The sequence below is a fragment of the Eulemur rufifrons genome, chromosome 7 (genome assembly GCF_041146395.1).
Source record: "Eulemur rufifrons isolate Redbay chromosome 7, OSU_ERuf_1, whole genome shotgun sequence".
NCBI lineage: Eukaryota > Metazoa > Chordata > Mammalia > Primates > Lemuridae > Eulemur > Eulemur rufifrons.
Genome location: NC_090989.1, coordinates 27,049,936 through 27,122,024, shown reverse-complemented (window position 1 = coordinate 27,122,024; position 72,089 = coordinate 27,049,936).

The window sequence follows — 72,089 nt, the reverse complement described above, 5'->3', positions numbered from 1 at the left end:
AGGAATGACACAATAGTTTACTGGAGTGTTGTTTTTGTTTTACTTTAGGTTAAAGTAAAATTCTGAGACTTCATATTTTTGTGACCAGGACTTGTGCAAGATGGCATTGTGCTTGGATCAGGTGATCTCAGTGCTTTCCTGCATGAGATATTTTCCCCAGTGTTCTTGGTTTTCAGCACTTGCAAACAGTCCTTAGGCATCTTGCTGACCGTGCCCTCTCATCTCGGTGTGGGCCCTGGTCTTTGCAGAGGTGCACCATCGCCCTCTGCTGGAAAGACCACAGCAGGTAGCCTCAGAGTTGCTTCCCACGTGTGGGTTTCCTGTAGCAACCTGAGGGGTCAGGAACTGTTCTCCCCAGGGGTGTGATGAAGTTGATAATTTCAGAGGTTTGGGTATTGCATGACAGATGCTTTGAATAACATGATAAACAAGCATCTGACTTTTTAACTTGGGAGTTTTAACAACACTCACTACAAAATGACTCACATTCATGTTTTGGAACACTCATTCCTTTTGATTGATTCAGCACACTTTTCTGGGTATCCTCCAGTGAGAGAACTATTTTTGTCTCACATGAATTAGAATGGAGGGTCCCTAACAGTTCAGGATGATCTTTCAGTAAGATGGAACTTCTCCACCTGAGTTAATTAGACACTGACTGGTAGGCTATATCCTCAGTCATTCTGTTATGAAATATTTTTTGAAAACCTCCTATGCATCCAGAAATTTTTTTAAATGCTATGACTACATCAAGGAATAAAACAACTTTATGAAGGTTTATACCAGTCACCTTGTATCTATTTCTAACTGCTGAAATATAATAGAATTCTAGCAGGAATATAACTAGGGTAACCAACCATTCTGGTTTGCCCAGGATGGAAGAGCTTCCCAGGATTCAACAGCTTCAGTGCTAAAACAAGTCCCAGGAAAACTGAAAAGAATTTATCACTATAAGTACAACATTCTCTACCATAGAAGATTATGAACTTGAAGTAGCATTTGTTGAAAAATAACTTCTCAATAGCATCAGGTTCATTCCCAATACTATTATTCTGAACAGTTTTTCCTCATTAAAAATGTGTTGTAATTTATGTACATAATACTTATGAATCAATCTATTGAATTGTCATTTGCAAAGCATTCTCTTACATACAAAAGAGCTGAGCAAATCCAAAATCATAAGTGCAAAATTGCACTGTGAAAGCCAAGGAAAATATATACTAGAAAAGCCAAGCTCAACCTTGTAAGATGCAGAAAGAGCTTAGGTTACCTAGGCAGAAAGGCTTCAGAACAAAAGGGGAAATTAAAACCAGAAAAAGATACTTATTAATGAAATCCATGAGAAAGACTAACAATATCCCTCAGTGAGATGATAAGAAATCATAAAAGCTGAAAATCTAGAGAATCTAAAATTCATCCAGCTCTTTCTATGTAAACAAAAAACTTTCTCCTGGATTTTGATGTCATTTGTTAAATCTTCAATAGGTCTTCTGACATGTTATTACAAAAAATTAGCCTCTATTTCTCACTGATAAAAATTTCCCATATTTTATTTAAATATGATCCTCTTATTTCTAGTCATTTTGCTTTAAGATAAAAGAAATAAAACCTCATATATCTGTGTGGCATGAGAACTGAAATTAAGGTTCAATATTATTTGCTGCTGGACATCTGCTAAAAATGGAGGCCCTTAAATAGTCTAACTGCAAGTTCTCCTCCTCACTTATCCTGCTCTTGTGGATAATGTTCCCTAGATGAATAATGCTACATTGTTATTGAGGGGACCAGGCAGTCTCTGCTTATGCATGAGTAGCAGGTTTCAGTTCCCTACTGGCCTATGGAATCATTCCAACAAGCCAGTCACATCCTTCTGTGGGAATCAAGACACCCCACCCTCTTGATACTTCTAAGCTGCCTCCCACAGTCCCTGGTTATTCACCCTATTCCCACGTGATGCTCCATAGCATGCAGCGTCCTCCTCCCCTGGGCTGTGCGTATATATGGCTAAAAAACTGATGTCTGTCTCATCTGTCTAGTTCCAGGTGCTGTGTATTTGGCCATCCTTGTAACACTTGGGATGGAAATACCTCCCTCACAAGTGGGTAAAGAGGAGGTGATTAAAATACTCCACATCTGTATCTTATACAACACTACACACTTCTTCCCAGTCTTCTCTTTCCCAGTGGTTTCCACCCTTATTCCACAAAATCACTGCTGGGGTAAAGCTCGCAAATCACTCAAGTATGACAAGGCATTGAAATAGGCATGCTTTTTGACTAGGTGGAAATGAGCCTCTTATAATCACAGTTAAGGGATAAAAGAACCTAAAGCTTTTAAGAAACTAGTTGCTTCATGAGAACTGTAAGTGGTGACTGGGTGGAGGGCACCCAGAAATTATTGTAGACAAAGAAAAATCTAAAGAAACGTATGCATTTGTTTAGCATAGATTCTATAAAAAAGAACACCCAATTCTAAATTTCCCATGGCAAATTAGAAGATACCATGTGAAGTCACAAGTCCACAGATAATTTCCTTCTCTATTTTTATTAATACTCTAATTCTTCTTTCGAACCTAATCCTATACATCAGAAGAACAACAACAACAAAATGACCAAATGAATTTTTATACCCTTACTTTGTTCTTACTCCTTCTGAAATAAGGAAATTGATAAGCAATGCACAGGTGATAGATGGACATTAAGAATGATTTATAGAATGTTAGATGTTAGTAGTGGAAAGGACATGAGGAACTCCCTAGTTTAACTGTCTACTTCTCACTGAATTAATGGATGTGAAAATGAGGTTCAGTAAATTGTCTTTGGTGAGTGTCAGATGTCAGTGTCAGGCTCTCTAACTCTCAGCCCAATTCTTTTTCGGCCCCTCCACTCCCACTAAAATTAATTGAAAATTGACCAAATAGCTTGGCCGAATTCCTAATGTGGTAGCTTAGCATATTCATTGAATTGCAATGTACTGCATTAAGAAAGTAGTTTCCTTATTACCCTGGGTCAGACAACATTTCCCTCAGAATCTGAAGAACCTATACAAGTTACAACTATTAAGAAGACTCCAGAATTCGTGACATTCATGAGTAAACTGATCAATAATGCCATTTGGTATCTTTCAAATTTAACAAAATTTGAAATGATCTGTGATTAAATATCAAGGAGGTATAATTACACAAAATATCAAACTTCCATAGGATGAGCTCAGACCTGGATTTTACATGTGTATTTCCTGCATGTATGTGACAGTGCACATTACAAAGAAGAATAAAGTCATCCAGTGGAAGCATAAGATGCAAATCAAAACTGAACTGAAAATGGAGCCCTAGGAAACCTCAGAAGTAAGAAGCTATTCTACAAAAGTGATCCTAAGTTGGGAAGGGGATTCTTTGCAAGACTAGACTAGACCAGACCAACCAGCTCAAAGAAGTTGAATTAAAGAAAGGCACGCCAAATAGCTAAGAGAACTTCAAGCACGCACGCGCACACACACACACACACACACACACACACCTCTTCTAAAAATATGTAACCCAAAAATGCATTCTCTAAATTATAGGGAGAGGAGAGGAAGGAAACACAGGCTTTATGTATCCTACTGCCACCTCCAGAAAATGTCGAAAGATGAAGTTGAGAAGTGCAGTTATTTTCTATCATATAGATATTTTCCATTTTCAAAATCCATTCTACATTTTGGGAATTTTTTAAAAAAACCACATTAACATATAAGCTTATGAAAATTGCTAAAATACCTAAAATAAATTAGTTAATAATTCTGGTTATAGGTATAAATCTACACAAAGTGCTAACAGTGGTAAGAAAGTCTTTTGGGGATGCTAGTTAAGAGAATGAGAGTAATTTTATGTACCTTAAACCCAGATGAGATCTCACCTTGAAAACCTAAGAACAGTAAAGAAAATGATTGAACAGACAGGCCTCCACAAGTGGGAGACCTTCCCAGCCAAATTTCAGTGACAGCCAAAAGGACTAGGCCATTTCCAAAAAACTAACTCAAGAATTAATGGTGATTTATTACTCAGGGACCTGACATTAATTAAAGCAAATTTAGCAGTATCTTTATCACTTGAAGTTGATATTATTGCAGTTGGCTGGAAAGAGAATACAAATTACTCAGGCAAGGGCTGCCAGTCTATCACATCCTCCTAAAATGCCTTTCTACCCCAGCAGAGAAGTTTCTGGAACTATAGAACCCCTAAATTAAATTATGATGGAGGGACCCTAGCCTGACCATCTGCATCTTAATCTTGGCCATCTGCACTTCTCTCAAATGCATGACTTAGCTCTTTTTAAAACTCCACAAGAAAATGCATAATGAAAAAAAGAATGGCCAAAGGATTTGAAGGTAGAAGTATACTTGGATTTTATAGCTTGATTTACAAGAATAACACAGATTTGATTTAATACTTAATAGTAATTATAGATACAAATTTTAATAACTAGTATTTACTTAATGTGTTAGAGAAGATGATCATTTGATAAATGCAATAAATTTATTTTGTTTTGTTACAAACATCAATCCTAATTCGCAACTAAATACCTAAAAGGGCCATAGTGAAAAACTAACAGCAGAAGACAACATTAAGGTCCTTTCTACACATTTTATAATTATCATTAATATTGACCTCCAACTTTAGTCTACCTTCAAAATGAGATGCTGATATCTTAAGGTCTTAGTGTCTCTATCAGGTTTTACAGTTGTACTTTAAATATTTTGGTGCTAAACATCTAAATACTTGATTTTACAATTATACTTTAAATTTTTGGTGCTAAATAGGAAAAAAAACAGTCAGTTGCAGCATATTTTCTTTTTTGCCCTAAATTATCTGAATTAATCATTCAGATAATATCAGATCCAACCGGTAGATGCATTAGATATCACAATTGAAGAAGTGACTCTGTCTCAGCTTGGAAGACACCACTCACTGCCAGTCACCCTGCAAGTAGCAGTCACTATTCTTTCACCCAGTTCCCGAGCCAGTGACAATGAAAATTAACATGCATTGAGCTCCTTCCATGTTGTCCTACTGTGGAGTAATACGTTGTACTGGTTCTAACAATATCCCTATAAGGTGGGTGCTACTCTTATTTCAAAGTTAACACTAAAAGAAGGCACAAAAAGCTCAGGTAACTTATAAACAATCATACTGCTACAAAGGAATGAAGCTGAGATTTAAGCCTTGGTGTACTGATCATCTAATGATGTACAACAAATTATTCCCAAACTTAATGGCTGATAATGTTTATAAGCAATGACAATATAAGTATAATGTTTATAATGTTAATAATCAATAACATTTATTATCTCACAGTTCCTTATGACTTATCTTAGTCCTCTGGGTCTGGGTTGCTTACTAGGAGGGAATTACAGTCACCTCAGTGTTCTGCTGAAGGTAGCTCCACTTCCAAACTCATCGCTGGCTATTGGATTAAAGGCCTCAGTTCCTTGCAGGCTGTTGCCTGAAGGCTGTCCTTGTGGGCCTCTCCACAGGGTGGCTCAGCATGGCAGCGGCTTCCAGAATGAGCAAACGAGAGAGCCCCAGAATGTGAGCAAAATGGAAGTCACTGACTTTTGCAGCCTAATCTTGGAAGTGACATCTCTTAGAAGTAAGACATTAAGTTCAGCACATACTCAGGGGGAGGAAAGTAAACAAAGATGTGAATACCAGGAAGCAGAGCTCATTGGGAGCTATCTTAGGAACTACCACAACAAGCATGATTCATTGTTTTTTAACAATTTTTAAAATTTTTAACTTAAGTCTAATGATGATATAATTTACAAATCTGTGCTGATGGTATATCTCTTTAACCTTGATCCTTCTAAATGAGTTTTTTAAAACCACCATTACTAATCATGTATGTACAGTATTTAGACCATTTTATGTATTTGTAAATAACTATGCAAGAAGCCTAAATTACAACTTAGTGAGACTTAGGTAGTAAACAATTCAAAAGCAAATTTTAACTTGTTACTATGTCTTGTCACTCTGACTTTTAAATTCATTTGACTTTATAGATTATCTATAAAATGTGAAAAATGTTAAATATTCTTTATTTGATAGTATATATAAGCCATATAAAAGGTACCATTTTAGAGGCAAGAAATTTTCATAAAATTGACATAAGAAAGACCAAAAATTAAAGGGAGCATTGCTATTTCGTCTTTAGCCCCTGCCTTTAGACAGACTGAACAACACAAATTCAAATACAAATGAGTCCTGCTCTGCTTTATGGGACAGTGAAGGGATTTCCACTGTATTAAACTATAGTCATATAGCCAGTTATATAAAGCTAAATAGAAAACAGATCTTCTCTAGGTCATGAGATGGCAATCAGCCCTTTCATGAAAAGTTGGACACAACTAATCCAACCTTGCCTCAATTCCAATCATGTCTTTTGAGGATAATACTTGCTGAACAAGAATTACTATCAAAATTCAAAAAGCATGATCATATTTATTTCACCACCAGCCAATTTTATTTAAATCAGGACTGTTCAACAAGCCACTAATGATCTGAATTCTCGTTTATCAGATCAATTGAAAAATAGCACCTGTTTAAAAAAGTTATGAGACATTTCATTAGTAGATTTTTTTTGAGATTAGCTGTCCAGTTTGCCCTCTCTCCCTTCTTATAAATGCCAGCTGGAAAGTTCAGGAGTCCTCATGACCATCCTCGCTTCTGACACCAACTGTAAATTCAGGGGGCCGGCCCCAAGATCACCCTCAGGTTTGATAATTTGCTAGAAGGACTCACGGAACTCAGGCCATTATACTAACAGCTACAGATTATTACTGCCAAAGGATACAGATTAAAATCAACAGAGGAAAGAGTCACATAAGAAAGACAGAGCCAGGAGACATCAAGATGTGGAATTTCTTGTTGTCTTCCTACAGCGGAGTGGTCAAAACTGTGTCCACTTCTCCCAGCAATGCTGTGTGACAATGTGCATGGGGCATTGCCAACTAGAGAAGTTCACCTAAGTTTTGGTGTCCTGAGTTTTACTGGGGCTCAGTCACATGGACATGACTTACTGTCCACATGGCTGACGTTTGTCTGCAGCCCCTCCGTTTGTCAAATTGCTAACATGTTGCCCAGGGATCTCTACAATAAATCACGTTGTTACATAGACAATCTGGTGTAGCCCAAGGCTTCCAGGTAAACAAAGATACTCATATAAGGCAGGATATTCCAAGGATTTAGAGATCACCTCCTAGGAGCCCAGGGCAAAGGATAAACCTCTCTTTGGGCAAGATTAATTCTTTACTGCACACTAGCCAAGACAATTTTTTTCCAGGGATGTGCTTATTTGTATTCTCCAAATACTCTATCAGTATTCCCAGGTAATGCCTCAGCTCTTGTTGGCATCTGTGTAAGAGAATCTGGGGTCTGACCTGTCATGTGTTCAAACAGACCATGCAGTCTTGGTCCAGTTTGTGCCTGTCTCCCTTTTCCACAGCATGGAAATACTTCTGAACAAAAACCTCCATGCCCTTCTGAGCATTATTCATTTTTAATTCACTCTCTCATTGCATTGCCTGAGATAGGAGGTTCCCAGTAGAAACTGGATGTCCTGCTCTATCCCAGACATGTTTTCAGCCATGACATTATTGCCTTAGCTCAAGGTGTCCCCAAAGTAATGCCTGCAGTAAGAGCTTGTGTGCAAGAGTTCATTTGGGAGATGATTCCAGGAAATAGGAGCAAGTTTGCAGGAAGTGTGGGATGGATAAGGGGGAAAATCTGATATTAGAGTATGTTTTTGAGATTGCTGCTACAGGGAATGGTGAATTATTCCACTGGGACCTCCTGGGAAGTCCACAGAATGCCTCCCACAATTGTCTGCTTGAGAACAGATAGGGAGCATTGATCGATTGGCTTATATTCCCCATTGGTCAAGAATAATCCTACTGAAACTCACTCTGGTTACCGTGTGGCATTGGAAGAGAGCTGGGGCAGAAGTAAAAGACATTGCTGTTAGAAAACTTCAGGGCACACTGGAACTCTATTCCAGATGTGGCCTCAGCCAGGGGAGGGACCTCATCCATGTCTGCTGCAACTGCATTACCTGTACCAGTGGTTCACAAATGTTGAAAAATACCGGACTCTCCCAGAGAGCTAATAAAGAATACAGAAGGCCTGATTGGTAGAAGAGGGAAAGGGCATGTGTCTTTTTATTCTTACCAAGTTCCCCAGGTGATTTTGACACTTATACCACTGTTTGAGCACCACTAAGTGATACTCTCTGCATACCCTTTGGGACAAGGCGGGCTCATGAGGAAGTAATTTTGATGCTGTTAACCTGAACTTGTGGCAGGTCCAGAGTGGGATCTGGGCTGCCCCGCCCTCCCTGCCCCAGGCTTCACTACCCACAGTTGTGTGGATATCGTCCATGTATTGTGGCTCCCACCTACTCTGCTAGTACCTTGACACTCTACCTAGCTCTTGCCAACTGTTTCCCTCAAAGGAAAGGAAAAATGACATTTAATCTGTTCAAAGACCTTTAGTGAACACCTGCTATCAACTAGCCAATTTGATACACATTTTATAAACGTGGTGATTTCATCTGATGCTCACAACAACCCTGTGAAGTAGGTGGTATTATTCTCATTTTTCAGATGAGATATCTGAAGCTCAGAGAGACCTGAAGCCACATGTCTTCGATGGACTGGATGAGAAACCAGGTCTACCTACCTACAAAGGCCTCTCCAATCTATCACATTCTTGTCTTTAGAGAGAAATAGTGACCACCACCTGCATTTGTTTACCAGAACATTTCTATGCTCTCTTAAACATTGAAGGGGAGGATACTCACCCAGGTAGACAAACATCTTACATTGTAGATGTCAGATCAGTCGCCCTATGTGAAAAACAGGACCTGGTCACACTTTGGCTGAATAGGTTCATTTAATGGGAAAGGCATTTACTGAGTACCTATGCACCACGTCCATTGTTAGGTGCTTTGTATACATCTCTTTCCTTTGCTGTTCACAGAAACAGGGCATCACCAGCTCCTTCCTGATTCCGCAGAAGACCATATGTATCTTCCTGCAACAAATAGCCCCAACAGCTTGATTACTCAGAAAACAGATCCTCACAGAACATGAAGGTGATAAAAATGTAGCAAATTTTATTCAGATGTCTTGCTGGTTTTATTAGATCTGTTTGAATTTCTTTTGGAGCCTAGAATAAGACAGCTCTTATTTTTGACGTTTGATAATTATGATTGAATGCCACTTATTTATTATTCATGGGTTTTGAAAGAATTTTTAATTATAAATATAAATGCATTTTAAAGTGCTAAGACAGATTTAAAAATATACCTTAGTGTTGAATGACAATTGAGACCTTATCTTCTAATGTTTATTTTCATTTTGTGTATTGTAATTGTTTCTTTCTCATTTTCCATTAGATTTTATTAGCAAAGGGCAACCTTATAAGCATAATATAGCATGTCTACAGTCAGTGTTACTTGCCTCCAAAACAGCAATTCCATTCACTCCAGCACTCTTATGTCCATTCTATATTGTTAATCTTTTTCAGAGCTGCTCCAACAGTCTTCAAAGCAAATGTACTTAGTATATTACTTTGTATTCTTTGAACAAACAGCAACATAGTTTTTGACAGCTTATTTTCAACAGCTAAGCATGAAGACATTGTAAAACCGTTTAAAGGCATTTAGTCTGGTGTTAATGATCTGTTTTGACTCTTTCTTGTCTACGGTATCTGATGTTTCTGCATCAGCCTCTGCTGCTCAAGATAAAGATGACATTTGATAGTTGGGTTCATCCTATGGAAAGTTTAATTTAATTACAGAGGGGTCTGATTTGCTAGATTAAAAGGTCAAGTATTATAAAATTCATTTTTGGTGCACAGATTTGAGAAGGCTGCCTAGTGCAAAGTTCATACAGTCAGAGAACAGCAAGACACTTTAGAAAATGAGGCACAGTTAAAAACCAGTGGCTAATCTCATTGGAGAAAGAGAAACACATTTTAATATATATAAGGGGGTGAATATATCACTTAAAATCATTTATTGTCAATATGTTTTTTTAATCAAAGTGATTTGCAAAAAAAAAAAAAAAAAAGCAGAATTTAGGGAGCTAGGCTAGAACTGCCTTTGTTTTAAAATAGCACAAGACTCCGTAAAAGCATTAAAATGAAGGTACTCCTGGACAGCAGGGAAGAGCTTCACAATTGCTTTCTTTTCGCCATTTTACCTCAACCACCACACACTAAATCTGTGAGATTAAATGTCTCCAGACTTTAAAAAAAATAAATAAAAAGGCAATGAATTCCAGATAGCTGTGTTTGCTCTCAGCCTACTCACGAGGATGAGAGACAATAGAAGCCAACAAACACTTCAGAGCAACTTCATTTAGAACATGAAGTGCCTGAGTAATGAGGCCTGTGCCCATGGCACCAGGGTCGACTTGACCAGCTGACTAAAGCAATCTGAAACAGCTGAGTGACTACCTTATACCAAGGACTAAAGGCTTGCGGAGGTACAGCTGGGTAGAAATGAGTTCAGGGCTACGAGAGTGTTAATAACCGAGTGTATGAAGGAGAGAGAGGGAGACAGAGCGTAAGTGAGAGAATCTGATGGACTCTCACAATTTGACTTCATTCCTGTAGATCAAATGTTGATCAAAGGATAAAGGAGGATCAAAAATGACTCAAAGATTCCTGGCTGGCACTGCTGAAAAGGGGGCCGCTTCACGAGAAGATATGGCCAGAGGAATGTGAGAAGCAGCTGGCATTGCAGTTCCATTAAAAATCCCACAGCTTATCATTGGTATTAAACTTGTGCCTGCGTCGATACTTCCACACGGGAGTTTTCTCCAGGTGGTGAGACAGCACGGGCGGATAGTGCCAGTGAAACTTATCTGCCCCCACCCACGCCATCCCTGCTTTTAAAAATTCTAATTACAAAATCTCTGGATGAAGGGAACATGTAGATGTCACAAGCCTGGACCTCTGTAATGCATTTGATCCAGTGCCTTGCGAAACCTGATTTGAAAAATTAATACAAACGGATTTGGACAGAAGTGCTGTCACGTGGATTGAAAACTGGCGCAAAGACTGTAAACAAAGGATAATGACAAACGGCAGTGCAATCAAGGGGCGGCAGTTGAGTTTTCCATGAGAGGACAGCGTCCAGAATTCCTCCACGAATCAGAATTTGGGTTCATTTTTGGTCAGTACATGTAACATCTACAAAGTAATGAAGATCACATGAACAAAATCACAACAGGCTGTCAATAGGAGAGACAGAAAATTTTAATGAAAGGAAAATCACATTGGGTCAAAGCAATGCAAGAAATATAGAAGGAGAAAATCAACTAAAAAGTCACTGATATAAATAAGAGAAAATAACAGGGAGACATTCTTCTCAAACTCAAAGATTTAGAACACACATTTAGATAAACTGAAACAATCAGTTTACCGGCCATTTTATCATCTCCCAAGTTTTCTGTTGGTGCACCAATATTTATCTGAACAAAATAATGATATAATTCATGGCAATGAATATTCTTAAATTTGAAAAGCTTTACAAAAATGATATTTATTTATCTCCAAACCTCCTGCTTTTAGGACCCAGATCTTTGAATGCAGGTTAATTCGCATGCAGATTTGCCAGCTGAAAAGTCATAATGAGTAAAAACTTGGAAGCATTTGTAGTCAGGCAACCAAAGTAAAACATAAGGAGAAAAAATTATAATGCAAATAGAGTTTGTATTATTTGCACATGGAACTTATAATGACTAGTTAACTTTTAATGTGAAGAATAAAAATTTCCTGTCATGATGAAATGAATCAATTAGTTTCATATTGATTGCACTTCTATTATGGGGTGAGCCCTTTACTGAAAGGTTTTTTTTTTCTCCCCCCCCCCAAGAAAGGCGTTATTCTGAAGTAAAATTAGAAAAATAAAAGTGAGGAAAGCACATTTCTTTATCTCAAGAACTTTTGCTCACTGGTAGATTCTTAGAATTTCAGAGCTAAAAAAGGACCTGAGGCTTCACTGATTTTCACCCTCTTCATTTTGGACAATAAGTGGACTCCACAGGGCAAGGAGACTCCCCCACTCAGGATGCTGTGGACGGCCAGAGCCCGGTGGGAGTGTCTGCCTAGACGCCTTCACATAACTACGCATCTGTGAGACCCAGTGGAATCTCTCACTCCCCATCCGCTTCCATAGGCCTGACATCTCACTTCTCGTCTGTCCTCCAGCCAGGCTGGAACAATGTCAACAGAAACGCAGAGTACTGTCCCCAGGCATCCATTCTGGGTCCCTGACCAAGCCGCTGACAGGGCTGGGCCGCAGACTGTAGCATTCTGTCAGTGACTCTCTTTGTGCCGGGGCAAATAATACTCTAAGCCACAGTCTTCAGAACTCTGAGGCCACCTAATCCCACAGAGCTCTTCATTCCTGCCATCCTTGGCCTCTACCCAAAACACATGCTCCTACTACCGTCATCTGGCCTTTCACATCCTCATCCTCACATTACTCTCTGTTTCCTCTCCCATGACTCATCTTCCCATTCCCACCCAATTTCCCTGCCAACCTCCTGGCTTTTGCTCACATTGCTCCTCCTCCTTCCCGTTAGGCCTTTCCCTGCATGCCCTGCCTGGTGAAACCCACTCTCCTTTCAATACTCATCTCAATCATCATCCTCTTCTCTGCAAAGGAGAACCACCCACCACCTGCCTCCTCCTTGCTGCTGCACCCCATAGAACTGCCAGTCCCCTCCATTTTTGCTTCCCTTGTAGGGCATAAGAATGAAAAAAATTGTCAATTCATCGGGCGGGGCAGCTATCATAGCTCTTAAAATGATTAAAGAATTTCTTTTTTTGCATATCTGCTGCCACTGAAACACAGTCTCTTTGAGAGCCTGGACTTTGTTTTGTACCCACTACTGTATTCTCTGTGCCCAGAACAGTGTCTCCCAGCACATAGTAGACTCTTACTAAATTAACTAAATTAGCTTCTTGGAGGTAGGAACAATGTCTTCTTTCCTCATCACCCCATAGTTCCTAGCACGTAGTAAGCTATCACATGTGGCTGCATAACTTTACTAAACTCTTTCTAGTGCTATCTAGAACACTTATGCCACTGTAAATAAATTCCTATGATCAAGCATTTCATCTATTCACTGTATCTTAAACCTGTTTCTCCCTTAAGATGAGACTTTCCTTTTTGTTCTCTTGAAAAAAACCTGCTCATTCTCACAGCCTGTTAGGGATCTTTCCTGGGACCTAACGTCAGCCTCCTTCTAGATCCCCGTCTCTACTCAATTTCTTTCCCTCACAGTCAAGGCTATTGAAAGAGTAGTCTACATTCTGTCCCTATCTTCCTTCAGTCCTTATCTCCATTGAAATGGCTCCTAATAGGTTCAAATGCAATGGACAATTCTTAAGCTTATTTCTGGCTACTTCCAGTTTTCAGCTCATGTTTTTTAACTTCTCTGTAGTACTTAGTATTGCTGCATAAAGTATTTTCCTCTTTCACCTGCTTATTTTCCTCCTACTTCTCAGTTTTAATTTTTGCAGCTTTTGGAAGTGCTTTTTCTTCTATCTTATTTTTTTTTCTTTACTTTTTATTTGTATATATTCCTGGGGTTCAAGTGAAATTTTGCTAGATTGAGATTAACATATTGCACGGTGGTGAAGTCAGTGTCTTCAGTGCATCCATCATTGGAGCAATGCACATTGTACCCATCAAGCACCTCATCCACCCTCTCCCCAGCACCCCTCTGAGTCTCCATTGTTCATCATTCCACAGTCTGCTTTCATGTGTACATGTTATTTGACTCCCACTTGTAAGTGATAACATGCTATATTTGTCTTTCTGTGTCTGAGTTATTTCCCTTAGGATAATGGCCTCCAGTTACATCCATGTTGCTGCTTGATTTCCAATGAATGTTATTTCCATATATGCACATAAGTGTTGATCAATTAGCACCAATTTCATGGTGGGTACATGTGGTGTTTGTTTTTCCATTCCTGTGATACTTCATTTAGAAGAATGGGCTCCAGCTCCATCCAGTTCACCATTTTTTATGGCTGAGTACTACTCCATGGTATACATATACTACATTTTATTAATCCATTCAAGTATTGATGGGAATTTGGGTTGTTTCTACATCTTTGAAATTGTGAATTGTATTGCTATAAACATTCGAGTGCAGATGTCTTTTTTATAGAATGTCTATTTTGTCCTTTGGGTAAATACCAGTAGTGGGATTGCTGAATCAAATGGTAGTTTTACTTTTAGTTCTTTGAGGTATCTCCATACTACTTTCCATAGAGGTTGTACTAGTTTGCAGCCCCACCAACTATATATCAGTGTTCCTTTCTTTCCACATCCATGCCAGCATCTGTTGTTTGGGGGCTTTTTGATAAAATCTAGTCTCACTAGAGGTAAGTGATATCTCATTGTGGTTTTGATTTGCATTTCCCTGATGATTAAAGCTGTTGAGCATTTTTTCATATGTTTATTGGCCATTAGTCTATCCTCATTTGAAAAGAGTCTGTTCATGTCTCTTGCCCACTTTTAATCGGGTTGTTTGATTTTTTTCTTGCTGATTTTCTTGAGTTCTTTATAGATTCTAGTTATCAGCCCTTTATCAAATGTATAGCATGCAAATATTTTCTCCCATTCTATAGATTGTCTATTCACTCTAATGATTATTTACTGGGCAGTGCAGAAGCTTTTTAATTTCATAAGGTCCCATTAGTTTATTTTTGTTGTTGCTGTGATTGTTTTGGGGGTCTTGTTCATAAATTCTTTGCCTAGGCCACTGTCTATGGAGAAGACCCTGTATAGCCAAAACAACCTTAAGCAAAAAGAACAAATTGAGAGGCATCAATTTACCAGACTTCAAGCTATACTATACTATATACTACAAGTATATAGTAACCAAAACAGCATGGTACTGGCACAAGAACAGAGGCATAGACCAATGAATCAGAACAGAGAACTCAAATATAAAATCATCTTCATACTGCCATATGATCTTTGATAAAGGAGACAAAAACATATACTGGGGGAAAAGAATCCCTATTCAATAGGTGGTGCTGGGAAAATTGGATAGCCACATGTAGAAGACTGAAACAGGATCTGCACCTTTTACCACTCACAAAAATCAACTCATACTAGATAACAGACTTAAACCTAAGGCATGAAACCATAAGAATTTTAGAAGAAAATGTTAGAATGTTGAAAAAACTCTATCTTATTCCTAATGTGGTATTCTGTCCTCAGGACTGGGAGTCCTATTCTCTGATCCCACTATCACCTTTACAATGATAAATTTTAAGTTCACTCCTCTTTTAAGGCCCAGTCTCATTTATCCATCTGTCTCTGGAGAGCTTCACTTGGGTAACCTAAATCACTTCAAAATCAACCTTTATAAGGTGTAGTTCATTATTTATCCCCCTAACTCTTCTATGATAGTCTCTTACTTAATCAATAGTATCACCAATTGTCCTGTTTTCTAAGCCAGAAACTTGGGGAATATTTCTAGACAACCTCCATTCTTTTTCCCTCCATATCCAATTCCTTCCATTCCACATCTGAGGCCCAGTGTCTTTCACTCTACTTCCAATATTATTTCACATCCATCCCTTCTTCTCCAACCTTACAACCACCATATTAAAATCAGCTCTCATCATATTTCTCCTATTTAAAAAGGTAAAAATGATTTATGTATGAGTATTTGCTATGTGTCCTCCTCCCCTTTGCAAGATTTACTTAAGAACCATCTGCTATGCCTATAGTGATAATGGGTTAAAAGAACTGAGGATTGGAAATAACTAGAAATAGGATTAAGAAAGAGAAAAGGTAGTGGAGAGAAAGGACACTGCTAGGAAAGCAAGGGGAGGAGTAGAGAAAGGAAAGTCCTGAAGCCCAAACCTGAATTGAGAATGGAAGAAAGTTTGGGCTCTGGTTCTAGGGTTTGAGAGAAATAGAAAGGTGGATGAAGAAAAAGGATTTTAACACTATTACTGAAATTATAATAAAGTCTTACATTGTAATTAAGTATTTTGGGCTGAAAAAGTTGTGTTTATTTGACTACGACATCACAAAGAGACTGGACCACATGAAGACCAAGGTTTATATGATCTACAGATGAATATTGCAGTAGTCTTCTCTGTAATGTCCTGGACCCTCCCTTCAAACCTCCACATGGATATCAGAGCCTTAAAGATGCAAACCTGATCATGACAATGCCTTGTTTAGAATTTTTCAGTAATTTATCCAAACTGTAATAAAAAGTTTAAGTTCCTAATTTAGGTGTAATTGCCATTTATAATGTAACTCCTGCCCAAACATTCAATCAAAGCTTTAGACATTCCCCAGAGCTAAAACTATCCTGAAACCATATTTAACAGGTCATTTCTTCCAATATTTTCGATAATCTGTTAAATATTTCAAAATGCTATCTAAGTCCTTTATCACTCACTGTCTCTTGTTTGGTCAGGGAGCAAAAGAGGAAGGGCAGCCTGAGGTGGGAGTCTAGGAATCAGAAGTTAGAAATGATTATTGATGTTGAAGACTTGAGAATCAAGGCTAAGAGCCAGATTCTGGGCACCCAGCAGCAGAGGACAACGTACCTAACAGAGTCATGGATGCATTGCTGCTGAAGCAGGGAACAAGTGCACCCAGCCACGATCTAAAGAGAGAAGATAATTTAGGAAAGAAGGTAAAGCAAGGCCACAGCAGAAAAGGTAAACATGTCTGTCAAAGGGAAGCATCTCAAGGGAGACTCATGTGCGTCAGTTTCTTTTTTTTTTTTAAGTTTTTTTGTTTGTTTTTTACTTTTTTTATTATTATTTCAGCATATTGTGGGGGTACAAAAGTTTACGTTACGTATATTGCCCTTGCCCGCCCCACCCCCTGCCCAGCAGAGCTTCAAACGTGTCCATCCCCTGGACAGTGCACATCGCACTCATTATGTATGTATACACCCATCCTCTCCCCAACCCACATCTGCCAGACACCCGATCAATGTTATTCCTAAATGTGCTCCTAGGTGATGATCAGTGAAAACAATTTGATGGTGAGTACATATGGTGCTTATTTTTCCATTCTTGGGATACTTCACTTAGTAGAATGGGTTCCAACTCTATCCAGGAAAATACAAGAGGTGCTATATCACCACTGTTTCTTATAGCTGAGTAGTACTCCATGGTATGCATATACCACATTTCATTAATCCACTCATGTATTGATGGGCACTTGAGTTGTTGGGCATCTACCCAAAAGAACAAAAGGCATTCTATAACAAAGACATCTGCACCCGAATGTCTATAGCCTTAGGTTCTTAGAGGACTTAGAACAAAATTGAGGGATTATAGGAAGACATGCATGGGACTAGCCTGAGAGACAATGTGAACCAATAGTTCTTTCTGTCTTTTTCTGGTCAATTCCTGCTAACTACCCAAGCCCAGAAACTCTGAAATCTCTCCAAGTACTCCTGCTCTCTTAAATGATAGAAGTGAATGTGAAGGTTAACTTTAGTGTAATTAAATATAAGGAACAGCTTCAATGCTTTATTTGTCTAGAATAAGAGTTAGCAATTTTTTTTTCTGTAAAGGGCCAGAGAGTACATATTTTAGTTTAGCAAGCCATCCATTCTCTGTCACAGCTATTCAGCTTTGCTGTTGTAGCACAAAAGTAGCCACAGAAATAGTATCCAAAAGAATGGACATGAATATGTTCCAGTAAAACTTTATTAACAAAAAGAGGGGACAAATTTGTTAAATCCTGTTCTAGAATTTGGTTGTACTAGATGTTGTTACTTATAATTGTTAGATCCTAACAATTATAGGTTTTGAAACAATTAGATTTTGAAAATATTTTTATTATACATAAATTGTCATTATAAAGAGATTTTAGAAAAGAATTGAACTACAATGCTTTCATGATGTTTTAGCAAATGTTAAATGCAAAAGAATTTGATTTTGAGTTTTATAATCTACTTTCTAATTTAAAATTAGAAACCTAATGTTAGATTTCTAATAGAAAACTATTTCAAATCTGTGACTTTATATTAATGTGGATATGAGCAGCAAGAGGAAAGGTGACTGGAAAAGGATTTTTCTCCCTTTGATACAAAGAGCAGTGAAATATATTTATTTTTAAAGTGATGTTGAAAAGTGCCTTTTGCTGATTCTCCATTTCATCTTGCACTGTGGCCAAAATAAGAAGCATTTACTCTTTTCTTTTTTCTTTTTGCATGGTTTCCAGTAAGAAATCACTCTCTAATTCCATCACCCTGCTCAGGATGCTAAGTAAACCTGTAGAGACATACTGTCCACGAAGGAGTTCAAGAGGCCAAGTGATCAATTATCTGCCAAAGGAGCAGAATATTGCTTACTTGCCTATAGTCTTCTAAAGAAAACAAAAAAAATTAACAAGGAAAGAACAGTGAAGAAATTGAAAAGGTCTCAGAGTGTATCAAGCATCTACAAAATTTAATTTTCTCAGTCAAGATGTTGCAAATGGTAATGAATAAATCATGTCCTTGTTTTTTAATATGCTCCATCAGGTTACTTGTTTTGAGAGAAAACAAGGATTCTGCTGTCAGAGTGTTTTCCCTTATTCAGTGGCTATAATTTTTTCAGCATTTCTACTTATTTTTCTTTAATACTTTAGTACCACTTTTTCACATTTTGAGAGCTAAAAGGGCAAATCTATTCAAGTCAGTTCACAGTTCAGTTCAATGAATATTTATTGAGTGCCTACTATATGCCTGGTAATGGTCTAGGTGAATGAGATTCAACAGTGAACAAGACAAAGATCCCCTTTGTCATGGAACTTATAGTTCAGTGGGGGGAGACTGACAATAAATCACAAATGTAATAAATAAGTAAATTATTTAGTATTAATTCATTAGAAGCTGATAAATGATGGTGAATTCTGTAGACTGGGGCAAGGGATGAGGAGGTACAATATATGGTAGGGATCAAGGTAAGACTCCTTGGGAAGGTGAAATTGTGAACAAAGACTTGAAGGAGGAATGATAAGTTAGCCAGCAGCATATTTGGGTGAAGAATATCCCAGGCAGTGGTGATAACTAAAGCAAAAGCCTGAAAGTGAGAGTGTCCTTGCAAAATAGGAGACTGGCAAAGATCACAGTGTGGCTGTAATGGGATGGGGGCTGTTGGCTTGTGGGGTAGATAAGGAATTCATGGATTATAGGATTACAAAATTTGGGCTAGAAGACACTTCCCACCCTTGGCCACCGCCATTTTACTTTTTGTCTATGAATTTGACATAAATAAGTGCCATCATACAGTATTTGTCCTTCTGTGACTGGCTTATTCTACTTAGCATAATGTCCTCAAAGTTCATCCAGGCTGTAGCATGTGTCAGAGCTGAATAATATTCCATTTTACCACATGTTGGTTATTCACTCATCCATCACTGGATGCTTGGTTGCTTTCACCTTTTAGCTATTGTGAATAATACTGTTATGAACATGGATATTCAAATATTTGTTTGAGTCCCTGCTTTCACTTCTTTTGTGTATATGTCTAAAAGTAGAATTTCTGGGTTATGTGGTAATTCTATTTTTAATTTTTTTGAGCCACTACCATGTTTTTCTCATAGCGGTTGCACTAATTTTACATTCCCACCAACAGTACACAGGTGCTCCAATTTCTTCACATGCTCCTCAACACTTGTTATTTTCTATTTTTTGATAGTAGTCATTCTGATGGGTATGAAGTGATATTTCACTTGGTTTTTGTTTGCTTTTCTCTAATGACATTGAGCATATTATTATATGCTTATTAACCATTTGTATATCTTTGGAGAAATATTTATTGAAGTCCTTTACTCATTTTGAAATTGAGTTATTTGGATTTTTTGTTGTTTAATTGTAGGAGTTCTTTATATAGTCTGGATATTAATCTTCTATCAGATTTGCAAATATTTTCTCCCATTCCATAGGTTTCATTTTCACTCTTGATTCATTTTTACTCCTTTGATGCATAGAATTTTTTAATTCTGATGTTCTAGAGATACTTTTATTAGTTCTACCAATTGCAGAGCAAAGAGTTGCTCTATCTATAACTTAGAACTTAGCAGTGTAGTGGGTGTGTAAGTTTGAGTCTAAATTGGGGTTAAAATCCTTAGGTACATTTTGATGACTTGGGTTACAGGAACCTCACAAGTTAGTTTACATAAAAGATTTTGATTTGCGTTAGCATGTATACAGTCTCATAAATAATGGTGGAGGAAAGGAGTATATGGGAAACAACTACGAGAAGGCTAACAGGTTCATGTGCATCTTGTGAAACTTTTGAGGGCAGTCATGTAGCACTTTGAGGAGTGGTTGGTTAAATCATGCAACATCTGTGATTCCTTCTCACTTGTCACTTGGCACAACACATTTGCTTTGTGTACATTTATTAAATAAATGTTATTTGGTCTTTTTATCTTTTATTTTCTCAATTAGATGTGTGTGCTTTGTATTTGGCTGAGTATGGGCTTCCAGAGGGCAGGGACCATGCCTATGTAACAAACCTAACAGACCAGTGTTTCACAAGGTATGCTCAATGATAACGGCAGAGATGAAATTTCAAAGAACTACACATCTAGACACTATAAAAATATCCCTTGGAGGAGCATGTACACAGAACTTACAGGGGCCAAACCAAATAGGAAAGATATGGCCAATTGTAGACAAGTAAATTGACACCAGAAACATACATCTCCTAACTTTTCTGACTCAAATTTCCTAAGTTCCCGACCTTGGCTTATATATGTAGCTTTAGTCTCTTTATTTTATTTCCTCTATTAGCTTTATTTTGCTACTATCCTATTCCTTTCCTCCTGCATTCACAAACTGAATAATTATTAGAACTTACTATGTGCCAAGAACATTATAGTTAAAACAAATAAACAATTCTTGCCCTAACAGAGCTGACAGGCTAATGGAGGATAAAAAGGCAAAAATAGAAACATATAATAGAATGTGACAAGTATTATTTAAATGAAATATTAGTTGCTGTGGAAACATAACAAAGGATCCCCAAATCAGTGTTATAGTATCAAAAAAAGCTTCTAGGAGGAAGTTATATCTACTGGGACTTGAATGGTATATGTATAACTTGGCCAGGGAAAGCATGAATGGAGTGTATGTGTGTGTGTGTGTGTGTGTGTGTGTGTGTGTATTTTGTAGTGGAAAATTCAAGACAGAAGGAAGAGACTGTGCAAAGACCTGAAGGAGAGAGAGAAAGAGGGGTGAGAGGAGGAGGAACAGATAGAGAGAAAAATGAGATGAGATATTTGAAAATCTAAATGAAGTGAAATGTGGTTGGAACATTAAAAAGCAAAACAAAGAATGAGAAGAAGAGCGAAGAATATAAAGGACTGTATGAGGCATGGTAAAGAATTTGGACTTTCCCCTCATTGTAATGAAGAGCCATTGAATACTTCCAAGCACAGTAGCAACACATGCATAAGATTTGCATTTTACAAAAATCACTGTCTGTAGCATGGAGGATAAGTTCAAGGGAGACCTGGTGCTGTGGTTTTGAATGTTTGTCCCCTCCAAAACTCATGTGTTGAAAACTTAATCCCCAATACAACCGTGTTGGAAGGTAAAGCCTAATGGGCAGTGTTTAGGCCATGAGGGCTCCTCCCTCATGGATGGATTAATGCTGTTATAATGACGGGAGTGGGTTAGTTATGGCAGGAGTGGGCTTCTGATAAAAAGGGTGAGTTCAGCTCCCTTTCTCTCCAGCTTGCTCACACCCTCTCTTGTTCTCACGTGCATTCTCTCTCACCATGTGTTGCCTTCTGCTATGTTATGATGCAAGAAGAAATTCCTCACCAGATGCAGCCCCTTGGTCTTCTACTTCCCAGCCTCTAGAGCCATGATTCAAACAAACTTATATCATTTGTAAATTACCCAGTCTGTGGTATTCTGTTATAGCAGCAGAAAATGGACTAAGACACCTGGCTAGAGAAAAGGAGACCCCTTATGAAGCTGTTGAAAATAACATGATGGACTGATTTAGATGAATAACAGAGGGGATGAAGAAAAAAGTGATACATTAATCCATGTCTAAAGAATCTTAAAGTAAAAGGAATGGAGCAGTCAAGGCTGGATACTCAGATTTCCAGTTTTGACCAGTGGGCAAAAGATAAAATGGATCAGGTTGATAGAAAAGAAGACCTCAGTTATGCAAATATTGACTTTGATGAATCCATTGAAAATCCAAGAGATGTTTTGTAGGAAGAGAGATTTTCAGATGTAAAATTTAGGAGAGAAGTTGTCCCCGGAAAAATAAATTTGGGGGTCATCAGCATAGTGATAGAAGGTTATTAAAGCCACAACAGGAAATGAAGGAGGGAGTTCCTAGAAAGAGTGCAAATTGAAATCAGATAATTTAAGATAGAACCCTGAGAAATACCAAAAATTTCAAGATTTTACAAAAGAATCTGTAATTTCAATGTCAGCAAGATGGACTGGAAAGAGAGTGTGGTGGTAAGGAAGAAAAGAGTTAGTCAACACAGGAAAAGGAGCAGAGAGAGCAAACAAGGGAAGGTTTTACTGATTTAGCAGCAGGGAAGTCATTGCTGGCTTTGGCAAGAAAAGTTTCTGGGGGTGTTGAGAGCAGAAGCCAAATTGAAAAGTGTTGAAGAGTGAGTGGAGCTGAGAACTAGAGGCAGTAAATGTAGACAACTCTTTCAAGAGGTTTATGGTTGTAAAAGAGTGGTCAGAAAATAGAGAAGCTGGTAGAAGGTGTAAGGCTGAGGAACAAATATTTAGAATGTGAGGACATTGACTATGAAGAAGAGGAGAAGGAAAATAAAGCTTGAAGACAAAGGAAAGGGTATCCTGAGAAAGCAGGAGAAGGGATTGAGGGTACAAATGTAGGGTTTATCCTTCAGCCAGGGAATTAACTTCTCTTTCCTGGGACTTCCCTTTGTAGATTTGGTGGCAGGAAGTTGGAGTTCTATTTTCACTTTGAACAAATAGGCAATATCAGCCAATAGTGAGGACAGCAGAATGAAAGATTTGAGGAGAGTGGAAAAACGTCATTCGGGAAAAATAAAGAGTATTGAAGGCCTAGTTCAGTTTGAGCACCAGAAATTTATAGTGCCATCAACATGTACTATTGCATGTACATCTTCATTAATACTCAGCTGTCTGGATGAGGTGCAGAGAAACAAGGTACTTGGACTGAGGATTTCCCAAGAGGATGGATTAAAAGGCAATGGAACTAGGCTATAAAAAATAATTGGCAAAAGAGTGATTGAAATGAAGACCCATGACATCAAAGCAAGATAGAGAAGAAAAAGACAAGATGGAGTCCACAGAGGAAGGTAGCGAGATTACAGGCTGACCACAAGAGAGCTGTGGTCAAAGCCGGGATTCAGATTTAGTGTTTCAGAGGTGGGACAGTTTCAGGTGATGACAAGACCTAGGTGTGCCCATAGCATTGGGTTACTAAAGAGATGAAGATGGAGATGAAATAGTCAAGGAATAGAGCAGCAAAGCATCAAGCAGTGTATGAAGTTGAGAGTATTTAAAAAATGAAGCAGATGCTAAAGCTTTGAAGGCATGATGGTGAGTGGCCGGAAGATCAGCATGTGACAGTAACAGTGAAGGCTAGAGAATTGTATAATCTGAGGGGATAATCTTGAAGTTGCAGGAATTTTTACATAAGGCTAATGCAATAAAGCTCTGGAAGCAGCACTGTGGATAGAGGAGGATGGTTGACATGTTGGGACGTGGGAAAACTAGCCCCTATGTGCAAAGCCATGCTCTTATAGAAGAATCTGGTTCCCATCAAATTAAGGAAAAGAGGTTCAATGAAAATTTGGAGGGTGAAAAGAGAGATTTTTACTTGCCCTGGAATGGAGATTTGAGGCAATATATGGGTAGTCAGGGAAAAAATTAGCAAAAAATAGGAAAAAGGGGAAATATGACTAGAAGGGGAATGACGGCAATAATATTTTAGATAGTTTCAAATATCCAGAAGGAGGATATTATCAAATGTTCCTGAAGAAATGATAAATATTTGAGATGATGGATATGCTAACTACCCTGATCTGACCATTATCATTGTATGTATCAAAACATCACTATGTACCCCATAAATAGGTACAATTATTACATATCAATTTAAAAAAATAAAATAAAATTTAAAAAGTTGACAAGGACGGCAGGTAGGACGCAAGGTTTTCAAAAAACGCATCCTAGCAGTTCCTGGTGATCTGCTTCCTGCTCTCTGGAGACTGAGGCTACCTATGGCAGAGAGCCTGAGGATTGGTGGTTGACCTACAAATACTGAAAATGTCTCAGATTTGTTGATAAAATGTGCCCATTTCCATACTTCCTATCTGATGCCTATAAACTACTGAATTATTACTTCAAGTGCCCATTACATCCAAATCTAACTTGATAAAATGGCCTTGGTTCGTAACTGTTTGCAGTTTCGTTTGTTTCTCTTAACATGGCAATCACTCTGAGGACTTAGCACGCAGAGATTTTCCTGACTTAGTCTGTATTTGTCAATGACCTAATGTATAACCAAGTAGTCTACCGAGTGGTACAGACAGTCTCTGTTCTCCTATTATCTCCATCCATAATCGCCTGTAAATGTTTATTGCTGCAAAAGCAAAATTTTCCTTACAGGCTTGGTCTCAATTCTGAATTTTATAAGACTGAATTATTTTTAAATTCTTCTAAAATATATAAAGACATTCCAGATGTATGATATAATTACCTTTTAAAATAGCAAAGAAAGAATAAAGAAACAAAAATATATATTCAGGTCCTACACATTTAAGAGTACTTAAAAGTCTGAAAATAAGATATAAAAACTTTTTAAAAAGTAGTTTATCAAACTCTCTGTGGCAAAATATTTTTTTATTTATCTTTTTTTAATTTCAGAATATTATGGAGGTATAAACATTTTGGTTACATGCACTCTTTTTATAACAACCTGGGTGGAGCTGGAGACCATTCTTCTAAGTGAAGTATGGCAAGAATGGAAAATCAAACACCACATGTACTCACCATCAAATTGGAACTAATCAATCAACACTCATGTGCACACATAGTAGCAAAATATTTTTTTTAATTCCTAATCAAAAGATAGATAAGCACTAATCCAGTACTTACAAAAAAATTAATTGAAGTAAAAAGACATTCACAAAACAAGTCTCAATTTTTTACTGTCAAATTTGATAGACAAAGGATTGTAAATGGCCAAATGGTTGCAAAAATTTCTAAATGTGTATTCTTAATTTCTGTATTTATCACAACACAGTAACTGGTCAGGGGCAGGCACTAGGCTATGAATCACATTTTAAACAGCACTGGCTTAGTGGTCTTCACTCAATGTCTTTCTAGAGGTTCACTACTAATTCCTGTAGATACTTTTGTTTTTCAGAATGAAAATCAAACTAAGATGCAGATGAAAGTCAATGCCTCCCTCTTAAAAATAGAGATCTTGTTTATGTTTCTTGCCTTTATACTGTATTATCTTCTTGTACCAAATAGTATCTTGGGTCTCTGGGAGAAGAGAGCATCAGCGAAGACAGAATGGAAAAGAAAGGAGTCCTAGGATATAGGCTGTATCTTTGATTTCTAGTGATATCTAATATTTACATCCCATTTTCCATCGCATCATTCTACGTAAGCACAGTTCTTACTAGTAATCAGTGTCCTGATACTCAAAGGGTTGCCAAGATTTCCTTAGGATCAAGGGAGTTCTTTTTCTCCTTTAAAATGATAGAACATTGCCTTTCTAAGGAATGTCAAAAACCTATTACAAATTTTAAGACTAAACTTACAGTGTAGACAATAAATGTCAGCTTATTTTAGTGACTCATTCGAAAATTTGAGATAGTCTGACTTTCTTCTGACAATGAAAGATGCTAAATTGGCTTTATATTAATATATCTCAGGGTGGAGGCCCAAGATGACACTATGATACTATAACCCTGTAGGGTGTGTTTCCTCGATGAGGACACTGTCACCTCTTTCTGTTCATAGCTGTTGCAATACCATGCAGATCACTTGCTCTCCACCCTGTCCCACAAACCTCTCACTTGGCAGCTGTCCCTTCATTTGTTTAGCTGTGATGATTTGGAATCTGTCCCTCTTCTCTCACTCTCTGAATCACTTATTATCTTCCTAATTGAAGTACCTCTCTCATTAGCATGTGACAGAATGTGTAGTGTGGGGCACCTTGTATTAAAAGGCCTATTAATGGCAATATTATTAACATAAGCAAGTCTCTCTCTCCCAGTACCAATCTATCTCCCTCTGTCTCTGTCTCTGTGACTCATGATCTAGCTCTTTAGCCCTCTTTCTATTTTTATTTATTTATTTTAGAATCCACAGCTTTTCCATATGTACAGTAACCTTGAACTAGGGAAATGAGGCATGGAAAATAATGAAACTATTAAACTGTTAATATATTTCTACACTAGATTTCCTGCAACTGGAATATGATGAGTTAATAGAGCCAAAAAGTTTTTCAATCTTATTTTTCTATCCTATGTGATGTAGTTTTTATTTTATAATGGCAAAGAACAAAATCAAAATTGAAAAAGATGTACAATGTATAATCAAGAAAATATGCTAATAGAAATACGGGTTATAGTTAATATTGTATTTGTTCATTTTAAAAATATTTATTGAGCCCTTACTATGTTCTAAGCCCTGAGGATACAGTAGTGAACAAAACAGATGAACCAATTCTAGAGGATTGGTACAGAGAGTATTATGAAATAATTCAGCATATCATGTATAGTTCAATAATATATTTTCAGGCCCAACATATTAAAAACAAATTTGTAAAATAGCTTTAACATTACTTGGGTACTCAATAAAGTGGAGTGCATCTGCTTGAAATATAAGAGTTATGATATTATGGAGTATGTTAACTAGCTTACTATTTGGAGGAAAAGTATTTGATAATATTTTACTTACTATAAAAATATAAATTTTTAGGAAATTATATTGTCTTTAATTCTTTCAATGGGCTTCTAAGCATTTAGAGCTGCAAATCATATTTTTTAAAAAGCTGGAATTCAAACATAGCATATTTGTTATTTTTAATCTAAATCTTTATTTAAAGGACTTAGTGCTTGAACAAGTGTTTTGTTTTTTTTTTAAGAAAGACTTCCTTATAAGTAAAATACAACCACAAATTAAAGCATAGTGGTTTTAATCATGTATGAGGTTATTTTATTATGCCTGTTAGATAATCACTGTGCCATATTTCACCAACAGAAATACAAGAACATTATGCAAGTGAGAGTGTTACTTCTGATCAGATATGTATCTGAAGCAGTCAAATTTTTTATATCAGAGATTGTATTATTCTGGCCACCTGGGGAAATAAGCAGCCAGGAAAATCTGGCTTGGGATGGAAGAAGACTAATGCACTAATATTTATTTATGAAAGCATCATATATTCTGCTCTTCCAGGAATTATTGCAGTAAGAGTTTCAGTGCAGTGTACATAAGGTGAAAATAGAAGCTGGAATCTTTTACTACATGGAAATGCCCCAACCTACCACTGAAGAAAGATTAAGAATTTTTCTCTGATTTTTTAAGAGCTAAAACAATTTTATTGTAGTCTCACTTACTTTTCAATTAAAATAGAGACCTTTCACCAGGGAAATATGTTGTTGCATGAGCAATTAATAGGCTAAAGAGTGTTTACTGAGGTTTTTTGAAGATTAATCAAGACTCTAGATAGAGAGTAGATTAACTGTCTTTAGATCCACCAAAAAGGGAGAGGCTCAGACATTTTAATTTAACACTGTTCATCTTCCAAGGGTTATTCATGGGAATATCCTTGATGAGTTCATTGTTGTCTTCAAAAAAAAAAAAAGAGCATATGTTTTCTTTTATCATTATATAATCAAATGACCCATCAAATTAATTAATAAGATTTTAATCTAATGCAGCTAGCATGCTACTTAACTTGTCAACTGTGTGCATAAAGTCTTCACACAAGTTATTTTTAAAAGTGTTTGCAAGTGTGTTATGTACAATTGCAAGTGCATGGATTGCAAGTTGGGTGGAGTATCTCTGAAGCAATATACAAGAACCTGGGAAGGAAGAGTGGCTGGTTCCATTGAGGGAGGAGAACAGATCAGCTAAGGAGAAAGGGATGCAGGAAGAGAAACTTTTTTCTCATGCCTTTTGTATTTGGGGTTGATAACTTAAAAATTGTGAGGTCCATGAATTTGGAGAGGAGAGCTTTATTTCTTACAAAGGGTCACAACCTGCAGGCTGGGAACATAGCCTCTGGCAGAAAACAAAAGCTGGTACTTTGAAGGAGCAAAGGGTTAAATTCTCAGGAAAGAATGTCTAATGGTGGTTAGTGAGGGAGGGAGTCTAATGAGAAGTGTCCGACTTCCTGTCCCATCATTACCAGGACTCAGTTTTTAAGGTTTCTTTGGGTTCCTCTTGGCCAACATGGGATCCTTCCAGTCAGTTGGGGGACTTAGGATTTTAATTTTATTCCTCAATGTTCTGTGCCATGAGCATCTACTATTTAAAAAAATTGTTTTAATTAAATCTTTGCACAAGACACAACAAAAATAAAGATAGAAAGGAGAAGGTCAGAGAAGGGCAAGAAAGGGAAAAAAATTAAAGCATTGAAAGAAGTGGAAGAGAGAAGAGTAGCAGGGAAGCTGTCTCATTATTACAAAATTACCCTGGTCGGAGGCCCCCTTTCCTTCCCATCCTTCACCCCACGATGTCTGGATCTAGTTCAAGTCCTCATCTTCTCTCACCTGATTGACTACCACAGACTTCTGTCTTGCCTGACTTTCAATGTTATCTGCTCAAACCTATTTTCCACCCAGCTGCTCCACCTTAAATCTCTTCAGTGACTCTCCACCATCCACAGGGTAAGGCTTCCTCCCTCCCTCTCCATTGCTTTCATTTCCTCCTACCTTACATTTGAAATTCTGGTGGCACTTGGTTCTTCTTCAGCAGTGTAGGTTATTTCTTGTTAATCACACTATTGCTCATCTTGTTAACACCATCCCAAGCAAGCTACGGTCTTCCCTTATGTTTATGATATTGTTTTATAATTATCTATTTGCTGACTCTTTTTCTACCTGGATTGTAAATATGCTTTATTCACATAAGTATGATCAAGGCTCACTATTTGATCTGCCATGTTAAAGATGCTCAATATGTATTGGCTAACACTGAGAAAGAGAGTGCCCTCAACCCAATTCTCTGTGATCTTAAGAAAGGCATTCCCCCTGCTACTTACGTGTAAAGAGCACAGTATACTGGAAGAATGTATCTCTTGTGAGATTATCCACTAGTTAATATTTCTAGAACCCAAAGATGCTAGTATCCATATCATCATTGGTTGCCTCACATTTTTATTATGAACATTTTCAAACACACTCGAAAGTAGAGAAAATATGTAATGAGCCCCACATGTCAACATCTTGCCAATTTTATTTCATCTATTCCCCAATCACAGATGCTGAAAGCAAATCTCAATCACTGGAACATTTCACCTATAAATACTTTATTATGATTTTCTATTACATAAGGATTTTTGAATGTATAACCATGACAATGATTTATATTTTATCTATAGTATTATAATCTTTTTTAACACTTTTAATAATTATATGAGGAAGTCTAAATTCCAAAATCATTTTATATATGTTTAAATAATTGGGGCATAATTCTACATTGTGGACACTTCTCTTGACGGTAACTGGCAAGGGTTTGGTGAAGATTAACAGCCTGCATTCTTGCACATAGACAAGTACTGAATGTTTAGGTCAGGCCTGAAGAGTATTAAAAGAACTCTGAGGAAGATATTTCAAACATCCTGGCTATGCCACTCAAACTAATGCTGTTAATCTCCCCCATCCGCACGCCGACTCTCATCCGCACTAAATTCCTATCTACATTTCTTCAGGAAACAGTAATCTTTTTACTTGAGTTATCAAAGACAACCCCAGAGCAATAAAACTGTTATGTTCCAAAAATATCACATTTACTATGATTGCCACAACAATAATCCCTTCCTAAATGTGTAAATTGTTTTAAATGGCTAAGGAAACTCAGAGTCAATAGTAGTTCAATTCTGTAAGTTTAAAAAAGGAAAGTTGAAGTCAATAAATCTAATCATGGACAACATGCTTTCGAGGAAGAACAGTAGACAGCAGTTTCTCTCAGAGTTACCTGTAACTCTCTGGAGGTGTATTTGTAACTATCCTAGGAATATTAGCTAAAACCGCCAAGTAGATGAAAGCTCCGTTGCAGTTGAAGTGATACTCTTAAATGTGTAGGACCTGAATATATATTTTTGTTTCTTTATTCTTTCTTTGCTATTTTAAAAGGTAATTATATCTAATACTTATAGTCTTTAGGAAGACACTTACTGGAATTAATATTTATTGCCTGGGAAGTAAAGTGATTACAAAATGGTCACGTGGGTCTGAAATAAAAAAGCCTTTTTGTATCCTGGGCCAGAGACTGGAAAAGAGTTTGTTGATGGTGTTTGTACCCAAGTGTACATGGTAAAGGAAATACTTAATACATTTCTTAAAAAATTGGGGAGATATATATATGTATACATAAAAAATATTGAATACATATGAGTAGAAAATCAATGCCAGTAATCCAACTAAATCCATCAATCATTTTTAACAAATGTAGTTTTCCAATGTTTCAAACCTGCTAATTTGTTCTGGTTACTCTGCTCTCTTTAGAGAATCTTTTCAAAAAATGTGTTAATGCTGATAATTAACCTTTGAAATAAAAAACCAGGAACAAAAAATCCTGTTGTAATATGTTAGTAACCCCTAAAGAAAATATCAACAATTAATTTGTCTTGCTTTGTTTTGTTTTTACTTTGAGTATGTAGATATTAACCATACAAGTCTACTGCTTGGTTTGTCACTGGTGGATACTAATCATATTACATACTTTAGCAATGATGTTTTATATACACATACAAACATACATGCAACTGGACATGAGTAGAGGAGAAACAGTAATTAAATAATTGGAAACATTAACTATGTCCATAGTAGTAATTTTGATGACTTTTATACATCATTTTAAATTTGTTTTCTTGAAAAACTAACTTTCAAATATTCAGTTTGCTCAGATATAAGCCAACACGCTTTGCAAGATTTATGTATAATAGGAAAGACAAACTGTGAAGGAATGATCTCTAGGTTAAGGGAAACCTTTCATGACTATTATTACTACTACTGCAAAGCTTTCTCTATTAGTAGGATTTTATAGTTTTTCAATGACATTTTAACTTACTTCACTTGACTTCATGATAGCCTAGCAATGGGGCAAAGCCCATTATTACACATTATTCTCTGAAGTTCAGTGGAATCATAAAATGGGTAACTCTTCTGGGATGCTAGAAATGTGACATACCTCTATCAGAGCGGTTGTTACATGAGTGTGTGTGTGTGTGTGTGTGTGTATATATATATATATGGAAAGTTCCATTAAGCTATATACACTTACAATTTATGTAAGATATACCTTAATAACAACATTGGAAAGAAATATGCTCAAAGTTATGTACTGGGTGAACTAGAGAGACTTTCATATACTGTGTGACAATGCTTAACTCCCATTAAGGAGATGGTCGATAGAAGATTCTTCCTAAAATAATATTCACTAGACAAATAAACAAATGAACTTTCACTGGAGTGGCAAGAAATCTTACTGATCATATCTTACTAAACAAAATGCAAAACAATTTCCTAGTCTAATAGGCAACGTCCACAGCTCTCTCAGGAGTAGATAATGTACAAGTGGTTTTATTGACTATTTAATGCAATGCCCAATTATATAAGTAGCTGCTCAACTAGTTAATAAAATCAAACTAGTCGTTCCCTTTCTTTCTTTGGGATTTAGCTATTCCAACTCTTGCCCCAGCAGACCATAAGATTGGTCATGAATCTACACCTAATTATTTTGCATGCTTAAATTGCATGAATTTGCCATTCAGTGACTCAGAATTAAGGTGAAGAAATTTGGAGAGTGTGTTGGTATCATGAGTAGCATGAGACGTCTGCAGCTTTCTGGTAGTGGGGGTACAGTGAAGAGAGTTGATGCACCTTTTAACATTGACTTCCCTGTACCCTTATGAGGCAGAGGGTGTAGAAAATCCAAATCACTTCTCCAGTAATAATAGAGAATTGCCCAAGTGAAAATATTTCCTGTCATTCTATTTTGCTAAACGTTACATGAGTCACTTGACCATACAGAAAGATTTCATAGATATTACACGGGTACTGGCTATGGCTGACATAGGTTATCATGTCAAAGAATAATCTAGCCACACCTAAGGTATAGAAGAGTCACACAAAACCACGCCTCATATAAACTAATTTTTGCAGATCTGTCAGGGGTCAGGCACTGGAGCTAATATATTCTGACCAGGGGTAGCAATACTCTAACAGAAAGACAAAAAAAAAGTACAAATCTTTTTCAAATTGCATCTCTTTATGCATAGCATCAGTTAGTGTTAGCAATATATTCAGGCAAAAAAATGGACTATTCCAAGAGAATGAAGGAAGAAGGAACCACCTTGGAATTCTAAGAGTAACCTTAATCCAAATGCTTCTAGTGCCTATTAGTAGACAGTAAAAAATTCATCTCAAGGTAATATGCATCTGGAATTACCTATTGACTCTTCATTGATATTTCATTAGGAATTTCTCATAGGTTGAAATATAGTGTCTAGAGATATTGGGCTTTTTGATTTTTCTCATTAATAAGTCTAGATACCAACACTCAGAGGGTACAATAAAATTAAGATCTTTTTTATAGTTTACACATTGTCAGTTTAATGTATGTTACTGTGATTTAAAATAATTTTAATGAAATAAATCAGACTTGGCTGCAGTTCTTTTGCTTCTTGTAACAATAAAAATAAATTAAAGGTATTTTATTAGTTATTTCTTTAAATAACAGATGAGATATTAGAACACACAGAAGTTGTTTTATGCTAGAGAGAGGAAGCAGGGCAGAGTGGCAGTCACAGAGATACAAGCCATTGCTGTATTACAGATACCTGCATACCTTGATTTAAAGTAGTTGCTTAATTTTCTAGACCAATTTTCTTTTTCTTTATCATTGGAGCATCTAATTTACTCTGCGTGTGTGTGCATGTGTGTGTATGTGTGTTGTGTGTACATGTGTACAGCATAGTTGCATCTCATAGTCCTATCAAATATCCTCTTTTGAGTCTTACTTAATTTTTATTGAAACATCAATACATTTCAGGGATGTATCAACTAAAAGAGGACTATGGGGAAACTCTGAGTTGAATTAAATATGGTTGTATATAGCATTGGCATCTGAATTAATTCTCTTGAGCATTTATTTTTCATGTAATATTATAATTGTAACATCTTTGCTTAATTTTTCATTTCAGGTACCCTTATGTAAATTTTAGCAAGAATAGAAAATAGTTGCTAGCTATTTCTAACTGTATAACTGGAATATACAGTTAGAAATATTATTTTTCTCCAAGGCAGGAAAAACTTTTTGGCATAAGCTCAAAAGCTGCATTCCCTTGGCTTTTGCCTTAAAGTAGAAATGACAACCATGAGTTAAGGAAATAATTACGGGAAAGGATGCAGAGGAAAATAAACCAAGAGAGAAGAGACATGTAATATCTATGAATTACAACTTTATATGGTCAGCATTTTTATTTGTAGATATAGTCTAAGTAGGTATTTTCTGCACATAAATAAGTACGATCACAGTACATGTAAAATATTTATAAATTACTTGTCAGATGCAAGTACTTATTTATATTTGATGTTTATTGCCCCTATCACTACACAATCGAGGCACTTTAGGGATATTAAAAACACAAGTTAGTTCTAACCATATCTATAATAAATTTGACTTCATAAAAATAATGAATCCTACACCTGAAATATAATTTTGGTAGATTGACTTCCTTTTTTATGTAATGAATAAAAGTAGCCAGTGAAATACTGTTTATAAGCTTCCAGGTTAAGATAGCAGACTACAACATTTAATTTCCTTCCCATAAAATTTCACAAAATGAGCAAAGAAAACAACAGTGACAACAATAAATGTTCAGCAATAGCCACCAAACAAGAACAAGGGAATAACATAATGTAATTTCATAAGTCAGTCCAAAGAAAGCAACAAATGTTTCCAGAAGAGAAGGAAGAAGTAACAGCTCAGTTCACAACAACTTCCTTACCCTGAGAAAAAAGCCTGTCAATATTCCCTAATACCATGTCAATGGTGTAATGAAAACTCAATTGCCATCTTTTTTATAATATTTTGATTGAACACTAGTGGAAAGTGCTCCAGGGGAGAAATGGATGAAGCCAGGAGAAATAAACTATAGGACATCTCTGGGAGAAGTAAAGGCCCCGGGGTTACACAAAGAAAGAATTCTTTCCCGAGCATCTTCCGCTAGGTGGAGTGAACCCTGGAGAGAGCAGAGAAGAAAGTCAACCTTAGAGTTCTAATAAAGACTCCATGCCCCTCATCTGATCTCTCCATGTGCACGAGCACAGCCCCTCCTCCCAACTGGCTGGGATTGCCTCAAGCTACAGAAAATTGGCTAGAACATCAAATACTCACTTTTTAGACGCTAGCTTGGAGGTGCAAGAGAGGGATTTCGGAAAATGCAGCATAGCATCACCACACTATATGAAAGCAAATGAAAACTGCGAACCCGGCCACTCCCATATGAGCGAGATAAAAAGATAAGATTTCATCTGAAGAGAAAATACAAATAGATCACTTAAAAATAGAAGAAAATCCCTCACAGTTGTGGCACTCTGTAAAATGACTTAATGAAAATGCAAATTCAGAAAAGCAAGCATTCAGAAACAAGGCTTCCTTTGGTTCGAAGACCCATCATCCTACTGAGGGAGCTCAGTGCCCACGTTGACCAGCTCAGGTCCAGACCTAGACACATTTCCATGCTAAATCACCATCCTCCTTCAACATCTGAAGTTCTAACGTCCCATTTCACATTAGAACAACCCTACTCATCCAGATGTCTCGATCCTGTCCTCCCACTCTTCTTAGCCTTCCATAGCCACACCACCTCTAGTCACTCAAAGTAAACGTTCTCTCTACACTGTCATCTCCTCCTGTTCCGACTTCCTTCCCTCTCCAATATAGATCCCATGAACTCTTCATCACGTCTTACCAACAGTCTCTATTCTCCCAGAAATATTTTCTCTCTTGGATTCTGTGATTCCCCTTTTCCTTTCCTTCATTCTCTGGAGTCTTCTGCTCTACAACATTGTCCAATCATTGTTCCTAAAGGTGGATCTTCCCTAGGGTTTTATCTATGCCCTCTTCCTCCCTCTCTCTATGTATTATATTATTTTCCTTTTGCTACTGTAACAAATTATCACAAATTTAAAGCAATGCCAGTTTACTTTTTAACAGTTCTGGAGGTCAGAAGTTGAAAATCAGTTTACTGGGCTAAAGTCAAGGTGTCTGTAGGGCTGGTGCCTTCTGTCAAGTTCTCAGGGAGACTCAGTTCCCTTGCTTGCCTTTCCCGGTTTCTAGTGGTCATCTCTGTTTCTTAGCTTGTGTCTCCTTCCTTCATCTTCAAGGTGCACCACTCCAATATCACCTTCCACCGTCTCATTACCTTCTTCTTTGACTTTGATGACTCCTGTTCCTCTCTTAAAAGGAGCATCATATTACATCAGTCCCAACTGGGTAACCCAGGCTAATCGTAATCCTATCTTAATCTTTTAAAGTTTCTTAATTTAATATCTGCAAAGTCCCTTTTGCATATAAGGCAATAGTCAAAGATTCTGGGAATTATGATGTGGATATATTTGGGGAAAGGGAGGACTTTACAGCCACTCTAGCGTACTTTTTCCTGGTGTCTGAATTCCAAAGTCTTTAATTATGACTCATATGGTAAAGGTTCTCCAAATATGTTTCCGCACTTGAGACTTTTCTACCAAGCTGCAGACTTACCTATCCAGTTCCTCCATTTGAATATCCCATAGACACTGAAAACTCCAAAATACTCAGACAGTTGTCAATCTATCTTTTTACATTTTATCTAAATAAAATTGTCTTCTTCTTTCTAACATATTTGAACTTTCCCTTCAACCTGAATCAATATTATTAGACTGTAACCATGGTTATAAAGGGGTCTCTTCTACTCTTTTGCCTGTTTATTTAAAGAAGTCTTTCCACTTTTCTTTGACTAGGTAAAACTTCCCTATTTTATGTTTTCATAGTACTGCAAATCATTTCATCTGTAGTACTTAACACACTATAATTTTACACAGAGACATAAGTTTATAAAAGTTGTTAGTGTGAATATTTTATTCATTCATTTCTTCCATGAGACTATAAGCTCTGTGCAGGAATAAACTAGGTATGCTCTTGTATTTTCATTAATTTTACACAGACCATGAAACATAGCAGATGTTCAATAAACATTTGTTAAATGAATGAATGAATAAGTGCCTACACTCTGCCAGAAACTATGCTGGGTTTTGAGAAAAAATAATAAACCGTGCAAATACAAAGAGGTCCCATTATTTTTTAAATACCTCTTTCAAAAGTTTTGGGTTGATAATTTTGATTATCAGGAAGAAATTAAAGTTTATTTTTGTAGTACTGTAGTCTTTAAGAAATTAGTGCATAAACAAGACTGGTATTTTTTCCTCATCAGTTTTCTTGCTAAATAATTCAAATTTAAGTTTCTCTTCATGGGACATGCAGAAATGGCCTTAGACTGAGTAAGGCAATCTTTGCCTCTGAACCAATATTTCCATATTTTGAGGAGAAAGGGTACTAATAATATTGCTATGGTAAACATTACTTTTCTTGCAATGTACAAAATACTTAATGCTTTCTGGTTTTTCAAAGCTAGAATTGTGATTAGCAATATTCTTGCCATTGTTTTGAAGATTACCTGACCTTGCGGTAGGAATCTGGGAAGAGAAAGGTGGTCTTTATCACTCCATCTTATGGTGACCCCATAGTTTTTACACAAAGTCTTTTGATCGTGTAAATAGCATGAATAGAAAGAAAAGTTACTGTCCTGTCTTAGTCCATTCAAGCTGCTATAACAAAAATGTCATAGAATAAGTAGCTTTGAAACAACAGAAATTTATTTCTCATGGTTCTAGAAGCTGAAAATTCCAAGATAAAGGTGCTGGCAGATTGAGAGACTATCAAGGGACCCGCTTTCTAGCTCATTGATGACAACTTCTAGCTGAGTCCTCACATGGCAGAAGGAGCAAACAAGCTGCCCAGTGCCTCTTTTATAAGAGCACTAATCCCATTTACGGATATTCTACCTTCATGATCTAATTTCTTCCCAAAGGTTCCACCTCAGAATATCATCACATTGGGGGGTGGGATTTCAATATATGAATTTTTGAGGAACAATAACATTCAGACAAAGTATGAACCCCAACCGGCATAGCTTCAGCTCAATTAATGTTCACGATCATCAAAAAATATGAGACTACAGAACACAATCCCAGTCTTATGAGCATGCTTTTTAAAAACTTTGATTTTCTGTCTTCCTTCAGCCTTCTGAATAATTGAATAATTGAACAATACAAACTGAAAATTTTATTTATTACATTTTTATTGAAAATTAGTTAGCAACAGATAAATTAGATTAGAGCCTGGCAGTGAAAATGAGAAGGAGAATGCAGACATCAAAAACTTATAAAGAAAGTCAGAAAGAAGCAAGTTTTTGAAATCAGACTTCATGGCATGAAAAATGTCCTTTTTTAAAAACAAGATTGTTTTTAATAACAAATTTGTCAATGCCAATCAGAAATACCATTTCCACATGTTCACATGTGCCTGTTTTATACATACCAAGTCCTTGAGTTAAGTCAGAGTTTTCATTTCCCTAAGTGGAGAATGAGCCTAATCTACAGATTAATAATATGTTTTCTATTTATGGGTATAATTCATCCTCAACTTCTGTAATGTCTCAGGTACAATTTATAATCTTGAGCAGATAGTGGTAAGTAACATACAGGAATCATATCCTAAAACTTCCATGTGTTCTCAACTGGGCCTTGTCAGTTGTGGGACTTTGCAATCTACAAGGCGTATACCTCAGGGCCGTTTCATCATTTCACTATCAGCTTAGTACTTAAAGAGCACCGTCAAGATCTATTCACTGGAAATGTGGAACTGCTTAAACTTGACGGTACTCTAGGATTTACCCCCCCCTTTCTGCCCACTAAACTAAGAACTCAACAAATGAACATAATGTCATTGTTATAAGTCTAGTCAAACTCTTTTCATTCTCTAGTTAGGCAGCAAGATTTTACTGTAAAATCTGCTGCAGCTTCCCATTGATAAATTCTATTCTTTGAATTGGAGAAATTCCAAGCACAGGGGTATCTTTTGTTTTCAATTTCCAACTCATATGAACACTCGAAAAGGTTTCACTAAAGATAACAATGTTATTTTTTTTTCTGGCTTTACAAATTGGAATTAATAAATGATATCTTTCCTTGATTAAACTTAAAGCCAATTAATGGCAAACAGTTACTGTGAAATTAGTCAGATTCCATAATCTGAAGGAAATTTGTACATGTGATAGCACAATTTAATATTTATGAAGAATTTTCTCTGTGACTAAAGAGATACCTGTTAATGGATTTCTAAAAATGAGATTCAGTAATTATCACTTAAACAACTCATTATCTGTTTCAGAATTTTACCAGGCAAGCTCTTTATCATTGCTAACGCAGAATTAGAGGAGAGTGGAGAGAAACTCTAGGCACTATATTTTTCATAATAGTTGTCTACTACCTTACAGTCAGTTTCCCAGAGGTATGATGGAGTAATCATGGAGGTTGTTTTTGCTTTTGCAAAAAAGCCATCGTTTAAATCACCTAAGCTAGTACCAATCTTTTCAATTCTATTTCAGTCCTTTCCCCACCGCTGCCACCTCAATTGTTTTACAAGTAATGATAAATGTGATAATGAGTAATGACATCTATTCATGGAAAATGTGAAAGGTCTGAAGTTACAGGACTTTTCATTAGGAAAATGTGTCTGTAGCAGAGTCAGGCACTTTGACTTAATCAGCCCAGCTACAATTCTGTAAACGAAATGAATTTTTCTTAAATTTCATAGTCTCCTTCTCCCCCGACCCCACCCTACTCCTATTAACTACACAAGTTTTTCATGGTAGTTTAAGTGTAAAGAAATGTTTCAACTCTTATTTTTAATCCATTAAAATGCAAATGATGTAGGCTTTCTGATTGTGTAATCCCTAGGTGCTTTTGGATATGCAACATTGAGCACATGTTTTCAAAGTGAATTCTTATGTATCCTTCATCTTCTCCCTTCCAATATGCAGAATACAATGAATGATTACTGTTAAACCAGGAAAGCAAGATGCATGTAGAGATTTAAAAAAATGACCTTGCTTTCTTGGTCTCCATTGGAGACTAGCTGTATATGATGCACAGAAACCATCTTAAAAACTTGAGGTTGCACGTGTTATTTTTATAGCTCTTCCATAGCAGGATTTCAACGCTATTCATCTCTAAATTGTCATTGGTAGTATGTTATTTGAACTCCAACTAAAATACTACCATCTGTGTAATTAATGTAATAAAAATGATCCACCAGAAAAGTCTGTCAGTTTTAGAAATATACAGATATGGTTTTTTGTTAGAGGTTTACTTGAAAAAAAAAGAGTTGGTAAACATTCGAACACCATGCATTTACTCTTACAAATATATCTATATTATACCAATACAATGTCAAATATACATACCAAATTTATAATACTAATATTATAAAATTTAAGTTGCTACAGAAAGAATTAAATTAATTTTGTTATAGCAGAGAGGGAAGTAAGAATTTTTTAAAAGATATATGTGCACACGCATGTATCAGTTTTCTTGGCTTCCTAAGCTTTGTTGAGTGATATCAACATGCCTTTTTAAGGTGCTTTATCTTTAGCCAAATATCCCTTCATGCAAACTGAAGACAAAATAGTATGAACTCCATCTTTGGTGTCTCTTGTTTCTCCTCCTTCTTCCAGTAACACCTACCACTCAGGCAGAATGTAACTTGGCCTTCCTGGGCTCATTCCAAGCTTCAGCAAATTTTTCCTATTCTGTATCTCATATCCTCAAGTCCCCAGTCAATATAATAAACTAATCTATCCACCACGTTAATATCTGCATAGATACACATATTATTCCATGTGACATCTAGGAGGAAGAGGATTTAAAACCACAAACAATTCACAGTCATGGTAAGCATGTCAGACAGCCTAGTGTGTACAGTACTGATATCTAGTATTTATGAGCCCTTGCTTTGCTTCTCAAATTACATGATGTAATTAGCTTTCTACTCTTCCAGAAACTAAGATTCACTTTGAAGTCTGGATATTCGGGAACCATGTTCCCAAACCAGTGCCAGTGTCTGAAGCCAAACCAATAGGCATGTTACCAATTACAGCTCTTTTTGTAAAGACCATATCAAACATAGGTTTTTAGATCTGCCCAGATAGATTTTCTTTTCCCTGATCTTGTTTTCATTTTAGCTATTAGTAATAAAAAGAAAAAGGTTCCCCCTAAATTATTTTTAACCATAATATTTGGTTTTTGCTCCTGACAAGTAGCACTTGGGTGCAAACACCATCAACAAACTCTTTTCCAGTCTCTGGCCCAGGATACAAAAAGGCTTTTTTATTTCAGACCCACGTGACCATTTTGTAATCACTTTACTTCCCAGGCAATAAATATTAATTCCAGTAAGTGTCTTCCTAAATAACTTTGTGGCCACTTGCAAAGCCCATTATGTAACATTCTCCACAAATCTCTGCCTGTCTAAAAATTATCACACTTCAAACAAGGCTTTTGATTCAATCAGTCTATTAACCCAGTACATTGCTTCTTGTAGCTTCAACATTCTTCCCTTCTTTTTGGAGGGAGAAGATGGTAAAGTAGTTAGTTTCCTTCAATTTCTGTGAATTAAAAAATTTATTTGACCATTTGACAAAGACAACACAATGCAACCTGCTTGCCATCTCTCCAAACACAAGGAGAAATTTTGTAAGAGTGTTGCAAAATAAAATTCTTACTCTGAAAAGATTTTTAGTCAAATAAACTAATTAATTAACAAATTTAATTGCTCTTAGAGTTTGAAAGCATTGTAATATTCTAATACTTATAATAGTCTAATTACTTTCAGAAAGTTTATATTATAAGCCATTCAAAGGCTTTAAGCAAAAGCTAAATGGACCACATCTGTAAAAGTAGCAACTGACCCTGAATATAAATTTGGAATTAAATAAAATTATGTTATATGCTGAAAATTAACAAATTAAATATTCACATAAAGTTATAAAATCTTTATTTAACTTATTCACTTCTTGATATAATTAATCAATTCATATATTTAGAACCACAATTTAATTCCATGCCAATGTCATTACATTATAAAAAGTAGGCTACAAAGAACAAATAAGTAGAAAATGCTCTCATTTTTCACACACAAACAAGAGCATTCATGATATACTGAAATACTTTAGAAAAAAGTTATACCTTTCCTTTTAATAGATCCAAAGATGCAAAGATGAGGAGGAAACAGAAGGTTCCTAAAAATTAGTCTTTATATCTTATATGCCTGGAAATGTGACCCAACATTCAATCAAAAGAGATTTGTAAAGGATTCATAATAGAGAAAGATGTTGAAAACCAAGCACTTAAAACAAAATTAATTTGCCAAAATTTCAGTGTGGAAAATTTCAGAAGCCCTCCTGACACCACTGCCATAGGATTGATACATTTACCATCACTATGCACTTGTAGTATGAAGAAATGCAATAACAGTATATGGATTTCTGATGGGTATAAGGTTGATAAACACTAGGTTTGTTACCTGATCTTTTAACCCTGTCACTCTTATGTTCATATTTAGTTAGAATTATGTTAGTTTGAACCAGAAGATAGGTCGGTTTTGTAGTTGTTCATAATTTGCTTTATTGTATACATTTGATCTCCCTAAAAAAAGAAGACAAAAAATATGCTGAGGGCTGTGATGGTATCTTTTGTTGCTTTTCCACTGTCCAATTGCATTAGAACCATATAGTGCTCCTGGTGTGGGCATTACCACAATTCATCAGGACTGAATTAGGAAACCAAGCCATTACCTGGCTCTGTGAACCTGGACAACTCATTTCACCTTTCGAGACTGCTGGTGCTTCCAATATAAAATGAGATGACTACACTCTCTCTAAGATACTTTCCAGGTATAAAATTCCATGATGCTTAATTAAGGAAGCAAGTAAGGGAAGGAAGTTATATGAATGTGTGGGAAGGCGTGATACCCAAATTCAGAGCATAGGCTGCCAAAATTCTCGGCAAAACTATTGATGTGCCGGAAAACCAGAGGGAGCATTATGATAAAGCAGGCAGAAACCAGAAAAAAATCTGCTCTTCAGAGATAGAGCAATGTGGATCCATATTTGTGAGCTTGGTGCTTTTTTCTTTCTTTTTCTTTTTTTAACTGAATTCTCCAACTATGTGCAGCCTGGGTGGTAAAAAGCCTGAAGTATACAAGGTTAAAGACAAACCTGGTAGAACAGCTGAAAATTAGGAAAATCCCTAGAAACAAGAAAACAACAGAGAGGGTGATCTTAATCATCGCCCAGTTCCTCATCTCTGCCCAAAGTTGGCAGGCATAGGAGAAACCAACAGGGGGAAGGTTATTAAAGGTTATAAAGAACAGGGTAGAATGATAAGCAGATATCTACCGTGGGAAACAGGTTGAGGGGTAAAGTTTGTAGATTGATTCCAAGCAACATAACACAATAGGAGAACAAAAATCTAATATTCAAAAGAATGTGATGACTCTATCGTTGCTACAATGTATCATCTGTAATACCCAGATTTTAATCCAAAATTAATCCATATACAACAAAAGAAAAACCAAGCCAGGCTCTGTGGCCCTGGACAACTCATTTCACCTTTCAAGACTGCTGGTGCTTCCAATATAAAATGAGATGACTACACTCTCTCTAAGATACTTTCCAGGTATAAAATTCCATGATGCTTAAGCAAGGAACCAAGTAAGGGAAGGAAGTTATACGAATGTGTGGGAAGGCGTGATACCCAAATTCAGAGCATAGGCTGTCAAAATTCTTGGCAAAACTATTGATGTACCAGAAAACCAGAGGGAGCATTATTGCTACAATGTATCATCTATAATACCCAGATTTTAATCCCAAATTAATCTACATACAAAAAATAAAAAATTAAGAAAGTATGAATCCATACTCAGGGTAATAAAAATATTTTGTTATGAATTTCCCATAACTTACTTGAAATAATTCAATATCAACTCTAAACAACTGGAATACATGTCAGATACATACTGTAATCCCTAGAATAACTTCTTTAAAAAAATACAAATATAAATATTTAGGAAGCTAAGAGAGAAATTGAAATGGAATATTAAAGTCATTTAATTAATACAAAGGAAAACTGAAAAAGAGGAAAAGAAAAGTAAACAAACACAAACAAAAAGAAAATAAAACAAATACACCAAAATAAAACAAATCTCAACTGGCAAACCTAAATAGAACACTGTCTTTCATGACATTAAATGTAAATGAACTAACCATGCCAATCAAAATGTAGAAATTGTTAGGCTGGATTTTTAAGAAGATAAAGTATATGTTGTATATGAGATGTATATTAAATTAAGAAACACAAAAATATGTGCTCCAATCATTGACCCCCTTTTTTTATTGAGTTCTTTGTCTTCTTATTGAGATGTATGAAGTGTTTACATAGTCTAGACACAAGTACTTTATCAGATATTTGTTTTGCAATTGTTTCTCCCTTTCTACTTTTCTTCATATTATCTTTTGAAAAGCAAAAGGTTAATTTGTTGGAATCCAACTTCTCAATTTTTGCTTTTATAGTCTGATTATATACTTCACTAAAGATATGTGAATGCCAATAAACAAAGCATCAGAAAAATACAAATTAAAGCTACAGTTACTATTACATGTCCACTTGAATGGCTAAAATTAAGAAGACCGGCAATACCAAGTATTGGGGAGAATTTGAAGCAACTCCAATGCTCATATATTGCTGGTGGGAACGTGAAATTGTACAGTCACTTTGGAAAGCAGTTTAACTCTTTACCATAGAGCTAATCAAAATCTTACCATGTGACCCAGCATTCGTACTCCTATATATTTAGCAAAAAAAGAAAATAATAATGATACTTATTTTCACAGAAATATTTATAGTAAGTATATTCATATATAGTGAAATATATAAATATATTCATAATAGCTAAATCTAGAAATACCCCAAATATCCATCAACTGGTGAATGGATTAACAAATAGTAAAAGAAGTCAGACCCCAAAAGTTGCATACTATATAATTTCATTTATGTGGAATTATAGAAAGGACAAAGTATAATGACATCAAGTAGGTCAGTGATTATTGGGAGAGAGGAGGTTAGGGAATTGACTTCAATAGGGCACAAAAGAATTTTGTTGAGAAGACTGAAACGTTCCACATCACGATTTTTGCAGCACTTGCACTACGGTATATATTTTTCAAAACTCAAGTGGCATACTTAAAACTCATGAATTTTGTTGTAGGTGAATTACATCTCAATATAAAGAAAAATTAAAGAAAAATTTAGAATAGATGGACTTAATAGAAAATGACAGAAGAAACAGAAAACCTTCAAGGAGACTTAATCATGAAAGAGTATGATTTAACAGTTAAATATGCATTCCCTCAACCACACTAGGAAACAAAAATTCTAAAACATAAAAATAGAAACAGAATCCAGGCAGTTTTACAGGGGAGTTTATGTGATTTTTATAGCAAGATCATCAAAGGAAAAAGACATATCAAAGTCTGGAAGAATACAGGCAAAATCTTCCAAAATGCTCCCCTCCGAGGTCGGGGCGGGGGGGCGGATGTTAGAAGAGATTGCATAAAACACATTCCTTGTTCAAGCAACAAAATGCCCCAACATGTGTGCTATGTTTTTGCCAGGATAGCCCTCTGGAAATTTAGAGTCCAGGGTTTTTACTGGGGGCTGGTCACATTGGCACTCTCTCCCTACACAACCAGCCATAATTACCAAAGTTCTAGACTCCCGGAAGTAAGGCAGGTATTTCCTATATATCTTAACACTTTGCACAGTCTAGGCAAACAGGATTTAGTACCCAAGGCCTACAAAACAGCCTTACCATTTAGTAACATGGTGAAAATTCCAAAGTCAAATTTTCAGATGTCAGTCAAGGACCAGATTGCAAGCAAGCCCTTCAAAGAGCAACATCAGGACTGCTATGTTAACTCTGTCCTACACAGTCACTCTGGCATTGCCACTTCACTCTGGCTGAGGCACTTCCTTTTCTCAGCGGAAGTTGAATCTAGTTGGAATATTTTGCAAAACTTGCAGAAATAGCCTCACTACATCTTCTCAGAGAAAGCAATCACCAGTCAACCAGCTCCATCTCCTGAGATGTCTGAGTTTCATCTCCACAAGTCCCTTCCTTGAAGCTTCTAAATTGTAGTAATTCCAACCTCTTGCCTTTGTTCACCTAGACCCAGCAGTGGTCACCGCTGCCTGCAGTTGTTATTGCTATAACTTAGGTTTTTAGCATTTGTTTTGTTTTTTTTTTTCCTTTTGAGTTTCCTATTGTTAACAACTTTATACTTAGCTTTAAAATCTTTGTATTAAATTATATGTATTAAAATAACTACTGTGGTTTTTGCTAGGCCCTGACTGACATAAGAGCAGAGGCATCTTTCTTTGGCAGAACAAACAAGCACCTACAGTATTTGTTCTTCATTATTCATTATTCTCCTTTTTTGATACAAGATTTGTGCTGTGAGGCAACTGTGACGTAACGGCAAATTCACTAACCTGACCTCTGGTGCTACCTGTGGCAGGTGACCAAGAAACAAAATTTCAGCATCATCCCCTCCCTCATTCTCTTTTTTCCAACATTTCCAATGACTTTCCAGGTTCCTATTAAATTGCTCCCTTCTTGTAGCATCTAGAGTTATTTTTTTCCTGCATTAAATTCTGATAGATATATAGGTGATTTTTCAAAAGACTGCAACAAACAACATACTCAATAGTGAAACTTTAAGTTTGTTCTCCATAAAGTCAGGTGTGAGATGAGTACACTCCTTCTCAGCATTTCTATTAAACACTGCAATGGAGGCACTAGACCTAAAGAAGCAAGTGTAAAATAATTGGTAGGGAAGAAAACAAAACTGTAATTATTTGCAATTGATATGATTATCTACATAAAATCCCTAAACCTAGTTTATATGGAAAATTAAAATGTACCAAAAAGGTTACTACAGACATAAATGCACTTGATGTCACACTGTGTCTACTTTTATAAAACAGAAGGAATATATCTGAAATATGTTAGTGACCTTTTTTCAAAACCAGATGGGTTTACATTCACAATGATCAATAACTCAGGAAATCTGATAGGGCTTACTTTTAGATGGTTACAGTTGAGTGGCTAGAACCTTGAGCTAATTGCACAAAACGAATTTCACCTATAAATAGGTCAACTAGCTTGTTCTACTAGAACACTTGAAAAGGAATTCTCCAAGCACTTTGATTTTCAGAAAAATTATGAGCTTAACTCTTAATATTATTTAACATAGTTAAGCTTTAATGGATAACTTGGAATTTTGAAATAATAACTTCATAGAAAATGTATAGCAAAAGAGAAGAATCTGTCATGACCACAGTCACTGCGCATGAGGATTTTATCTCACTGCTGTAAGTCCCCAAATCTTGCACTCAGCCACAGTTTACCTATGGCCATTTCAAAGGTGCGCCTCCAGAAAATTTCCCCAAATACCTCCAAATAGGAATTTCGGTAGTTATTCTCTGTGGGTAATTGCAGCTTCCAGAAAAACCTCAGGTCATTGAAACACCCTGGCTCTACAAACAACCCATTATTAGCCAGATTATATCATGAAAATCCATCTTGCTACTGCTGTGGAGATGTGACTTCATGACATTGGAGAAAAAAAGAAAAACACAAAGAGGTATCTGGAGTCTCTTTCTGGTGAAAGCAATGCTCTATGGGGCACATTTTATTGAACCAAACATTATTAATTGGCATCATCTCTGGCTTCTGTTTCATGGAACTCTTCTAGGGAGTCACATATATATTTGATGATTGTAAATTAATGACATTTGTTCTTTAAAAATATGAAACTTCATCATATACTCAGTACAAAACTCCCACTGTTCTCCTGTGACCATTGTCTCTGTCAAGGTCCAGTAAGGAGATGGAAAACATAACCAGTTATTGAACGGGGAGAATTTAATATAAAGAATTGTCAATCAGGTATAAAGTTGTGAACTAGGTAACTAAAAAGATAAAAAGAGAACACATGCATCATGGAGGCAGCCACTGCAGGAAGCAGATACCATCTTTATGGTTAAAAAACAAAGGGACATGGTTGGAGTTATTAAAACTTAGAAACTTAGAGGTGAGGTACCGCAGAGCTGGAACTCAGGGCTTTGAGGAGAGGGTACTGGTTCAGTTGCTCAATGGATACTGGTATCTCTAAGCTTGGAAGAGGAGCCCTAAGGGGCAGAGAGGACAGGATCCTGTTGGGAATGCTGGTGGTTATAAGGGTGACACACTTGTTTCACAATTGTTAAAAAACTGCTAACTGAACTCAGCTGCTGCTACATAAGAAAGAACTGCTGCAGCTATGGTGAAAAAGTATTGTCAAGGTGATGCTCACAGGAGCTGCAAGTAGACAGGAAGGCAACAAGGAGTAAACAGGAAGAAGCAGATCTCTTCTTTCTCCTGCAGGCTTACAGTCTCCCTCTTGTGCCCCCTATTGGCAGAGCCTAATGAGAAGTCAGGTGACAAGGCAGAAATAAAGTTTCCAGAGTTCCAGCTTCAGCACCACAAGGCAATCATAGAAAGATGGTTAGAGCGGAGAGACAATAGCTTAGTAGCTGGCACAACCATACACAGAAAATTCTTCCGAAATAACTAAAAATTGATTCATGATCACAGGCACACAGTGGTAAATGGTTAAACACCTTATGTAGTTTAGTAGCTTACTAAGAAGCTGCATAATTCAGCATAGCCTCACAGTTTTAACACAGAGAAAAAAAAATTCAGATTCTAATCGCTGTTCATCATGAAATACAAGAAGATACGCTATGCATCCTAAAGTTCACTTCTGACTCTTGTTTGAGAGCTATTGACCAGCCCATGGAGTCCAAGAATAAAAATTAGTGAAACAAATTTGACAAATATTTAAAATAAAAAAATTAAGGAGTTCTGGTCCTTTAAACGAGACCAAATAAACTTAATCTCAAATGATGTTTGTAAAAATACACCTACTCCCAATCTGCCTCCCCAACCCAACACATACTAAATGACAACTAGAATTTCTCACTTCTGTGTACATCAAAAAATAAAAACCTGGTTTTGGCCAGTATGTGGAATCATATGATGCCATGTCCTATTGGTGAGAATTTAATTCACATTTCCATTCAGAAGCACAGTTTGGCTGTTTGCATCATAATCCACTAAAATATGCTCTATCCATTCTATATTTCAAATTTTTTAAATTAAAATTAAAAGGATTTGTTCTGTAGAATTTGGATTCAGTCAAAAGGCTGCACTCAAGGATCCAGAAGGCCACATGTGGCCCCAAGGCCATAGGTTCCCCACCTCTTCAAGGAGAAAGTTACGCAAATATAAAATAGATTTTAGCCTGAGATTGTTTTTTATCAGTGCTTTTTGAAAATAAAGCAGAACTTAAATATAGCTAAAAGTTTATCCATAGGAGCCTGGTTAAGTAAATTTTACAAGTAATGAGACACTATGCAGTCAATAAACATGACTAGCTAGATATATCTTTATTAACATAGAACAAGTTTCATGAATGAACATTCATTCATTAAAAAAATATTTACTGCATACCTGCATTGGCCAAGGAACCAAACACTGACAAGATCTCTGCCCACAAAAAGCTCCAATTTCTGTAAAACTTGACATATGTTCATACAAATACACACATATACACACACAGATATCTGGCACGACCTTCTCAAAAATATTGTCATAGCTAGAAGAAAAGTGACTTTCAATTTTCTCTCAGTGGGGGACTCTAGTTAATTTTTACTTCTGTCTTTGTACTTTTTTGTATCATACATTAGCATGAAATTTTTTTTTAAAGTGGCTATATGGTTTTTGTACACTTATTCAAAATCTAAGGCAAATACACTTATTACCACTAAACCTTAGCAGAGTTACCAGTTAAGTGTGATTTCTGTTTCTCTTCAAATTGCTTTGTCATTTCATTTGTGTCATTCTTGGGGAATTTACATCCCATTCTGAATTATAATTAGTTTGTACATGCCTCTCCCTATAAGATTAGAAGTATCTTGAAGATAGGGACACCATCTTGTGTAACTTTATGTCCCTTATAGCATCTAAGGTAGAGCTTTGCTTTTAGTGTGTGCTCAATAAATAATGTGTTGCGTTTCTAATTTCACTCACCATCAAATTGTACTGAGCATTAGTCAGGGTGATTGCTTTGCCCGTAGAGTTTATAGGTTATCATGTGTTACTTACAGCCCATGTTGAGGAGCAGCCTTAAAGAGCTATATTTTGTAATATATAACCGCAATCTTCCAGACACAGCTATTGTACTGAGGATGAATACTTGACTCAAAAGCAGCCAATCCAAAACCTGGCCAGAGTTTGACCTGGAATGAAAATGTGATCATAGGCTAGTAACAAGAGGAAAAAAAAATCAAGATAGTTAATAAACTTTTGAAACCATTTTTCATTTTATGAATAGTGGAAATGCAAGCTTAAAAAGAAAAAGAGAGACATGATTTTTTCCCCCATTGGTTTGTTGAAAATAAGAAGAGTTACAATATCTGGTACTGAAAAGAATAAAGGGAAATGGCCACTTCGATACTCCATGGGTGGGAATATAAAATTAACAAGGCAATTTGACAGCATCTATCAACATTTACATTGTGCTCATCACCTTTTGACTCAGTCTGCTCCAGGAATACAACTTGCAGAAATATTTAAAGGTACACAAAGATGAGACAGGGATTTTCATTGTTGCATTGCTAAGAGAAACATTTGAAATATTTACATCCTTAGAAAAGAAGGGTTAACTAAACTATGTTATATCTACACCTTAAAAAAAGAGGAAGAGATTCAATAAAGTTAAAATCAAATCCAACATATTTACTATGAATCACAGTTCCATGTAATCTGATCCCTGCCTCTCTGAACTCATATCCTCTTTCTCTCCCCATTACTCACCTTGTTTCAAAAGTCACAAGAATGTGCACTTGCTTATTCCTCTGCTTGTTTGGCTCTTTCTCCAGCCATTCTCATGGCTGATTCATTCTCTCCAGTACTTCGGCTTAAATGTTATTCTCATGGAGAACTTTCCTGACCATCCTGACCTCAACTCTTTCTACATTTTATCCTTTTTCATTTTTCTGCATAGAATTTACCACCTTTTCACATTATATTAAATACTGAGCTGCATATATTTTTTTATTATCCATTTCCTTCACTAAAACCAAAACTTCTTGGGGCAAGGAATTTATCTATTCGTTATTACCAAGTCCCCAGTGCCTAGAATTTTGTTTTGTAATGAATAAACATATGTTTGATTAACAAATTAATTATATAAAAGTATGTGATAGAACTGTGTATTCTAACATAGAAAGATATTTAAGATATATTGGTGTTGCCAAAAAAATACTAATATTTATGTTAAGACTGCATATGTATGCGTATTTATATACAGGTGTGTGTGTGTATGTGTGTGATAGACAAAAGCAAGCAAATATCTAGACAAAGATTGAAAATTATACACATCATATTGTTGTCTTTGTCAAGGGAATGTCTACACACTTCTATATTCACTTAATAGTTGTTTGTTTGTTTGTTTGTTTTTGAGACAAGGTCTTGCTCTCTTGCCTAGGCATGAGAGGAGTGGTGTCATCATAGCTCACAGCAACCTCAAACTCCCAAGCTCAAGCGCTCCTTCCGCCTCAGCCTCCCAAGTAGCTGGGACTACAAGTGTGTGCCATCACCCCCAGCTAATTTTTCTATTTTTTATAGAGATGGCGTCTCTCTATGTTGCTCAGGCTGTTCTCAAAGTCCTGGCCTCAAGCGATCCTCTCGCCTTAGCTTCCCAAAATGCTAGGATTACAGGCATGAGCCACTGTGCCCAGACTTCACTTAATGTTTTTACAAAATAGATCTATACACCTTCCAGGAAAGGAAAACAAAAAAGGAAGAAAAACAACTAATAATAATAAAGGATATTTTTAAACTCTTGTAATAGGCAATATTCTGAGTACTATAGATGTATTAACTCATTTAATCATCACAACTCTAGGTGATATACTATTATTATTGATATTGATATTATCATTCCAATTGCAGAAGAAGCTAAAGCATAAAAGAGTTAAATATCTTACTTCAATTTGCACAACCTTTATGTAGCAGAACCAAGGAAGAAAATAAGGAGGAAAGAAAGGAAATGCAGAAGGAAGGGAAGGAGGGAAGAGAAAGGATACATTTTTCAGTTGACATACAGAAGGCTAAATCTGGCAAATAAAAAGTGGTTAAAGTTGCCAATGCCTGATATGCAAAACTGCGAGTTACTTGAAAGAGAATGAAAGGAAAGGAAGATTTGCAGTTTCTGTCCTGGGGTGCTGAGCTCTTCCAGGGTTCTCAAGATTCCTTGCCCAGATGGTTCATCTTTTTCTTGATTTCTACTCATGCGTCCTGACAAAAGCCCTGTGGCACATGACTTGAGTGAGGCTCTGTTCTTTGCCTGAATCACATAAATTCCATATTAGAATGTATGTTCTTGACCTACATAAATAATGCCATGTATTAGAAAGGTCACTTACTCCCCAAGTCTGTTAAGGAGGAATAATCAAATTAAACTCAATATTGGTCAGTAGAGCATGACATTTTAGGAATTGTCCAAGGGATCATCAAAACAATCTGTGTGTGTGTTTGTGTGTGTGTGTGTGTGTGTGTGTGTGTTAAGCTATGCACTGCTCTTTCTCTCTTCATTCATTCATTCTTCCTTTTGTGTGTTTAAGTAATAGGTCATTTGCTGTTTTTAATCCTGCATTTGGGTGAAACCTAATTGAATGAATTTAAATTAAATTATATGAAAAAAGGCACAAAGGAACAGCAGGCACTGTACAGGAGAAGATATAAGAACAGATGTGCCTCATGTTAAATTAAAATGCTTGTACCTTCTGAACTTCCTTACTCAACAAGTCAAGGTATCATGACAGATTCCATTTTTCACTGTGTTTTATTTTTATTTATTTATTTTTTTTTTGAGACAGAGTCTCACTTTGTTGCCCAGGCTAGAGTGAGTGCTGTGGCGTCAGCCTAGCTCACAGCAACCTCAAACTCCTGGGCTCAAGCGATCCTCCTGCCTCAGCCTCCCGAGTAGCTGGGACTACAGGCATGTGCCACTATGCCCGGCTAATTTTTCTATATATATATTTTTAGTTGTCCATATAATTTCTTTCTATTTTTAGTAGAGACGGGGTCTCACTCTTGCTCAGGCTGGTCTCGAACTCCTGACCTTGAGCGATCCACCCGCCTCGGCCTCCCAGAGTGCTAGGATTACAGGCGTGAGCCACCGCGCCCGGCCACTGTGTTTTCTTTTTTTAGAGCTTCTCCATGTGATAAAAAGAGATCATGGGGGAGCATTTGAGATAGACGTGATACTAGAGCTAGGGTTCCTTATATCTCTTTATCTATTAAAATAATAGAGGATTTATTTCTTTAAAACTGATGTGGAATTGTACCTGTAATCCTCCCATCAATTTTAAGGTTTCATTTGGGATCTAAGTGAGATGCACTGTTATAGTCACCACAATATTCTAATTAGAAACACGATGTTTAAGGGTACCTGAAAATGTTCCTACAGTCCAACTCCCAGTGTTACATTACAGAGAACATTAGTTTACTAACAATTTCAAGATTGCCTTGTGGGTTTTCCTCTTCAGAGCGTGAGGTTTATCGATTGTGACACAGGATTAAATCCAAGCATGTATGATTACAAATGTACACATGGCAAAGCTTGGCTTTCAACATTCAAAGTGTCTACAAAGCGGAAAGTGCTCTTTTAAAAAGCAAAATCAAAAAGTAAAAAATGAGATATCAGATCTCAGTTGTAGGTTTTGTTCCTTCCTCTGAAAGAGACTGAAAGATTAGGTCGCACTGTTCTATCAAACATCTTCCACTTCCCACTTAGACAAAGTTATGATTTAAGAGGTGCTCATCACCACAGCCAGGTCTTTTATGCTGTGAGCTATTGAAATGTGAATACACCAGTAATTCTTTGCAACTACTAGACTGTAAATCAAACATGCCATTTAGTAAATGATCCTTATTCTTCATTTCTGTTCCTTATTAAAGATTACTAGCTATTTGTGGGAAACACAAGAAAACATACAAAATTTTCAAGAAAGTGCCTTAACCCATCATTCCTCTAAGGCAATTTGAGTCTTTTGAAGCTGTGTGTGTATTGAAACAAACAACTAGTTGAAAGATGAAAATTTTAGCCAAACATTTTTTATGGAGTTTATAGTTTTACTCCTTCCATAGGACACTGAGTAATGAATGCCCCCTCATTGAATTCTCCAGTTTTTTTAATGGTAGGTAATTAGAAACAAAAATTTATTAAAAAATGAAACAGTGTCATAAGGTGAGGAATTATATAGATAATTCCTCTTGAGAAAAAGTAAATTTAGCAGTAACATTAAAAATTTTTTAATTCAGTGCAACCATAATAATAATAAATCCCATTTATTTAATTTTTGCTACATACTGGCCACTCATCAGAATTTGTCACCTCTGGCCAGCTCTGAGCTGAGAACCCCTTGGCTTTAGCAACAAGCAAGTCATTGCCTAGATTACTTTCAGAAGAGTGGGGGTGGACGCTAGGTTTCAAAGGATTGAGGAGGCGTGGGAGAAGAGAAAGTGGAAACAGCTACTGTGGAAACAAAATTATTCATGAAGGAGAAAGGAAAGATCCAGCAGGATCTGGTGAGAAGTGTGGACCTGAGGAAGGGTGGTTGTTTGTAAGATAGGCAAGAACTGAGCATGTACAAATGAAACCTGGACTAGCACTTTGAAAGTATGGAAGAGCACGGCAACTGAGGGATCAGAAAGATTCTGGAGAAGATATCCCCTTTGTGTTGTAAATTCTGTCCAACCCTACTGGATATCTGTCCTCCAGCACTTCAAACTCAGCATTCTCACCATCACCTCCAAACCTGTTTCTCTGCCTTTGAGTTCTCTCTTAACAGATGGCACCATTGTACCCCTACATTCCTAAACCAAAAGTCTGGACCTGATGCTGAAACATATATCTTCTTTATCCTCTTATCTTATTGTCAAGTTATATCCATTTTATTAAAAAAAAATAGGTGGATTATCTCTTCTGAAGATCCTTCCCTGAATATCCAAAATCTGAATATTCAAATTTAGGTTAGGTGCCCTATATCAATTTGGAATCTCGTCAGAAAAAAATGGAAACTGCTCTAGATATCCCAGCAGAAGGGATTTAATAGAAGGAAATAACTATACAAGGGAAGACATTGGGACAACTGAGGGAGTAACAGCAGGGAGCCCACTACCAACTACCAACTCTAGAGTTTGAGGAAAAACTCAAAGTGGCATGACTAGAACTAGTGGTGTACTGGTTAATGTTTAACATCCAGCTGTCTGAGGATTGCCAATTTCTGTGGTGTAAATATGCCACCATGGCTGATTTCAAGCTACCAACTTGTCACTCAATGTGGAGTTGGGAAGAGATGCACAGAGCTCTTAGAAGCTGGCATACCAGAAACCAGAGGCTGAGCCTGTCAAGCAGAATTTGGAGCCACGAAGGGAGGCAGCTAGTTCCAAAATACTGCCTGAGTAGAGAAAGAGGACAAATACATTGGCTTCTCCAATTCTCCCACCTTCCATTCTCCCTGTGGTGCCTCACATTGTTCAAACCTAGCCCAAATCCTATTGAGCCTGGGAAATGCAGCCTGAAAGTTCATGTCTCTTGAGATACAGAGCAGAGCTGGAAAAGGGCAAGGAATGGATTCAAGAACAGCGGAGTAAAAGATTGGCCTCCACATGTAAGGGCCCCTGGAGCACTTCTACCTCCATTACATTATAACTCATCTATAAGTTCTGTGAGGACAGAGACCACTGCATAGCCCAGAGTCTGACATTCATTAAGCATCAATAAATATTTTACAGAATAAATGAATGATTTATTAGCAAATATAATGTCAGCATTTAATAACCAGAAAATCTGTGCTTCTTTGTGTATATATGACTTCCTATCAAATCACATTTATTGGCATAGAGAAGCTATAACCTGGCAAAATAGCATACAAGGTATTATGCTGCTTGACCTGTTTTTTAATAAATCCCATTTATGCCTTAGCCCTTTCACTCCATACCATATAGTTTGTTGGAAAACTGAAAGCTTTTGTCTGATCTAATAGCTAGTATGTTAAAAAAAAAAAAAAAAAACTCGAAATTATTTACATATCAATGTTTTAGGAATTATCACTAACCTGGTATATTCTACAAATTTCTCTCTCCCTCTGAGCATAGGCTGTTCCTTTGGCAACTCCAAAGTTAAAATCCTCATCTCTGTTGCTAGTTCCTTCCAATGGACCAACCTTTTCAATTTCCACCAGTCCTCTGTCTGGTCCAACTTCTATTTCTAGCCACAGTCAACAGAGTCAAATGTATTCCATTGGAAGGACCGTCTATAGTAGAATTTTCCTGTGGATCTAATTAATTCCAGCGGTGCCTCTGCTTCATGTGGCTGCCTTTTTTCAAATATATATTTAGATTGATTTGTAAATCTTATCGAAGAGAAACAAACCTGGACATTAGTTAAAGTGGTAAGGACAGCTTTTCATCAGTAGCGTATGATCGAAATAAGGATTTCACTTAACCCCAGTGAGAATGGCCTTTATCAAAAAGTCCCAAAACAACACATGTTGGCGTGGATGCAGAGAGACAGGAACACTCATACACTGCTGGTGGGACTCCAAACTAGCGCAACCCCTGTGGAAAGCATTATGGAGATACCTTAAACAGATTCAAAGAGATCTACCATTCCATCCAGCAATCCTACTATTGGGCATCTACCCAAAGGAACATAAGTCATTCTATGACAAAGACACCTGTACCCGAATGTTTATAGCAGCACAATTCACAATTGCAAAGATGTGGAAACAACCCAAACGCCCATTAATTCATGATTGGATTAGTAAATTATGGTATATGTATACCATGGAGTATTACTCAGCTATAAGAAATAACAGTGATATGACATCTCTTTGGTTCTCCTGGAGAGAGTTGGAACCCATTATATTAAGTGAAGTATCCCAAGAATGGAAAAACAAGCATCACATGTACTCACCAGAAAATTGGTTTCCCTGATCATCACCTAAATGCACATTTGGGAATGATACCAATCGGATTTCAGACTGAGGTGGGGGGTGGGGGGAGGGGATGGGTGTATACCTACATGAGGAGTGCAATGCGCACTGTCTGGGGAATGGACACGCCTGGAGCTCTGACTTGGGGGGATAGACAGTACGTGGGCAATGTATGTAACCTGAACTTTTGTAGCCCCATAATAAGCTGAAATAAAAAAAAGAAAAAGAAATAAGGAAAGTGTCCACCATGAACTGAACTCATTTTTGATTTGTAAGGAAGGGACAGGGCATTGTAAAGTGGGTTGAAGAAATAGGGAGAGGTTGAACAGGGGCTCACAGAAGCAAAAAATTACAAAACACAGGAAGGGGTTTGGTCCATGGGAAATTCCTCAGGGTTTGTTATGGGAACTTAATGAATCTAGGTTCCTACCCTCTCACAGAAGCTGGGAGAAAGGGAGCTATCTTTAGGTATTGGCCAGAAAAAATAGTAAATTCTTTTGGCAGCCTTGAGTTTTCTCAGTCAAGCACTTTGAGGTGAACTAGGGTCATCGTACAGGTGCTGCTGTGAGCTGTTACAAACTATGTGAATGTTCAAGTCTTTGTAGCTCAAAGTTGAGGCCTGGTCAAGAAGAATGGTCAAAGAAGCTTGGCTCCAGTTTGGTCAAGGAGAAAATTTTTGTCAGGCTCAAACTGAAGTACCTTCTCTGCTCACTCTCATCAGGTAGCCTCTCTATTAGAGAGGTGTGAGAAGGCCATTTAAATCAGAGTTATGTCTTTTCCACCTACAGCATAAGCTCTCTAAGAGCAGGGACTAGGACTAAGTTTAGTCCACTTTCGAACAACTCCCACTGTGAATTTACCTATTTTTTTCCCACATCACTGCCACTCAGGGGTAGACCAAGTGGTGGGTGATGTGCTCCTTAGGTGCAAGCAATTAAAGGCTGTATATTTTGTATAGAGAATTTTAAAACGTCTGCTGTTTTTTATGACCATGTGCTGATGGTTCTGAACAATGTCAATGATAAAAATACTCCTCCTCTCCAAAATCTTTTGTGGAACTAAATTCTAATTAAATTTTCTGGCTACTGTTAAGTTTTAATAACATATATGTAAGCTTTAAGTTAGCACATTTCTATCACATACGTTTAACAAATATATTTTTACAAGAAAGTTAATTTGGAGACTTTTCAGTTGGACAGTTGCTCTGAAATACTTGTAGACTCAGTACATGTTTTCATTTTTAAATAATTTCTAATGGTCAGAAACCATTTGTGCTTAGTGTGGGTACTGTATGTAACCTTCATTCTTTCATTGAAACAGTGACAGCATAGGGATTGTGAAGATAAGGAAGCAGAACTTGAATTACTTCAATTCTGTCATTCTATGTGATCACTTGGAGTCTGTCTTAGTCTGTTTGTGTTGCTATAAAAGCGTCCTGGAGGCTGGGTAATTTATAAACAAAAGAGGTTTATTTGGCTCATGGTTCTAAAGGCTGCACAAAAAGCATGTCACAGGCATCTGCCTTTGGTGAGGGACTCAGGAAGCTAACACGCATGCGGAAGGTGAAGGGGAGCTGATGTTTGCAGAGATCACATAGTGAGAGAGGAAGCAAAAGAGAAGTGAGGGAGGTGCCAGGCTCTTCTTAACAACCATCCCTCCAAACTAATAGAGTAAGAAATCACTCATTACCTCAAGGATGGCACCAAGCCATTAGGAGGGATCTGCCCCCATGACACAAGCGCCTCCCACCAGGCACCACCTCTAACACCGGGGATCAAATTTCAGCATGAGACTCGGTGGGGCCAAGCAAACCATATTCAGACCATAGCAGAGTGTATATTTATTTGTGTTTAAAACAAAAAGTTAAACAGAGCATGAATTATGAGATGTCATATTTTTGTCTTCTTAGCACCAATTTTAGTTCATTCATATTGAATAGTATCTTTAAAATTAAAATGCATTTTTTAATAAGTGAGCATCTTAAAACTAAAAAAAGAATCAAGAAAACAAAACATTCCATAAGTATTATCACTTAGTTGTTGCCTAAATTGCATTTCTTTGCAAACAGTTTGGTTTTATTAAAATTCACTTAGTAATGATCAGAAAATTATTTACATAAAATATTAAAATAGGACTATAACCAGATGATTAGATTTAAAACTGTTAAATAGCAATAAAACAACTGAATGAATAGCTGTGCTTTTACCTATTTTTGTGCTTTGCTTCATTATTTACTTCATTTTAAAAATGTTTTTTAAATTGGCATGATTATATACATGAAGCTCAATGAAAGAAAATTTTCCTTGTCTGTATTTCTTTTTTAGCCATTATTATAATAGGCTGTTTCATTTAATGTTTATTACTGAAAATAATTTTGTCACATGGGGAAGTATTAAAAAATGAGATGTTCAATGCTAAACGCACCAGGTGCACCCCTGCTGCCAGCCACCCTAATCCCACCCACCGTCCTCTCTCAAACCACAGCATCTGCCTCCTATTTGGGCTTCTTCCCACTCAGGCACCCTTGCAATCTGTTTTCCACACAAAAGTCAGATTGACCTTTTCAAAACACAAATCTGATTATACCCACTCCCTTTACTTTAAATCCTTTCATTACTTCAAATTGCTCTTAGGATAAAGACAAATCAATCTCCTTAGCATGGCCCTCAAGACCCCAAAAGGTCTGCTCCTTACCCATCTCTCTAGCCTGAACCCTCACCAGGCTCTCATTGCTCTCTCTGCCTCACTCTCAGTCTCTTCTACATCCCTGCTCCCTCTCTCCACAAGGCCTATGCAGATGTTGTTCCTTTTGCCAAAAGGCCAGTCCTTCTGTTCTTCGACTAGTTAGTTCTTACTTATCCCTCAGAGCTTCATTCAATTGTTATCTGTCCCAAGATGTCTTTCCTGAGCCCCAGTGGCTAGATAAGAACCCAAAAAGCACAGCCTCGCATGGCATCTTGTACCTTTCCTTCCAGCACCTGACATTGTTTTATCGTGTTGAGTGCGTATAGATTAGTGTTTGTTCTCCTAAATCTCCTGTTTGCTGATCAGAATATGTCCAGAGCCTGGTGAAAGAAAGAGAGAGAGAAGAGAGAGAGAGAAGGGAGGAAGGAGAGAATGAAAGAGAAAGAAAAGGAAAGGAAAAGAAAAGGGAAGGGAAGGGAAGGGAAACGGGGAGGAAAAAAGAAGAGCAGAAGGAAACAAAAAGAAGGGAAAGAAGGAGAAGTTGAGGAAAACAGGGAGAGAAGGAGGGAGAAAAGTGTGACAAGGAATGAAAAAGATCCTAGACAATTAGAAAAAATGTGAACAATCAAGTCTTGGAATATTAGGAGATCATTTGCAAGCTGAATTTTTTTAGCACTTTTATTGTAAATTATCCATGAAGTATCTGGCAAAGGTTAACTCACTCAATATTTATTTAGCATAACCTCCTATGCAAATCTCTTCTTCAATAATCACGTTGTATGGTCCTCATTATGAAGACATGGTCAAAAAGTTCAAGAAAACACCAAAACAAAGTAAAAATTAAATGACAAAACTGAACAAAAGTATTTTCAAATTATATCACAGATAAAGTGTTAATATCCCCAATATAGAAGACCTTCTGAAAAATAAAAAGAAAAAGGCCTATAGAAAAATAGACAAAAGATATGAAGAAAGAGTTTATAAATAAACACAAAGATGTGCTCAATCTTGCTTATAAGAAAAGAATGCAATTAGAACTACACTGATAAGATTGGCAAAGACGCAAAAGTTTGACAACATGCTCTATCAAGGTGACTATAGGGAAATAGGCTCTCTTGGACTTTATTGGTAAGAAGAATCCAAAATGGTACAATCCTTATTGTTGGGAATTTAGTTATCACTAGCAAAAGTCATAACTATTTACCTTTAAATCTCCCCTCAATAATATCCCTGTCTAGGAATCTAGGAATCTCTTTCAAAGATACCCTGGGGAAGGGTATATGGGGTGAAGTGTTCGTGGAGGTCCGTCTTACTCCTCTCTATTTTTTGTAAATATCCATAAAGGAAAGGTTTTTAAACAGTATTTGCTGATGTTTTCTTTCAACTACAGTATCCTAGTGCTTCAACCTAGAGTTCCCCAAAACCCTGAGATAAAAGCTGCCCCATGACTGGACTATTCAGAAGTGTGATGAGGGAAGGTTGGTAAGTGGGGAATGCATTGTGGAGCTGGCTACCACGTGGGGCTGCTCAGATGGAGGGACTTCCTGAGAAGCCTGATGGAATGAACCTCATCAACAGACACTCTCAACCTTAGAGAGACCCCAGGGCTGGAAGTGAGGGTCACGCCTGACATACCTGAGCCCATGTCCTGTTACGTTACCCCTGGGAGGAGAAGTCAAGCCTGTGCAGAACTAGTTCCCACGTCTGTGGCTGGACAAAGAGGAGAGGCAGGGAGAATTCCATGTGGTGCACAAGAGCTGTATATTACCCCCGAAAAGGGATTATTAACACTTACAGGTAGTTGTAGAACTTACCTTTGATTTGGTTTAATGAGCTGAATCACATGATTGGTTTTGGAAATATTGGTATTAAATAGCCAAAACCCCAAATAGGGAATTTTATGATTATCAACTTCACTAAGACATTCAGCTTCCTCAAAAGAGCATAATATATATTAAAGGTAGAAACTTATATTATAGATGATGAGTTCAAGCATGTACCAATCTATAAGAATAAGCCAGTTTTAAAAGAGTTTCAGTGATGCAGGCCTGAATATTTAAATATTTAGCATATTTAAGTTACTAAATATGCTAATAGGGAGGGAGGACCATCTTACGTATATATAAATATGCACCTATAATATAATGTAATGTAATATAGCATAAAATAATCTATATATGCATATAAATATCGATTTTGAAAAGTTTGATCATAAAAAGAGAGGGGAAATAAGCTGGCATCTCCTGTGCTCTGTAAGCAGTTACTGAGGCAATGATAGAACAGCCAAGGGCTCGTTTTGAAGTGCTGATTATTTCTTTATGCCAGACAGAAGTGAGAATCATAGCGATTTACTCTAAGAACTTTGACTGCATTACTGCGAAATCATTTACACACTGTCAAATAATTTGAATACCCACAAAGTCTGTAAGTCCCCATATCGCATGTTCTTTTGCATTTCCCTGCATTTCTTCCACCAAAGCCAGATATTGTGTCAAGTAATGAGTCTGGAATTCATGAGCAGATAAAATTTCTATTGGCTTCAATCATATGGGCTGATTAAAAGGTTGCTGCCTTCTCAAAATGATCTTCCGACCTGTATTAGTTTCCTATTGCTATGGCAACAAATGATCATAAATTGCCACAAATTATGGCAAATTACCATAGCCATTTGGGTAGCTTAAAACAACCGAAGTGTATTTTCTTACAGTTCTGGAAACCAGAAGTTCAAAATCAAACTGAGAATAAGGTTGTGCGTCCTCCTGTGCTCTCCTCCTTGGGGAGAATCCATCCTTTGCCTCTTCTGGCTTCCGGGGGCTGCTGGTATTGCTTGCATTCCTTGACTTGTGGGCCATATCATTCCCATTTCTGCCACCATCTTTACATGGCCTCTCCTCTGTGTGTGTATCAAATTTCTCTCTACCTCTTAGAGCTTCTTATAAGGACACTTATGATGGCATTTAGGGCACACCCTGATAATCCTGGATTACTCCCTCATCTCAAAATCCTTAACTTAATCACATCTGCAAAGACCCTTTTTCCAAATAAGGTAATATTTACTGGTTCCAGGGATTAGACCTGGATATCTTTGGAGCCACAGATCAGCTTACTTCACCAACCATGAGTTAATCTACTGGGCTATTAATAGTTTCCATCTTGCTTATTGCTGCTGTGTTTTAATAATAACAATTGAAAAGAAAATTCTGCACTTCCATCCCTATTCATATCCTCACCCTAAGATTAGCCATAATTTTGTTTCTAAGGCAGAAGACAGTCCACTTTTTTCTGCAAATGGCCAAATAGTAAATATTTAAGGATTTGCAGACCTGCCTGCAAGTCTCTGTCATAACTATTAAATTCTGCCATTGTAGTATAAAAACAGCCATAGACAATACATACATGAATGTGTTTCAATAAAACTTTATTTTCAAAATCAGGCCAGCAGTCCAGATTTGTCCTGTAGCCTGAGTTTTTCTGACTCCTGTGATAAAGTCTAGGCTTTTCTTGAGGGAAATAAAAATACTTGTATTTCAGACTCTGTGCTCCTGAAACTCCCCTGTGTTTTTGCAGTTGCCTTAAAGAGGGAAGGGTGGGCATGCAGGTGCTGAAACAGGAAAAAACAACCTGTGTCAGGGAAGCAGGTGTGGAGTGAGACATCCCATGTTTAGAGGAAAGAGCCGTGACAGCACCAAGAGTGTATTAGTCTCCTATGCCTGCTGTAACAAATTAGCACAAGCTTTGTGCATTAAAACAACACAAATTTATTATCTTATGGTTCTATAGGTTAGAAGTACAACAGAGGTCTCACTGGGCTAAAATCAAGATGTGAGCAGGACTGTGTTTTTCTGGAAACTCGAGAGGAAAGCCTGTTTCCTTCACTTCACCAGTTTTAACCACATTCCTTGACTCATGGCCCTTTCCCTCCGTCTCCAAAGCCAGCAGCTGCAGGTCCAGGCCGTCTCAGATGGCATCATTCCAACCTTCTTTTCAGCCTCCCTCTTCCACTTTTATGGAACCTTATGTTTACATTTGGTCCACCCAAATAAGCTAGGATAATCTCCTTGTTTTGTCAGTTGATTAGCAACCTTAACAGTATCTGCAATCTTAATTCCCCTTTTCCATATAATATAACATATCCACCATTCTGGGAACTAAGGGAGTAAGATCACATAATATCTTTAGAAGATCATTATATGTGTTCCACTACAAGGAATGTGCAAGATTTATATTCTACTACCAAGCAGAGCTTAGAAGGTGGTGGAACTTCTGATGAGGGATGAATGTAAAGACCCAAGGAGACTAAAACTCAACACAGTGACCTTGAGAGCAGCTACAAATTTCTTGTGTCAAACAGGATTATATGAAAAGGTGCTTCTGCAACCCAAACACAGTGTCTCAGCAGTTGCCAACAGAGCCACCAAGCAACAAAAGGAACAAGAAAACAATGCTGGACATCTTGAACTAAAGACCAGGAACCTCCCCCATTTTCACGGAATAATGTAAATTAAACAAATTAATTCACATTAAATTAATGTGTAATAAAGCTTCATCTTTATTGTTTGTCTGCATGTTTGCATGGCAGGGTCCATATTTCCCAGATCTCTCTCAGGACCTTGGAAACAGGGGCAGAGTCCCCTCGGCAGATGGTGAAACGTCTCTGAAAATTGTAGTATTAACAGTTAATTTTCTGTCCTGCTTGGCGACTTCTTGTACCATTCCAAGATTATAGTTTATCATGCAATTTAGATTTTTTTCTCCCCTTTTCAAAGAAAAGAGATCCCTCTAGTGGTTTGAGTGAGGCTCTGTTTTTCAGTAGCCACATAAGAACAGGGAGAGAGAGCTCTTTTAATTTCTCTTCAAAAGCTATGAGAGTTGATGAGCTGGGAGGAGAAAGAGATGAGCTGCAACAATAGGAGCACAAAGAAGCATGACTTGATGACACTCGTACAATGCCTTTTCTTTGCTATGCTGGCAGCAATCAAGGAAGTTTATGAACCTTTAGAGACTTGTTAGATCTTTGCCACTGATTTATCAGGATCTTTCTGATTATCATTTATGATTTATTGCCATTTTCTCATTCCTGTTATTTCAGCTCATTTCTCTCCTATCTGCATTTCTTTTGGAGACTGCAAATTCCTTTTGCATAACTGCAAAGTCCACATACAGCTTCCATACATAATTCTACGTAGAAGTAGTTGAAAAATAAGAGTGAATTATCATCCTAATATTTGTATTAAAAGGGAAAGAGTCAAGAAAATCCATTTGCATTTCTGGTTTGGTGACTTTTACCTCATACCTCATTACATTGAGAGAGGAGGGTCATGGGGTCATTTTCTCTCTCTTCAATTCTAATAAAGCAGCTGAGAAGATCAAAAAATCATTCTGCATGGTCAAAACCAATTAAAAGAGAATACTAGCAACCTGCAATTATCCACATTTTTAAAAAAAGATGCCTGAGATGTAATTAGATAAAATCTGCATATATTCCAATTACATTTTAACCAATAATTCCACTGCAGACATTTTGCAAGTAGCTAATATGTTTGGTATTCTGCCTTTGAAGGGTTGGTTTGTTAGACCTAAGCATGTACTTCTGTCCCCTCCACACAGTGGCCAAGTGGAAGATTTTAAGAATGGGGCTGGTTCCTAAAGTGACCCTGGCAAATAGAAAAGAAAAATCTCCCATATTCATGGGTTCTTTGTGTAACAGCTGAGCTGCTTCAAGTGTTCCAGAAAGAAAGGGCCTGAGCATTGTTCATGTAAATTATCATTTCTCTAAAAACTATAGTCATTGGTTACAGAACATTGTTTAGATGCTATGGCAATAAACCATTTCTATGAGTTAATGTGTTAAAACCTATATTGTCCTTCAATATAAGTAATCAACAGCAGTGGTGTTTTTTGTTCCACTTCAAACTGCTGGTCCCTGGGAAATCTAGACAACAAAATCTTTCAATGTCACAGTATATTATGTGTTTCAGAAATTCCCACTTCTCCCTCTTCAGTTCTCATTGACTGAATAAAAAGGCAACCAGTAAATGGAAGAGGCAAAACAAAAAAATGAAGAAAGGAAATGGCTAATTCACAAATCAGGTAATCTATGAGGGGTAACATTATGCCACCCAAAATATGCCTCTTTGGCATATGGATTATTTTGAGCTAAAGGCCATTAAAAACAGAAGCAGGAAAATCTCTAAAAGCAAAGTATACGTTTTCCTTTTGTAAAGGAAATTTCCATTTGTGGAGTTGTCTTCCTCTCTTAAACCAGGAAGAGGAAGGCTTGTAACTACTCTTATCGATGGAGAGGGCACTGACTTAAATCTACAAAACAAACCTTACTAAACAACATTTGCTTACCATACTTTTCTTTGTCACCTTCCCATAACTTGCCTCCCACCACCCCAAGCACAAAACCCTTTTCCTTTAGCCTAAAATGGTACATAAGCCTAATTTCTAACCACCCCTTCAAATTACGCACCTCTAGGTACTCCCATCTGTAAGCATGATGCACACGCCAATAAATTACTGTTTGTTTTTCTCTTGTTAATCTATCTTTGGACAGTCTAATTTACAGGGCCCCATCTGGAGAACCTAAGATGGATAGAGAAAGGGATTTTTTCCTCCTACATCAACGATTACATTAGTTTAAGGGTGAATATGAAGCAATAAGGACTACATCTGATTCTCTCCTTTACCAATCTTCTATATTTTGGCTGCATTACAAGTCAACCTATAGCCAGTTTCCATGATTCAAGCTTCTTTTTATAGCATTATGTCTAAAATGTCTGATTCATCCCTATTATTTTAGTAAGAACATACCAACCTCATAATAAAAATTTTAATACCTTCAAAATCTACAGGGCTAGACTGACACATGAAGCTCTTTGAGAAGCTAGCAGTGGTTAAATGGGTCTGAAGGGCTCCTTCCACTCTAGGAGAAGGATGGTGATACTATGATGAGGTCACTAGTTTCAGTATCACGTATTTAACAACAAATAATATTGAGTGCCTGCGGTGGGTTCATATTGTGTCAGCTTAGCTAAGGTGGAACCACATTTTCTAGACTTCTCTTTGCTGCATAACTCTGAGTTAGTGTGGGTCACAAGTGACATTTGCATAAGATATGAGTGGTGGAACTGAAGAAGCAGACTTTTCTTTTTAAATAGTTGGAAGATCTGTGGAGCTTTACTAGGCACTATTGCAACTCATACACATTGTGCCCATCTGCTGGCTCCCCTCAATGGTGTAGGGGCGAAGGGAAAAGGTCCCCTTTGCCCTTTGAAGTTTCTCTGAAAATCAACTGACAAAAGGTAGAGCAATGGGAAAAAAGGCATACAAAATTTTAATATGCATAGCACAGAATGATTACCCAATAATCCAATGGGTACAGAAGCTTATATACCCTTTTCCATAGGGGAAGGAGGAGATGGGGAACGTAGACAATTCTGAGGGGCAGCACGTGATTATTAGGGAGAAGGAATGGACAAAAATTAACTTATAAATGATTCACTTTGGAATTTGAATGAGTCCCAACCCCCAACCCCAGGCAGGCATTATCTTGTGAAAAAATCCATCCAGGTGTGATTGCATTCCTCATTCTTCTTTTCTGAGATGGATAATGAGACTTCCAGGAGGAGAAGAAGGCAATTAAGTTTGTTTTGGAAAGAAGCTTTCTTGGTGAAATAAAGAAATTCAAAGAGATTCTCTCCTTGTGCTTGGGTGGGGCAATGAGAAAAGGTTAGAGGGACCTTGGCTTTAGGCAGCTTGTAAGGTCTCTCAGCATGTCAAAGCACCAGTCTTTGGGGTATTGCTTTCTGAGTGCCAGCAATGGCATACGGCAGATCCCAGTCCCAGCGCTTCCTGCTCCTATCAGATACCTCTTCAGCTTCTCCAACTCTTGGGCTAGGTGAATGTCTAGTTCTGTGAAAAAGAGCCTAATTTTCTCTTGCAGGTCAACTGAAACATCAAAATTGGAGATTTGGAGAGACTGACATGGGTTCTAATCCATCCAAACGAGTTCCAGCACAGGTTCCGGTTTCTTTGAGCTCTTCACCACTTTGCTGCCATCTTTTTTCCCCAGGTGCATGCCTTCCTGTTTCAGGCATCAGAACCAGATGCAAAGACCACAGACTTCGGTAGACCGTTTAAGCAGCTTTCAAAATTACATAAGGTCAACTCCCTGTAATAAATTCTTTATTGTAAGAGGAAAAAAACAAACCATTTTTTCTCTCTACTCTCACACTCAACACAGAACACTTCTGTGAACAAATGTGTAGGGGGTTGTTTTGTAGTTCTTTAGCAGGCACCAGCTGAGTATCCTATAATTCAAATATATTCTGACACTACTATGTGAAGATTGTGTCAGATCTCACAGGAGTTCAGTCCTACCAAACTGCCCCCCACTTCAGAGGCCAATTGCAAGTCCCAGGTTGTGATCTGTGCTTCTGACCAATGCGCTATAAATTGAGGCTCCTACAACCCTCCTCCTTGGGTTTGATAATTTGCTAGGACAGCTCACAGAACTCAGGGAAACACTGTACTTATGTTTGTTGATTTATGATAAAGGATATTATACAGGGTACAGATGAACAGCCAGATGAAGAGATGGATGAAGGTACTGGGGTAGGGGATGGCACGGAGCTTCCAGGCTTTCCTGGGCTCTCCACCCTCCCAGAATCTCTGTGTTCAACAACAAGGAAGCTCATTACATCTTGTTCAAGAGTTTTTATAGAGCTTAATCTCCAGCACCTCCTCCACTCCAGGTCAAATGTGTGGAGTTGAAAGTTCCGACCTTTTAATCCTCTAATCACTTGGTCTTTCTGGTGACTGTCCCCATCCTGAGGCTGTCCAGAGACCCCACCCTAAATTGTCTCATTAGGATAAATTCAGGTGTGATCAACGAGGCTCATTAATCTAAAAAAAAAAAAAACAAAAAAAACAGAGGCTCATTATGAATGATAAAAGATACTCCTATCACTCAGGAAGTTCCAAGAGTTTTAGGAGATAGGAGACAGGAACTGGGGATAAAGACCAAATATATTTCACATTATATTAATACCACACTTATTATATATATCACTCCTAGTGGCTCTGTTTTTCGGATGGATACAATGCCCCCTATGTACCTAGCACTACGGCTGGTAACAGGAATATAAAAATTAAGTCAGTCTAGTGAAGATGACTATATCAGTTTGTTAGAACTGTCATAACAAAACACCACAGACAGGGTGGCTTAAATAATAGAAATTTATTTTCTCACAGCTCTGGAGGCTGAAAGTCCAAGTCAAGGCATGTTTAGTTTCTCCTGTGACCTCATTCCTTGGCTTGCTGATGGCTGCCTTCTTGATATGTCCTCACATGGCCTTTTCTCTGTGTGCATGCATTCCTGGTGTCTTTTTCTCTTCTTACAAGGACACCAATCTTATTGAATTAGGCCCCACTCTTATGACCTTGTTTAACCTTAATTACCTTTTTAATGGTCCTCTCTCCAATATAGTGACATTGAGGGTTAGGGCTTCAACATATGAATTTGGGAGAGGGGGAAATACAATTCATTCCATAACAAAGACAAACAAGTAAATACGAAAGTATAATTGCATATGAAATATACTAGAGGACAACTATAGAATGTCATGAAAGGCCATAAAAGGGAAACATAACACAGTTCTGGGAATGTGAATTCAGAGATAGAGTGATTATATAATGCATTATCCAAACAAAGACACTTGTGAGAATGAAAGTGTGTATTAAAAATAATTAACAAACACTATTTGATCTTCAGCAGACATAATTTAAAACTGTCCTAGGAAAAGCAGAATCTCGTGGAAGACCTCATGGAAGAAATAACATCTACTTTGAGACTTAAAGGAGGAAAGGAAGGTGAGACAAAGGTGAGAGGGAAGGGAGTGCATTCCAGGTAACAGGCAGAAAGAATATAATGAACAAAAAACAATAAGCTGGAGAAACAGTGGCATGTTTGGGAAACTGCAAGAGATTTCCTGTGGCTAAAATGATCAAGGGCAGAGGGCCAGAGGAGAAGCAAGGTTAAGCAACATTTAGAGGAGAATGGGATTCCTTACAGAGTTTGGTCTTGGTCTGTAGCAAGTGTGAACCATTAAGAGTTTCAATTATGGAAGTGGAATCATTTGATTCACATTTTCTTTGAAAAATGGCTCAGAGATTAGTTCAAGACAGCAGACTCCCTCAGTTCCTTTCTTTCCCCACCAGATACTGCTTTTCCCCCAGGGACAAAGGATGTTATCGTAAAGATCAAATAAATAACAACCTTGGGAAACAATAACAAATTCTACCTAAAAAAAGGAAATCTTTGCATAATAATAGAAATCAAAGAGGCTCAGATAGACAAACCACTTTCTGATGTATGAACAAGAGAGAACAGTTGAGATAAGAGAAGAACCAAAGGTGTCCAACCTCAAGGGATACAAGGCTGCCATCAGTGTAGAACACTGAGGGACTCTATTTAGAGCAGCTAAGGTCAGCTTCTATTCCTAGGTGTCTCACCCCCAACATCTAGAGGGGCTAAGGAGTCAATTTCAAAAGACTCAGCAAACATGGGACAATGTGAGCATCAGTAATGACAACTATAGTGGATTGAAGCTCATCACATAAGTTTCAGTCTATAAAAGTTCATAATGATACTTTATTAAAACAAATAAACTAATATATTGTTACTAAAGAATACCAATAAATAAAGAATAAAGGGAAAGAATTAAACATTTATCTTGCTTTTATTTATTTATTTTTTTTTTTGGAGACAGAGTCTCGCTCTGTTGCCTGGGCTAGAGTGCCATGACGTCAGCTTCAGCCTTCCTAGTAGCTGGGATTACAGGCATGAGCCACCATGCCCAGCTAATTTTTTCTATGTATTTTTAGTCGCCCAGCTAATTTCTTTCTATTTTTAGTAGAGACAGGGTATTGCTCTTGCTGAGGCTGGTCTCGAACTCCTGACCTTGAGCGATCCTTCTGCCTTGGCCTCTCAGAGTGCTACGATTACAGGCATGAGCCACCGTGCCAGGCCTATCTTGCCTTTTCTATATGAACTGTACCAAAGGGTAACCAATACTAGATGAGGAAATATTTTTCTTTATAGGAATATTCCAGCTAAAAAGAAAAGGAATAATTTTTATATATTTTTATTTTAATGGATTTAGGGGGTACAAATGGTTTCTTTCTTACATGGATAAATTACATCGTGGTGAAATCTAGGCTTTCAGTGTACCTGTCAACTGAATAGTATACATCGTACGCATCACCTGAATAGTGTACATTGTATCCAACCGGTAATTTTTAATCCCCCACCCCCTTTCCATCCTCCCCCTCTGAGTTTCTAATATACATCACATCACTCCATATGACCATGCACATCCATTGCTCAGCTCTCACTTATAAATGAGAACATGCAGTGTTTGGTTTTTTGTTCCTGGCTTACTTCACTTAGGATAATGCCCTCCAGTTCCATCAAAGTTGCTATGAAAGACATAATTTCATTCTTTTTGGTGGCTGAGTAATATTCTGTGATGTGTGTGTGTGTATGTGTGTGTGTGTATACACACAGGCACCACATTTGCTGTATCTACTCATCAATTGGTGGACATGTAAGGTTCCATATCTTTGCAAATGTGATTTATGCTGCAATAAACATACAAGTGCAGGTCTTTTTTATAAAATGACTTCTTTTCCTTTGGGCAGATATTCAGTAGTGGGATTGCTGGATCAAATGGTAGATCTACTTTTACTTATTTGAGAAATATCCATACTGTTTTCCAAAAAGATTGTACTAATTTACATTCCCACCAACAGTGTATATATAAGTGTTTCCTTTTCACCACATCTGTACCAGCCTCTATTGTTTTTTGACATTTTAATATTAATAATAGCCATTTTGACAAGGGTAAGGTGGTATCTCATTGTGGTTTTAATTTGCATTTCCTTAATGACTAGTGAGGTTAAACATTTTTTTGTATGTTTCTTGGCCATTTGTATCTTTTCTTTTGAGATATATCTGTTCATGTCTTTTGCCCACTTTTTAATGGAGATTTTTTTTTCTTAACGATTTGTTTGAGTTCCTTACAGATTCTGGATATTAATCCTATGTCAGATATTTAGCTTGTGAATATTTTCTCCCATTCTTTAGGTTGTCTGTTTACTCTGTTGATTATTTCTTTTGCTGTGCAGAAGCTTTTCAATTTAGGTCCCATTTATTTATTTACCTTTATTTTTGTTGTATTTGTTTTGGGGGTCTTAGTCATAAATTCTTTGCCTAGGTCAATGTTGAGGGTAGTCTTTCCTATTTTTTTCCTAATATTTTTATGGTTTTAGGTCTTATATTTAAGTATTTAATTGATCTTGTGTCAATTTTTACATATGGTGAGAGAGAAGGATCTAGTTTCATTTGTCTGCATAAAGCTATCCAATTTTCCCAGCACCATTTATTGAATAAAGTATCCTTTCCTCAGTGTATGTTTTTGTCTGCTTTGTCGAAGATCAGTTGGTTGTAGGTGTTTGGCTTTATTTTTGGATTCTTTTATTCTGTTCCATTGGTCTAAATGCCTATTTTTATACCAGTACCATGCTGTTTTGATTACTATCACTTTGTGATATAATTTAAAGTCAGGTAATGCAGTGCCTCCAGATTTGTTCTTTTTGCTTACAATTGCTTTGGCAATACATGCTCTTTTTTGGTTCATATGAATTTTAGGGTTTTTTTCCTAATTCTATAAAAAATGATGATGGTGTTATCAATTTGTGGATATTATTTATATCCTGATTCAAAGAAATAAACTGCAAACCAAA